Source organism: Neomonachus schauinslandi, chromosome 4, assembly GCF_002201575.2.
Source record: "Neomonachus schauinslandi chromosome 4, ASM220157v2, whole genome shotgun sequence".
Classification (NCBI taxonomy): domain Eukaryota; kingdom Metazoa; phylum Chordata; class Mammalia; order Carnivora; family Phocidae; genus Neomonachus; species Neomonachus schauinslandi.
In genome coordinates, this window is record NC_058406.1 from 112,514,588 (window position 1) to 112,586,676 (window position 72,089).

Sequence of the window (72,089 nt, forward strand, 5' to 3'; positions counted from 1 at the left end):
AGTTTCTTACCCTTCCTTTTCCTTGCTGGGATTTTTCCTGAGTAAATTCCTGAGAGCTTTCACACATCATTTCAAACCAATTCTGTTGTGTCCAATACAGCTAACTCATCCATTTAAATATTCTGTGGAGGTCATAACACAATTAAAAATCTGAACAATAAGGAGTATGGGGTTTCACTCTGAGAAACTGATGAAGTCTGGAGATGGAGGATGGTGATGGTTGCACAGCAGTGTGAATATACTTAATGCCCCTGAACTATATACTTAAAATGGTTAAAATGGTCAAATTTTGTTATATTTTACCACAATAAAAAATCTGAAGAACAAAAAAAGGATACCCAGGGCAGGCTTATTCCTCTCCAGTCTTTACCCACTTCATTCCTTCCCCATTCATGCTCTGTAACCACTTTCATTGGATTTTTAATGTCCTTCTAGCATTTTGGTTTTTAAAATGTAAATTCTAACCAAGTCAAATATAGGTCTTATTTCCTGTACCCCTTTTAGTTTTTTACACTATTTTTCCATCAATAATGTATTCTGAATCCTTTCCAAATTAGTACAGTGCATCCTCATTCCTTCTTTATAGCTGTATAACATTCTAATTGTATAGATGTAGGATAGTTTATTTTGATGGTCTTTGTAATTCCACATTGCGTTATTTCAAATACTTTATTGTCATAAGTAGTGCTTCTCATTTGATACATTTTTTACTTGAGTGGCTGTTCTTCATTTCTAGAAAAATTTTTCCCAACTTGCAATTTCTGGTACTGTGTTTACACTTGTTTATTCTTTTGTCTCCACTTAATACTCATACTTCCTGTTTCTTAAGTTCCCGAGAGTCTAATGATCTTTCTAGCTTTTGTGTCACCTGGAATCATTTGTGGCAGGTAGACTGTTCCCTCCTCTGGTTTGTACTTTGGAGGAGTTGAGCTCACTTTCAGCAATTTATGCTGCCTATGTTGAGATGTCATCTCCCTAAAGAACTTACTTCTTCCAGGTGCTCAAGAGGCAGAGCCAGTCCAAGGAGATTCTTGATGTTAACTTAGGAGCTTATGTTTTCCAGGCCTCAGAAATAGTATAAATTCAAAATCCAAATATAGATGAATAGAAGCTCCTAGTTAAACATTTTCAAGAGAAGAGCTCCCTCTTCCAATCCAGGGCCCTGGCCAGATTAGGTAAGTTTTCCCCTTTCCTTCCTGAGGAGGCAGAATGTTTTTCTAATTCACTTTGTGGCACAGAGTGCAGCCCTTATAAGGGTCCTGGCTATTCGCCAGTGAGTTATTTTCTGAGCCCCAAAGTTAGGTGTACCATATGGGTTTTTAGTTTCCTTTTCAGTTCTCTCTGGGCACTGGAGATTGTAATTCTTTATGGTAAGCTGGTTTTTACCCTAGTTTATTTGGCACTTCTAAGTGTTCTGAATTATATGGAATAAGCTTTTTTGTTTACAGCATTTAAATTACCTCACAGGGGCAGACCATGGAGTCAGGCACATCACTCTGAATCCTGGCTGTTACACATAATAGCTCTGTAACTATAGGCAAACAGTTCATCTCTCTAGCTATCAGTTTCTCCTATAAAACAAAAGATAAAGTTGATGTAAGGATTATATTAATAAAGAATATAAAATGCTTAGTATAGTGCCTAGAATATCTCAACTACTTACTTTTCACTTTTTAGTAATTTTTACAAAATAAAATGATATGTTGTTAGGAGGGTGGAAATATGTCATGTATCTACCTTTTTTTTTTTTTAAGATTTTATTTATTTGACAGAGAGAGACACAGCGAGGGAGGGAACACAAGCAGGGGGAGTGGGAGAGGGAGAAGCAGGCTTTCCACTGAGCAGGGAGCCCGATGCGGGGCTGGATCCCAGGACCCTGGGACCATGACCTGAGCTGAAGGCAGACGCTTAACGACTGAGCCACCCAGGTGCCCCTACTTTTACCTTTTTTTTTTTTAATTAAACTCTATGCCCAACATGGGGCTTGAACTCATGACCTCGAGAGATCAAGAGTTGCATGCTCTACTGACTGAACTAGCCAAGAGCTCATCGTGAATCTACTTTTAAAATAGCCATAACACTGATTTCAAGAGACAAATTTCCCAATTATTTATATATACATAAGACACTGCCGCTGTCAATTGAGATTAACAATACCATACCCTGACCACATCTAACCATGAACACAATAATTGAAAAAGGATGATGAAATAAAAGATTATCATATGAAATAAGGTGCTGTTGTGAAGTCTAGAAGTTGCAGACAATATTTTGGTATACAGAACTCCCTTACCATTAGGGTGATACAAAAAGATGAGCTGGTCAGTTTTAAGTACTCAGAAGCAGAAAGTGAAGGACTGTTTAAGAGATGGGATAGAAAGGATTCCTTTACTGGGAAATGCTAGAAGTCAACAGTGAGCTTTTTTTCAATGCCGATGGTGAACGTTCCTAAAACCCGCCGGACTTTCTGCAAGAAGTGTGGCAAGCACCAGACCCACAAAGTGACACAGTACAAGAAGGGCAAAGATTCTCTTTATGCCCAGGGAAAGCGGTGTTATGACAGGAAGCAGAGTGGCTATGGTGGGCAGACTAAGCCGATTTTCTGGAAAAAGGCTAAAACTACAAAGAAGATTGTGCTGAGGCTTGAATGTGTCGAGCCCAATTGCAGATCTAAGAGAATGCTGGCTATTAAGAGATGCAAGCATTTTGAACTGGAAGGAGATAAGAAGAGAAAGGGCCAAGTGATCCAGTTCTAAGCTTCATATTTTGTTAATATTATGAAGACAATAAAATCTTGAGGTTATGTCACTTCAAAAAAAAAAAAAAAAAAAGTAAAAAAAAAGGAAAAAAACTATTTGGATACTGCCTCATGACACTAATTTAAAAATCCCATGAATACTGCATGAAAGGAGGAGGCTTGGAAACACCAAACTAAACTTCTTAAACACATTAGAAACACTGAAAACCAAATTTAAGAATTTTTTTTAGCTTATTCAAATTGAGTAACAGGAGAAGCTTTTCTCATGCCTCGTTTTATTCCAAGTCAACCATACCATCATCAAAATTCTCTCCTGAATGTATGTTATGATTGCATTGCCATTTTCCCCCTTTTCAGTATAGACAGCCATTCGAAAGCAAACCCAAATATTAAAAATAGTATTTGAGAAAGCAGTCACAGAAAAGTCAGAATGAAATTTTATTTCACATTGGTAGAAACCATGAAAAAGATTTACATTTTCCCACATTAGAGCACAACATTTCAATGGAATATTTCTTGCCATAAATTAGATCTTGCTGATTTGTATAATTGAAACAACAATTTATATTCTTCAAGGTAAAGCAAAATGACTTAGTAAATGATTGTTTAAAAATTTTAAATCCAGACATAAACATATGGCTTCATTATTAACATTCTGTACAGTCATTACTAAATTATTTCCATTATCAATTAGCACCCATTTATAAAGATGCATTCCTAACATTGTTTTAGTCAGTTGGAATACAGCAGAAAAATTAACAACAGTTCAGAAATATCAAGTATACATTTTTGCTACATATTAAACTGTGGTAACTACACCCTATGTATTGAGTTGCGATTAATCTTTATCACCCATAAATTTGTTTTCCAATAATTTTTACCAATAATCTGAAAAATTCAACTACTTAAAGTCAAATAATTGCTACTTTTATGTTTGCACAAAAACTAAATTAAAAAAAAAAAACCATCTGACTAAAGTGAAGTTTTCAAAAAAGTTCACTGGCAGATAAAAATAAAGCAAAATTTTCTAATGGACTGTTCATTTTCTACAGTAGTTGGTTTCAAACATATGTACAAAACAAGTACACTAAAACTACGCTCGAGGAGAATCATCTTAGAGCAAATCATCTTAGAAATTAGTTTTTAAGATCTGTCTTAAATATTCCAGAACATACTAGAATATGACCTACATATTCTTTCAGTAAATTACAGAAAAATACAACCACAGAATTATTCCCATTATCTAGACTGAAGATTCTAATAACTATATAGGTCTAACTTTGGACTAAGGTACAGTTTAAGAAATAAGTACTGTAGGAAGTTTAAAGGTTTCTTTATACAAGTGTAAATACATTTTAAATACCATCAAACCTGTGATTCAGAATGTCAAACTACAGCATGTATTGGCAGCAGATGTCTATGGCAAGGAGGCAATATTTGGTCTGTTATGAAGGATAAAAAAGAAAGAACAGATTTCTAGAGATGAAAAAAAATACTAAATAGAAATGATATCAGGGAAAATAAAGCCAGATCCCCAAAATAAAAGGGCCATTAACTGAACAGAGGAATATTACTCTTTATTGACCTTAGAAACATTATCCCTATTATCAGGAATAATGTAGTAACACCTCATTCTCATTATGTATTACAATCATTAAGTATATAATGAATACGTATATAAAAATACGGATAATGCATGGTGACTAAGTAATTTTGGAATAAGTCCATAGACTAAGTCACAGCATGCATAAATCATTTATATCTTAACTTCTCATTTATACCTAAACAAATTTTCATTAAGCATACTAATAATTGTCAAATGATGTAATAAAAAATCTGGTTACAGTATTTTATTATTTTGCTGAATTACATTTGGGAAAAAGAAGCTTAAGTGCTTCACCTATTTTAATACTAGTATATTCTGAATCATATTATACAAATACATGTATAGAAACCTAAAAGAAGACCATCTTTCCCACAAGGAGATAGTATCATGTAGTCTGTGTCATTGGTGTGTATTTGCAAAACATCTTAACACTGCAAACATTAGAAGTTTCAAGACTGGGCACGGGAAAAGGTTTATACACTACTACAATGATGCTGGTGTGCACTTCTACAGAAGGCCTCTTAGTGACATCAATCAACTGGAGGTAGAAGTTTATCAATGAACTGCTTGATATCCATCATTTCCTGTTTGGAATAAAGTGATTTAATAAGCAGTTACAAAATCAGAAATTAAATCCCCACTAAAATACCACCAACTAAATTTGTGGTGTGCCTAAGTAAGGTGAAACCATATTTTTACTACTTCAATTAAATGAAAAATTGTAACAGAGAAATGAGGCTTCAATAGAAATTTCAGAACATCTCCTGCGACTAGGATTATTATTGTACATTCAAATGATAGCTCCCAACTATTATGAAGTCCCATGATAATGGTCTGCACTTTGCTATACCTGAACAAAACAAAACACAGGGGTTGGGTGGAGAGAAGGGGGCTTAGAAGTAACAAAACCTATCCAGAGAAATATCAGTAAGGATACAATTACGGTCAACTAAGCATGGGTAGAAAAACCTAGCTTTTAACTTTCCCTCATTAGAATGAAATGCTAAATCCGTAGCAGAAAATATTTTGTGCCTTTCACAAGGATTTACATTCAACCAACCATTTAAGACACCATGTACCTATGATAGGCCTGGAAAGATGAAAAAGAATATATCAAGTATTTATTACAAAAGAAACGTTTCTATAAGACTCCTGCCATGTGGTTCGGTTTTCTCACTCCCCTCAAATAATTTCCTACTATAATCTCTAGTATTTCAAGGTTTAACCCCACAGACCCACAAATTAGCCATGCAAAGAGCCTTCACCCTTATAATTTAGTCACTCAGAAAATAAAGCCACAGCACAGAAGTGCTCTATTTTACAATGTTCTAAAGTCCTGGAAGTTTCCTGGTGACAATACCTCCTACCATTTTACCTCTTCTCACTTTCTGCTCATCATTCAGTCCAATGTTCTCCAATGTGATTGCACAAAGAATCCTCAGCTTTTATTTTACCTTTTTTTTTTCTTTTTATGTAAGCTCTGTGCCCAACTTGGGGCTTGATCACACAACCCTGAGATCAAAAGTTACATGCTTGGGGTGTGCAAACAGTGTGCGACCCTTGATCTCAGGTTTGTAAGTTCCAGCCCCACACTGAGTGTAGAGATTAGGTAAACAGCATCTTTTTTTTTATTTTTTAAAGATTTTATTTATTGTCAGAGAGAGAGAGAGAGAGCACAAGCAGGGGGAGCAGCAAGCAGAGGGAGAAGCAAGCTCCCTGCTAAAAAGCCCGATGTGGGACTCAATCCCAGGACCCTGGGATCATGACCTGAGCCGAAGGTAGCTGCTTAACCCAATGAGCCACCGAGGCGTCCCTGGAACTTTTATTTTAAAAACACATCCACATAAACACAAATACCTGAGTTTACCTGCTAACCCCCAATGTGCTGAATCAGAATTGCGGAGTTTGGAGTTCTGGTGTCTGAATGTTTATTAAGCTCCAGGGTATTTGTGATATAAAGCCTACTTTGGAAACCAATGCTCTAGACCCTCAGTCCCTCCTGGATACTCAGAGTGCCAGCCTACCTGTTTTCTGGATTCAACACTTGCTGATGGTTTCAACTATGTTTCAGTAACAGGCTAGAATCCCAGCCCCCTTATCTTTCTGGATAAATCATATTACTAACACTTTTTTCTGTCCGTAAAACAAATGATTCAGCCAGGCTAAGTGGTTACAAAACAGTTTTGTTAGGGACTACCTCAATGCTTGGCAATTAATTTTTATTTTAGGCCTTTTCAAGCCTCCAAACCGATGCAGGCCTCCTTCATTCTTATCAAGTGACCGTTATCTCCTACTTTACTGAAAAGACAAAGAGGATCTAATGTGAACTCTCAACTAGTACTACCTCAGCAATCCTTGTTCATATTCATCCACACACTCTTCTAGATTCTTAAGTGTTGTTCTCCTCTTTGAAGGCAAGCACTACCCATTTTAGGGCTTATTTACATTATTAGATCTCCCTAAGATTCCCCCATTAGATTATTATCTTCTCTTCATCGCATTTTCTTCCTCCCTCCCCCGCCAAGGGAGTCTTTTTCTCCCATCCACTAAAGAGAGTTTTTTTTACTTTTTTCCCCCTTCACAAAAACCTAATTTTTAATAAAGGTTGATACATGTTGCCTCTACTTTTCCCATTTCTCTATCCACTTTACATAATCCACTGCAGGCTCCATCTCCCCAAACATCCAAGGTCACAGATGGCTTACTATTGGGTAGTTTCTTCCTGGCCTATTTTTCCTCAATCATTCTCTGAATCATGGTACACTGTTCCCTCCCACTCTAAAACTCTTTTTCTTTTTTTTTTTTTAAGATTTTATTTATTTGACATAGAGTGAGAGAGAGCGAGGGAGAGCACGAGTGGAGGGTAGGCAGGAGAGGGAGAAGCAGGCTCCCCACAGAGCAGGGAGCCCAAGTGGGACTCAATCCCAGGACCCTGGGATCATGACCTGAGCCAAAGGCAGATGCTTAACTGACTGAGCCACCCAGGTACCCCTTTTCTTTTTTTTCTTAAATAACCTAACCAATTTTTAAAGAAGTTTGTGTATGTATATATGTAATCTCTACACCCAACATGGGGCTCAACCTCACAATCCCAAGATCAAGAGTTGCACGCTCTTCCGACTGAGCCAGTCAGGTGCTGTACTGAAATTCTCTCCTCCTGTACTCTCGTTCCACATTTAACTCCTTCTAATCCCCTCCCAAGTTCTATCCCTCGGCTTTTTTCTCATGATATTCTCCCATGGTAATTCTTCAGTGATTAATAATATTGGCAATTATTCTAAATCTCTATTACAGGCTTGAGCCTCAGACAAATATTTCCAACATCCCATTTTGTTATCATGGGGGGTACATCAATCTCAGTATGTTCACTAAACTCAGTACTATCTCCTTCCTATTACCCTAAAACTGTTCCTTGTACCTACTTTATGAATGGCATCCTGCTCTAGGACAGCCAGCTTTTCATAAGACTATGGCCCAACTGGACAGCTTGCTTTCCCTTTTCCTTTCTCTGCACACTTGCTATCAAAATCCTACCCATTCTTCTAAATCTAGCTTTTTCTTCATGATCTCAGTACTTCTCAAGATAAAATTAATCTCACTCTTCTCAGTGTTTTAGGGAACTTTAAAAACTTCTAATATAACACTTATCACATTCTGTTTTCTACACAATTATTTGGATATATACCCTCCCCTATTAAATTTTAAATTTTATTAATTTAGCTTAAATTTTAATAAAAAGGACTGTTTTTTATTTGTCTTTGAGTTATGTACAAAGCTTGCATGTAATAGGAAAATAGTGAATGTTTGTTGAATTAAATTGAATAAATGCTGATCTAAATCCTGCCAACCTATGATTCTATGGGAATTCATTAACTCCTTTAAATCCCCAAGCAATCAAATGTTACTTATGTTAAAAATATCACATGAAAAAAGTTGCAAATATGTGTCTGTAATCACTGCTTCCAATTACCTGTTGACATGAACTGTGCTTCATGCCTTCATAGGTTTTGAAGGTTACATTGGCTGGATTTACTAATGTTTTTAGCTTTTCGGCAGTAAGAGAAGCAAACATTAGGGGAACTAAAGGATCGCAATCTCCATGGCACTGAAGAATAGAAATATCTCTATTAATGCCACTGATAGGCCCCTGCAAAAAATAAAAGAAAACTAATATTATTTATTCAAATGTATAGAGTATTATATGCCAGGCATTTACAACTATAGACAGATATGCACATACAGTATGTTACTTACATCATAGATTCTATTCGGCCACGGAACTAAAATTCCTTCTATCCCTATACTCCCCACAACTCTTTAGTTAAACTTTTATAGGACATATGATTACCCTATCTTGCTTTTTTTTTTTTTTTTAAGATTTTATTTATTTATTTAGAGAGCATGCAAGCAGGGAGAGGGGCAGAGGGAGAGGGAGAGAAAGAATCTCAAGTAAACTCCCAGCTGAGCACAGAGCCTGACATGGGGCTTGATCTCATGACCCTGAGATCATGACCTGAGCTGGAATCAAGAGTCAGACGCTTAACCAAATGAGCCACCCAGGTGCCCCTACCCTGTCTCGTATTACTGTTTTCCCAATGAAGTGGTTCCTTGAAGAAGACTCTTTCTTAATTATTCTTTATATGTTCACAGTGTCTTGAGATGAGAGGTATGTTTTAACTGAATCATGTTCTTCTCAGTTCTTATTTAATTGATTTAAATAAGATGGTTAATAGGGGCGCCTGGGGGGCTCAGTTGTTAAGCGTCTGCCTTCGGCTCAGGTCATGATCTCAGGGTCCTGGGATTGAGCCCCGCGCGTCAGGTTCCCTGCTCAGTGGGAAGCCTGCTTCTCCCTCTCCCACTCCCCCTGCTTGTGTTCCCTCTCTTGCTGTGTCTCTCTCTGTCAAATAAATAAATAAAAAATCTTTAAAAAAAAAAAGATGGTTAATAAACAGCACTTAGTATGTATAAGACACCAAAGAATTACTATATAGTGATGAGGAAAAAAATCCTAGATTTTTTTTTTTTTTAATTTTATTTGTTTATTCATGAGAGACAGAGAGAGAGGCAGAGGGAGAAGCAGGCTCCAAAGGAGCAGGGAGCCTGATGCGGGGCTCGATCCCAGGACGCTGGGATCATGACCTGAGCCGAAGGCAGACACTTAACCATCTGACCCACCCAGGAGCCCAAAATCCTAGATTTAAAAGTGAATTTGAAAATAAATATCCACTTCTCCCATGTTTATTATATATTGCTTTACACTACTGAGTACTTAGAAATTCTATTCTATGGTAAAATTCTGCTATCAAGCAGTAAAAATATTGAACTTTTGAAAATATTATGTGTAAAACACTGTCCTAATTTATATATACATTTTAAAATATATCAAACACTTCAACTCTAAGATTTATGACAAGAGGACTTATTTCTTACTCCAGTCTCTGCAATCCACAATAAAGACAATATAGTATTCAGATAAAGCCTACTAGTACATCACAAAAGTCCAGGAAAATTATTTTTTAAAAAGGATGACTGATGTAAACTATGGGCTTTGGGTGATGACCTGACACATTCTAACAAATGTACCACAGGGTTGCAGGGTGTCCATAGCCTGTGCACCAATAGGAACTTACTGTGCTTTCTGCTCAACTTTGCTATGAACTTAAACTTCTCTAAAAATATATAGTTGATTAATTAAAAAAAAAAAAACTGAACCTCTCCCCAACATTATCAGTAATGTTACAGGTATCATTCAGGCTACCTGTGGAAATGAAGCCTGGAGTGGAAGCCAGCAACTGAGTGCAGTGACACCGGCCAGTTTCTGCTGTGTGGTGAGAGCAGTGTATAAAGATAAAGCTCCTCCCTGGAAAGACAAGCAGAGAAAAGTCAGTGGAACACATCCTCTGCTAGCAGCAACTTAAGAGATTTCTTGTTATTAATGATGTCCGTTAAAGAAAAAAATCCACCTGTGTGGTTGATGTCAAATCAAATCAGGCAAGCTAGCAGAAATACATACATACTCCACCCCACCATGTCCTAAAGGACATGATTCTCTACACTGAAGACCACTGTGAGAACATAGCAACCACCCAATCAGTTAAGAAACAGTTAATTGTATATTTAAATGCACTTACAACTGCCTTAGGAACATTCTAAGCTTATACTTATTTGCTCCTCTGAAAAGTCTTAGGTATAAAATCAAACCTAGTCTTTAAGCTGGTAATCTTTTCTACAACAAAGAGTCAAGATAATAAGGACTCTGTAGCAGACACCTTCAGAGTATCTGTCTACCCAGCTTACAATACCCGGCGCTCTGGGAAGAGCATTCCCATTAGTTATCTGGATGCCACGTCACTCTGACCATGCCTGTGGGTCACTGGGCCCCATGAGAACATGAGATTCTTTCTCATCCAAGATAGTCATGTTCCTTTTCTCAAGATTTTGAAATTGGGATTCAGTGACTGTCAGTCTGTCTCTTTGGATGGCTGGAACGGTAACCTGTAAATTCAAGAACTGGAAAAGCTACAGGCTGCAAAGGTGGAGAGCGCCAACTGTAGATGAAGAGGCAAATGAAGCAGATGAGCAGAAAAAACAGGAGATGGAGAGAAAGCCGTGAGGGCTTTCCAAATCTTAGCTATTTCCTGAGGCTCTGATTCATTCTCATCCTTGGTTTTCCTGATGTGATCCCACAGACTCATAACCTGCTCTTTCTTGCTTAAGGTAAGAGGAATTCCTTTCTGTAAATTGTAATCAACGAATCTCAACTATACAGTCTCCTATGTTAGCTTTTGTATTCGAATCAAGTATTCATTTCTGTACCTACATTTACATCACGATGTGCATTACAATAGACATTATCTTGACTTCAACAAATACCAAACCAGTAACATCTTTTTACTATATTGTATTGACAACCTATCTTCCTACTGAATTCTAACTTCTAAAGAATTCCATAATTCTGACATTGTCCTAATTCAGGTAGTCTGAACACTAAGTTGTTGATTTAGAAGCTTTACAGATTAGAAGCTAGAGCAATTTGGGATGGGTGAAAAGGTGAACATGTGATAAGCTGAAAGAAAGATATAAGGTCAATACGAGGTAACTACGTCTGCAGAAAAAGTATAGAAGGTAGGAGAAAAAGTACAGACAGAAGAAGAAAGATGCCAAAAATAAACATCACATATTTAAATCTACAATCTCTTTCATAAGACAGAAAGAGTAAAGATGATAGAGTGACATCAGCATGATGGGACACAGGTCATTCCTAACTTTGCTCCCTCTTAAAAGAACTAACATCTAATCATGGACAGGACACCACTGAGAGAATCTTAGCACATGGCGGGGAGAGGGTGAGGCTGAGGCACCCCCTGCACCACAGAGACCAAGAGAGACCACACTGAAAGGTAAGAGAAATGGCTACACGCTGACTGCACAGCCCCTCTCCCAAGCCAGTGCAGCGCCACCTGGAGAGTATCCCCAGAGTGTCTGGTTCCTGTTGTGGGAGAAGAGAACCCAGGGGGAACAACCAGCAACCTCCAGCATTGTGGGACACTTTGTGGATTTTGCCCCAAGGGGGGAGTTTGTGGGGCTCAACCACTGGGAATCTGTGACAAAAAGAGGGAAGAAATTCTCTTGTTTTCTACTTTACTGTTCCTATTAGTAGTCTCCTCCTAGGACAGGGGAATTATACTTGTGTTTATCAAATTAGAATTTTGTTTAAAGGGGTACACAGCATCAACTTAGATACCTAAACTACATGTGTCCTAATTATTTTAAGAAAATATATTCCAAGTTCTAATCAATTTACTTATTAATAAATTGACTTTCAAAACATAATCTAGAAGTTGAAGGCAATTGCTGGAGAGAAAACTAGAAAAGCAAAAGAGTATATTATCATAATTAACTACATCTAGTCCATTCAAACTTAATTCAGCATTAAAGGTAACAGTATATATATATTAAAAAAAAACAGTATATCAGATTCTGTAACATGTACTGAAAAAAAGACTCCTCCATAGAAAACAACAGAACCCACAGACTCCTAGATAAATATACCAATGACATATCACCCAAACTTCATCTTACCTGAGAAAATCCTCCCAAAACAATTCTGTTAGAAGGAATGCCATTCTTCACCTCTTGCTCTATCAAAGCTTTTACTAAAAACAACATAAAATTAAATCACTAATATTTTCAAAGTTAAGCCTAAAGATACCATTTTAAATAGGATAAAATTAATTATAGAAAAGCACGAAGTGGGTGCCTGGGTGGCTCAGTTGGTTAAGCGACTGCCTTCGGCTCAGGTCATGATCCTGGAGTTCCAGGATCGAGTCCCGCATCGAGCTCCCTGCTCAGCAGGGAGTCTGCTTCTCCCTCTGACCCTCCCCCCTCTCATGTGCTCTCTCTCTCTCATTCTCTTTCTCTCTCTCAAATAAATAAATAAAATCTTTAAAAAAAAAAGAAAAGCACGAAGTATATTAAAGGTCGAAACAAGTGAAAAACTTGAAGCACTCTACTAAAATACAAACCTAGAATGTATTTTCATTATAAAACTCATTTTGCAGGTGTTGCTTAAACTGTTCAATTATTTCTTACATAATTTATAAACAGTTCTTTCTCTTATCAATCAACGGATATTCTTTTATCTATGGTCAATTCTGCTCATATACATTTATATTTCTCTCCAATGAATCACAGGATTTGTACCTAAAAGTTACCATTTTAAAATATAAATAAAGTATATTATACAGTTTGTGGTTTATAGTGTTTAAAAAGTTCATTCTATTATTTTTAAAAACTGTAGTACTAATTTTTCCTATAGCCAGTAAATGATGCAGGGAAAAAAATCAAATGAGTTCTTTTGTTTCTGCAAAATACTTTGACACAGATCATTAACTATAAAACTTGATGACTCCTAGAATTTCCTTTTTCTTTATAATCTGTCCAGTGTTTTTTTTAGTAACTACACAAACTGTGTCCTTTCGTTTTTACATATGTGCAAGTTTCATTTTTTTTTTAAAGATTTTTTATTTATTGAGCGAGAGAGTACAACTGAGAGCACGAGCAGGGGTGATGGTCAGAGGGAGAGGGAGAAGCAGACTCCCCGCTGAGCAGGGAGTCCGACACATGGCTCCATCCCAGGACCCCAGGATCATGATCTGAGCCAAAGGCAGATGCTTAACCAACTGAGCCACCTAGATGCCCCAAGAGTTTCATTTTTCAAGATTAAAATTTCCAAGTTCATATTTCTTCCTTATCAAAAAATAAAAATCTGTTTTTTCTAAAACACTGCAAAAAACAAATGCCCAAATGAAAAATTATTTTCTTTTTATATAAAGTTTAGTACTGAGTTAGAATGAGTATGAAAAGTAATGCCCTGACTATGGCATGGAAGAATGGGCTAGAGAACAGCAAAGAGGGCTTAAGAAATAAAAGAAATGCTGAGAAATGTGAGGGATTTATTTAGGGGAGACGGCACAGCCTCAGTCAGATGGAGACTGTGCAAGTGGCAGGACTGAGCCTGGGTGGCTCAGTAGGTTAGGCAGCAACTCTTGATTTCAGCTCAGGTCATGGTCTCAGGGTTGTGAGATCAAGCCCAGTGTTAGGCTCTGTGCTCAGCACAGAGTCTGCTTGTCCCTCTCCCTCTGCTTCACTTGCCACCTGGCAAGCTATTGGGACTACTTCCCCTGAGTTTCACAAAGCTTTACCCCTCAAGGTTACACCAAGCGCTGAGATAATGTTGACAAACTACAAAGACGTCAGAAGTGGAGCAGTGCGTTCCCATTTCAATCACCTTTTGCATACGGGCAAGGGCACCACTGTGCTCCCTGGACCTAACCTGAGCACTCTCTTTGTTCAGGAGCTTACTCCTGTAGGCCTCAAACAGAGGCTCCATTCTTTCCTAGCTCTGAGTCTGAGCCTCACTTTCTCCAATAATACATCACCTTGGAAAGGAAAGAAATGGCTCGTATGTCACAGGCCAACTCTATCACTAGGATGGAACTTTTCACTCTGGAACTCACCAGGCTTACCAGTCTTCTCCACAAGGCCCTGCCCCTCCCTATCTCACAACTCACTCCCAAACCCAATACCTATTTTTGTCATTTATTACTGTTTGAAAAAATCCTAGCTCTAGGATTCTCAATTTGACCTACTTATTGATGATTCTAAAAAAGCCAGTGTTCTTGGTTTGACAGTCTCAAATCTCCACTGCATTTTGAGTGTATCTTCCCTGTTTTAAAGTTTTTAAGAGTTCTTTTTTTTTTTTTTTTTTTTAAAGATTTTATTTATTTATTTGACAGAGAAAGACACAGCGAGAGAGGGAACACAAGCAGGGGGAGTGGGAGAGGGAGAAGCAGACTCCCTGCTGAGCAGGGAGCCCGATGCGGGACTCGATCCAGGGACTCCAGGATCATGACCTGAGCCGAAGGCAGTCGCTCAACCAACTGAGCCACCCAGGCGCCCCTTAAGAGTTCTTTAAAAACATTTTTAAAAAGGATCCTACTGGTTTTTAAGCTATTTTGGAAATTTTCAAACAAATCTAAAAATAGAAAGAGTGTGCAGTAACTCCCAGGTACGTATCACCTCACTTCTGCAACTATCAATTAATTCACAGCCAGGCTTGTGTCATCAATACCTGCTGCGCCACCACCCAATTATTCTCAAGTCAATCCCAGTGATCCCATCTATTTGTAAATACTTCAGTACATACATAAAAGGGTGCGTCTATACATTTTCTAAAACTAGATTTCTCCCAATAAGCTAGTGTTCTTTATGCTTGCACCCTAAAAATAAACGGAATTATCATGTCCATAAGGAACATGGAATACCAACCAGAGAACACACTTTGGAGATTCTGTAAAGTAGAGCTAAGACTTATGTCATAGAAGTGTTAAATGAGATGATTTATAAGAATTACCTGGCTTCTTTAATAGCTAAGTGTTCAATCAGTGGCATCTATTATTACCACACTAAAATTAACCGACATAAATTGTGTTATACATGATTGTATCACTATACCTATCCTTATTTCAAGTCTCCTAAATGAAGATAACTGGCCACAACTATTAAATTGCTATTTTCTCCATTAGTCTATGTAAATCAAAGCAAAATTATGTATCCAACAGAGATGAAGTTTGATAAAGGCCATTCTTCCCCATTCACCTCATCTTCATTTATAGTTAAGGGAGTCCATGGGGCCATCATGGCAAACAAGTTAGAGACTGATCAGAAAGGAAGGAAATAGCATCACCTCCTAAGTTCAGATAATTGTGTATTATTTCATCAACATCAACAAAACTATTGAACCTACTAAAATAAGAATGCTTTTGTCTTTGTAAAATGTTTCTGTACTTACCATTTTCTGCTGCCTGTTTAATTCCAGGTTCATCCTCCTGTGAATCTGGTGAAAGCCCAGTAATATCAAACCTGGAAAATAAGGCAAAATCTTAAAAGAGCTATTTGATTCTAAAAATATGTACTTATGGTATGTTTCACTAAATTCAGGATAAAAAGGGCTAACCATGAACATGAAACTCAAAATAAAATGTCTACAAGAGGCCAAAAAATTAACTTAAATTCTGTTATGATTCTGACATTCTACATGTTCCTTTCACCAACTAGATACAGATTCTGATGTTAAAAAATCACAATGCCACATAATTTTAGGGTAAGAACATCTAAGAAAATACCTAGTCCAATCTTACAGCCAAGCAGGAATCTCATCGCACACTCCTCTAAAAAGTTTGCAATAAATTCCAGCCATTCCTTTCCCTTCTATTGCATCATAAGTCAATCCAATGGAACAGAACTACTTTACCATGTCATTCTCGCATGCAGTACCTTCATACGTATTGAGCAGAGGAATTATACTGAGCTCTATCCACATCCTGCAAAACATTTTCATCACACATAGTAGATACCTCCAACTAGAGACCCAAGGGAAGCTTTCCTCTGGCCCTTTCCATTTCTGTATCAAGTTACATCCTTTCATTACGGTCTCTAGCCACATTAGCTAAAAATTTTGGTTCTGGATGAGAATTTTGCCAGAGAAGGAAGATGAAAGAACCAATGAGCAAAGTAGGCAGGAACTTGTGAAAGCTTCTAAGGAATCCAGAAGAGAGAAAAAGGAAGTGAAGGGGTGGATAAGAAACGGGTAGGAACAAGAAGAGAGGACAAGATGACAATAGACTGGAAGTAGCTTAGAGGAACAAAGAACTGACTCTACTTCCTGACTATAAAACACACAAGGGTGAAAATGCAAGCCAGTGCAGCCACTCTGGAAAACATTACGGAGGTTCCTCAAAAAGTTGAAAATAGAACTACCCTATGACCCAGCAATTGCACTACCGGGTATTTACCCCAAAGATACAAATGTAGTGATCTGAAGGGGCACCGGCACCCCAATGTTTATAGCAGCAATGTCCACAACAGCCAAACTATGGGAAGAGCTCAGATGTCCAGAAAAGATGTGGTGTACACACACACACACATATACATACAATGGATTATTATGCAGCCATCAAAAAAATGAAATCTTGCCATTTGCAATGACATGGATGGAACTAGATGGTATTATGCTAAGTGAAATAAGTCAATCAGAGAAAGACAATTATCGTATGATCTCACTGATATGCGGAATTTAAGAAACAAGGCAGAGGATCATAGGGGAAGAGAGGAAAAAAATTAAACAAGACGAAACCAGAGAGGGAGACAAACCATAAGAGACTCTTAATCTTAGGAAACAAACTGAGGGTTCCTGGAGGGGAGGCGGGTGGGGGAATGGGGTGGCTGGGTGATGGACATTGGGGAGGATATGTGTTGTGGTGAGCACTAGGTATTGTGTAAGACTGATGAATCACAGACCTGTACCCCTGAAACAAATAATACATTATATGTTAATTAAAAAATAAAAAAATTTTAAAAATTTTAAAAATCAATAAAATGACACTAAGCATCACTGAACTAGATTTTTTTTCTTAAAAGATTTTATTTATTTATTTGAGAGAGAGAATGAGAGAGAGCACATGAGAGGGGGGAGGGTCAGAGGGAGAAGCAGACTCCCCGCCGAGCAGGGAGCCCGATGCGGGACTCGATCCAGGGACTCCAGGATCATGACCCGAGCCAAAGGCAGTCGCTTAACCAACTGAGCCACCCAAGTGCCCCTGAACTAGATTTTGATGAGAAAGAATGGCTTTTACCAATCTGCTGCTTTTATTGTCCTGCTTCCATGGTAGAAACTGAAACAAGACCCCTGAGAGATTTAAAAAAATAAATTAATTAAAAAAGAAATACAAGGGAATGTGAAAATATCTTGAGAGGGTGGAAGAGGAAGTGGCTTCCTTAAAAACCTGTCAACTCTCCAGGAAGGCAAGATATTGGAAGGGTGAAAGGCTGTTGCTTAATTAGTGTATGCCACATCGGGTCATTTAAATGTTGGTCACTGAAACCGGCAAAGGTTTATCAAGCAGTTAAGAGATATTTTCTACAGTATTTCTGTCTACCCATTTTCTCCTGTTTCTCTACCTGTTGGTGCAGCTCCTTAAGTTTACCCGAGTCTAAAATACAAAACTTTAAGATTAAGCTTAAAGGTTTAAGGTTAAATTTAATTATATAACTTTGCAGCCTAAAAATAGCTAATTAAAAATTGCCACATGGAAAAACACTTCCAGTTAAAAAAGAAAGAAAAGACAAAAACTAAGTATAAATAAGTTCTTACTGATACTTACCAAGAAGGCATAGCCATGTTCATATTCAATGTTACAGGCATAATTGGTCTACACGGGAAAGAAAAAAAAAAACAGCAAAATAAGAGTAATGTGACAAGGCATAAAACCTGATAAATTTCATCAATTAAGAATAGATAATTACTTGAGGCTTACACAAAACTGTATTCCACAATTTTAACATATGAACTGTGTCACTGCATCCACACCTGTGTCATTTTTTCTACGTATCCTCCAAATGTGTTCTGAAGATGGAACAGCAGCTGGAAAGGACTAAGCTTGGCAAATAAAAAACATTTTCCTTTCTCAACTCCCTTATTTAACACTTTCAAACCAGACATGACAAGGAAAACAAGTAACCAAGAGAGTTAGAAATGTATAAAATATGAGACTCTGGCTAAGGGTTTAGGAAATGAGCAATTTACTGCACAGATATAGTACATCAATTCCCATATGGTCAGATTACATTTTTGCTTATAGTCTAAGTTTTATCTATGTACTTGGTTATTTAAGAGACCTCTAAATAAATATGGGAAATATAAGTTTTGCCTAAGTGTCCACTACACCTAATTCAGGTCTGTGATGAAAAATCTGCTGGATAACCTGAACACAGCTAGGTACAAAAGAAAAGAAAAATAAATACACTAGAACTACATCTTACCACTAACCTCCTAACTCATAAAACAAGTCTACCTTAGAGGTCACAAAATCTTATCAAAATTTCTTTGAGAACATGAACTTCCCTAGAATGGGAAATAGCTTTAAATCAAATCAATCCTGGGGCCAATAACAATACAGCAGAAATTCTAATATAATCAAGAATTCTGTCTCATACGTGAATCAGAATAATAGAGAACACAGCCATTCTTGCCATAGTATTCAGCTGTAGCCTACAGAGGTCAGATTAAACTTTCTATTTCAGGATAAAAAGGGGAAAGAAGTTTTCTTACCTCATCAGATATTTTTCCTCTTTCCATTTCCTCTTTCACATTTATCAGCTCTACTGCTACTACCACTTCTGAGGATGAATTACTAACCTCCGAGCACGTATCTAATCCCATTTGTCTTTTCCACAGCTATTGTTTCTCAGCGACCTTTTGACCTAAAACCTTGCCAATCTCAGCAATTTTCTGAGTTTGCTCAAAACTTTATAGTTTCTGACATCCACAAACATTTTCAGAATTCAAAACCAAATCTATAAGACTTTAAAACCTGTGTTCTTTCCACAGCACACACATTGCCTTTAGCTGATAAAATTTAGAGTGTTTTCAACATAGTAAATAAAGATCTCTCACAAACCTGACAAGTAAATAAATCCCCTTCAGAGATACCTCATGGATATCCTTAGATCTCAGATGTTTGTATATCTAAAGGAATTTTTCTAGCTCTGAGTTCAATTGACCTCCAAGAAAGCATTATTTTAAATTTCCCAACAAAAAAGAAAAAAAATTCTATGTAGCCAAGTTACCAGTTTAGTTTTAAAGAATTTACTAATCTTTATTTTTAAACTGAATGATTTAAAAGGATAAAAACTAATTATATTCAAATGCTTTTCTAGGAAAATAAAGCTATCACAATTATTCCTCTCCAGATTCTGAATCACAAATGTAAAGAGTAAAATACTTACGCATGTGGGCAGATGTATTTGATATGTGAACTTCTGATACCTGCAAAGGCTTCTGCCCATCCATGCCTGGTAGAGAAATTATTTGAATGATGCCATTAGATACCATTTTAAATCCCAATAAGTTAGTAACAGAATGGTAACTTTAAAAAACTTGCAAGGATAAATGTTAACTCCTTATAAAATCTTAAAAGTGTGGACCATCAATGCTATTAAAACACCACTACCAATGCAGAAACAACCCAAAGGCTACTACTACTCAAGCTTCACCTACAAATAAAGATGATGTCTCCGGATTTCTGAAGAGCAGTGTGTTTTCTTTCATATATCTCCACAGGGCTTTACAATTTACAAAATATAGATATATTTATCTCTTTATAATCTTACAACAACATGCCTAACAAAGTAGGCAAGACAGATAATAGAATTCACATAATGTGAATTCTCATATAATGATAAAAGTTGCCTCAGGAGTAAATCAGTTATCTTAAACTCTATATGCTAATAAATATAAATAAACTACATGCTTACTGTACTACTAAAAATAACTTTATTTAATATTGTTTACTTGTGTGTATTATGTACATATACATGTTCAAAATGGAATACTAGAAAAACTGAAAATCATGATAATCCTTCAAGGTAGAAATAAGCAGTTCATCTTCTGATGTATTCCCTCCCAATTTTTTCATGTATATCACTTAAGAAACAGATATAGATTTTACAAAAATGGGACACTATACATACATAGTTTCCTGCTTGTTTACACTTGACATTAAAACCGATACTTTTCACATGTTATTTTTTTTTTATTTTTTTATTTTTGGGGGGGCGGGGGCAGAGGGAGAGGGAGAAAAAGAATCTTAGGCAGACTCCACGCCCAGCACAGAGCCAACACGGAGGTCGATCCCACGACCCTGAGATCATGACCTGGGCAGAAATCAAGAGTCAGCTGCTTAACCGACTGAGCCACCTAGGATCCCCTACATGTTACTTCTATTAAAGGATAAAGTAAAGGTAACTTAAAGGGTGCCTGGCTGGCTCAGTTGGTAGAGGATGTGACCTCTACTGGTCGTGAGTTCAAGCCCCATGTTGGGCATGGAGTCTATTTAAGTTTTAAAAATAATTAAATATTTAAAAAACCTTACAATTTAAAATTAATTAAAATTAAATAAATAACGTGGTACCTGGGTGGCTCAGTCAGTTAGCATCAGACTCTTGGTTCTGGCTCAGGTCATGATCTCATGGGCTGTGGGATCAAGCCCTGTGACGGGCTCCGTGCTCAGTGAGGAGTCTGCTTGAAGATTCTCTTCCCTCTGCCCCTTTCCCCACTCACACACGCACACGCACACTCTCTCTCTAAAATAAACAAATCTGAGAGACAAACAGGGTTTTAGGGGGGAGGGGGGAGGGAGGATTGGTTAGCCCGGTGATGGGTATTAAGGAGGGCATGTACTGCATAGAGCACTGGGTGTTATACGAAAACAATGGATCGTGGATCACCACATCAAAAACTAATGATGTACTGTATGGTGACTAACATAACATAATAAAATTAAAAATAAATAAATAAATAAAATAAATCTAAACAAATCTTTTTTAGTAATTAAATAAACATTAAATGATTTTCTATTATTTCTCTATTTTAATCCACCTTCCCCAAAATGTTAAAGACATATAGAAAAATTAATAACAGAGAAGTAATTTTAACACTTATATAACACTAGCTGTGAGCCAGGCACTATTCTAGAGTTGTATATGTGCTTTGCATGTGTACATGTGTGTTTATATGTGAGTTCATGTGTGTGTCTTTATGTGTGTATATAGATACATGAGATATATATATATGAGACTTCATTAGGAAAACTACAAAAATGTTGAAAGAAATTAAAGAAGACCTATATAAATGGACATCCCATGTTCACGGACCAAAAGACTTAATATTCTTCTTTTTAAACATTTATTTATTTATTTTAGAGAAAAAGAGTGTGCGCAAGTGGCGGGAAGGGCAGAGGGAGAGAATCTTCAAGCAGATTCCCTGCTGAGTGTGGAGCCCAACAAGGGGCTCATCTCACGACCCTGAGATCATGACCTGAGCAGAAATCAAAAGTTGGCTACTCAATCAACTGAGCCACCAGGCGCCCAAGACTTAATATTCTTAAGGTGGCAGTACTCCCAAACTGATATAGAGTCAATGCAATCTCTATGAGAATCACAGCTGCCTTTGCAGAAATTGACAAACCAAATCTAAAATTCAGCTGGACATATAAGAGACCCAGAAGAGGTCAAAACAATCTTAAAAGAGAGTAATGCTGGAGGACTCACACTTCCCAATTTCGAAAGTTACTACAAAGCAATAGTAATAAAGACAGAGTGGTACTGAAATAAGGAAAGACCTACAAATCAACAGATTTGAAAATACAAAAATAAACCCTCCATTTATGATTAACTTATCTCTGAAAAGGGTGCCTCCAAAAAAATCAATGGGGAAGGAATAATATTTTCAACAGAAGTAGCTGGGATATAACAGGATGAAGTTGGACTTCTACCTCACACCATACACAAAAATTAGCTCAAAATATAGCAAAGACTTAAATGTAAGAGATAAAACTATAAAACTCCTAGAAGAAAATATATGAAAATCTTGTGATATTGGATTTGGCCATGGTTTCTTAGATACCAAAAGCACAAACAACAAAGAAATTTAATCATCAAAATTAAAAACTATTATGCTTCAGAGGGCACTATGAAGAAAGTGAAAAGACAAACTACAGAGTGGAAAATTATTTGCAAACCATATTCAATAAGGGTCTAGTATACATAACATATAAAGAACTCTTAAAACGCACAAACAAAAAGACAACCTAAAAATAAATAGGTAAAGGACCTGAACAGACATTTCTCCAAAGATACACAAATGGCCAACGTGGTCAGGAAAGGATGCTCAACATTATTAGTCATTACATAAATGCAAATAAAACCACAATGAGATACCACTTTACACCCACTAGGATGGCTATAATCAAAAAGACAGTAAGTGCTCATGAGGATGGGGAGAAACCAGAATTTTCATATACTGCTAGTAACATGGAGTTACCATATGCCCCAGCAATTCTACTCAAAGGAATATGATGAACAATAAAAAGAAATGAAGTACTAATATATATTACAACATGGATGAACTTTAACAACATTATGTTAAGTAAAGAAAGCCAATTACAAAAGGCCATATATTATATGATTCCATTTATATGAAATGTCCAGGATAGGTCAATATACAGAGATAGAAAGTAGATTAGTGATTATCTAGGGTTGCGAGTAAGGGGGATGTGGGGGTAAAAAAGAGTACAGGGTTTCCTTTTGGAGGGATAAAAATGGTTGCACAGCTTTGTGAATACATTAAAGACTTAACTGCAGAATTCAAATGGGTGAATGGTGTGGTAATCAAATTATATCCCAATGAAACTATTACCAAAAGAATTAAAAAGGAATAAATGACCTGAGTCCAGTCATGAGGAGACATTAAACCTAAGCTGACAGTCATTCTACAGAATGTACAGAGGTAAGGCTCCACATTTTAAAAATATAAAGGATATGAGAGGCTAATAAACTATTTCATAATGAAACACAAATTACTGGAAAGGATCTTGGATCAGGAAGGAAACACATAATTGGGAAAGCTGGCAAAATTTGAATGGATTCTTTGGACTGGATGGTAGTGTTGGATCAATGCTGATTTCCTACTTTGGAGTGTTGTATGCTGGTCATGTACAGTATCCTCATGTATGGGAAACACCAGAGTATTTAGAGATGATGGAAAATCATGCTTCGGGCTGATGTCAAAGAATTAAAAAAAAAAAAGACTTTGATCACTAGGTAATGAGTATATGTATATACATACACTTATGGAGACAGACAAAGACCTTGAGTGCATGCACAAATACACAATGTAGTAAAAGATTAACAACTGGGGAAGCTTGGTACCAATGATATGGAATGATTTCTTAGATAATAACACCAAAAGCACAAGCAACTAAAGAAAAAAAGATAAAATGGAACTCATCAGGATTAAAAACTGTTGTGCTTTGGGGTGCCTGGGTGGCTCAGATGGTTAAGCTTTTGCCTTTAGCTCAGGTCATGATCCCAGAGTCCTGGGATAGAGCCCCGTGTCGAGCTCTTTGCTCAGCGGGGAGCCTGCTTCTCCCTCTCCCACTCCCCCTGCTTGTGCTCCCTTCTCTCGCTCTCTCTGTCAAATAAATAAATAAAATCTTTAAAAAAAATAAATAAAATAAAAATGGGCAAAGGTATTGAACAGATATTTCTCTAATGAAGATATATAAATCACTAATAAGCACATGAAAAGATGATCAACATGATTAGTCATTAGGTAGTCAATCATTTTCTTCAAAAAGAAAGATAATAACAAATATTGGTGAGAATCTGGAGAAATCAGAACCCTCATACACTGTTGGTAGAAATGTAAAATGGTACGGCCACGGGGACAACAGTCTGGGAGTTCCTCAAAGGGTTAAACAGTTACCACTGACTCAGCAATTATTCAAGTGAACTGAAAGCCTATGTTTATGTAAAATCTTGCAAAAGGATGTTCAGAGTAGCACTACTCCTAACAGTCAAAAAGTGGAAACAATTCAAATGTTCATCAACTGATGAATTAAAGAAACATGGTATATCCATAAGATCAATACATGGATATCCCTCCACAGAATATTATTTGGCAATAAAAGTAATAAAGTACTGGTACACATTACAACATGAATGAACCTGAGAAACATGCTATGTGAAAGAATTTAGACAGAAAAGAGCATATATCATCTGATTCCATTTATATGAAATACCCAGAACAGGCAAATCCATAGAAACTGAAAGGAGATTAGTGGTTGCCTGTGAAGGGAACGAGGAGTATCTGCTAACGGGTATGCCATTTCTTTTTGGGATGTTGAAATATTCTGGAATTAACAAGTAGTGATGGTTCCACAACTTTGTAAATATACTAAAAACTATGGAATTGTTCACTTTAAAAGGGTTGACTTTTATGGATGTGAATTATATATCAATAAATAACATTAAATAAGTTTCTAAAAAGTGGCAGGCCAGAATTGAACTGCTGCCTACTGTTTGCCAACTACTCTTCTACAAAAAAATACTAAGAACTCTTATATAAGAAAAAGGAATAGGAATCTTGAGTTCTAGTCCCAACTGTGCCTTTATCTAGAAGTATGGTCTCAGACAGTTCAGTCTAGTGGCTTTTAAAAGTGTGGCCCCCGGACCAGTAGTATCATCTGGGAACTTGTTAGAAATGCAAATTCCTGGGCCCCATCCCAGACCCACTGAATCAGAAACTCTGGTGGTGGGGACCAATAATCAAGCCTTCCAGGTGACTTTTTTGCATGCTACAGTATGAGAATCAATGTCTTTTCAGTCCGCAGTTTTCCCATCCATAATTTGTGCTGGTCGCACTGGATGATTTCAAAGCTCCCCACAGAGTATAAAAATCTTTGACTATAACTGAATTATACAAAATATGGCCAACTTGTCCTTTTGATAATTGTCAAAGTCAGTGGACACCTCACGATTTAAAAAGTCTACACAAAGCTTCAGTAAAAGGAATCTAGTGTTCAGAAACCTACATCAATGAGAATATATTTCACTTAATTATTAGAAACAGAAAAAGAAAACGAAACAGACACACACACACACAAAGGTTTTATGGGTTCAAAAAGTGAATTTCAAGGCATATCCCCAAAAATACTACAAATCCACTCTATTTTACTTCTCAGTTGTGCTTTTAGAAAAAGACTACAAAGTAACTAAAGTCTATTTTTATTACGTTCACTACTCCAAAGTAATATGCTGTGGAACTAAAAACTCAAAGATTCCACAAGAAACACAACTCATCACCATCTGTGTCCCAGTAGCATATCACTGTCATGGAATCTCCCCTACCTGTCCTAATGAGTCTTACCAACTACCTGGCTAAGAGCAAAATGACCCAAGATGGGTAAGATTCTTTTTTTTTTTTTTTAAGATTTATTTATTTGAGAGAGAGAGAGATTGAGAGAACGAGGGGGAGGAGGGGCAGAAGGAGAAGCAGACTCCCTGCAGAGCAGGGAGCCCAATACAGGACTCAATCCCAGGACCCTGGGATCATGACCTGAGCAGAAGAAGGACGCTTAACAACTGAGCCACACAGGCATCCAAGATGGGTCAGATTCTTTTTTTTTTTTTTTTAAAGATTTTATTTATTTATTTGAGAGAGAATGAGATAGAGAGAGAGCATGAGAAGGGGGAGGGTCAGAGGGAGAAGCAGACTCCCTGCTGAGCAGGGAGCCAGATGCGGGACTTGATCCTGGGACTCCAGGATCATGACCTGAGCCGAAGGCAGTCGCTTAACCAACTGAACCACCCAGGTGCCCTGAAGATGGGTCAGATTCTTAAATGAACACCAGAACTAGGGGTGATATAAAGTCAGAGCTGGGGTGGCCCATTTTGGGGTGATAAGGAAAGTGTGTCAGCAGAGAAAACTGCAAATATATAGAAAGAAGGAAAAGTGAGAGACCACAAAGGCACAAAAGGCAGAGAGAATAGCTTTGGTGTAGTTGATTAGATAGTCCCCACAAGATTCATGTCCACCTGGAACCTCAGAATGTGATCTTATTTGGAAAGAGGCTCTTTGCAGATGTAATCTGTTAAGGATTAAGATGAGATTTGCTAGGATTAGGATGGGTCCTAAATCTAGTAACTGGTGTCCTTATTAGAAATGAGAGAGAAAAAAAAAGAAATGAGAGAACCCAGATAAATGGCAAAATTTCTTCATGTGAAGAGGGAGGCAGAGATTGGAAGTATACTGCCACAAGCCGAGGAATGCCAGGAGCCATTAAACCTGGAAGAGGCAAAGGATTCTCCCCTAGAGCCTTTGGAGGGAGTGCATATAGTCTTTCTGACACCTTGATTTGGGACTGCTAGCCTATTTAACTGGGAGAATAAATTTCTGTTGCTTGAAGCCATCTAGTTTATGTTTTTTTTACTATGGCAGCCCTAGGAAACTAATATACTTGGTGACTAATTCCCATTATATGTTTTCCCCATGAATTCCTCATTCATTCATTTATTTACTCAACAGATACTTAGTTGTTCTACATATCCAGTACTGTCCAAGCCCTGGGGATGCAGCATTAAGTTAAATAGAAAATATCTGTGTTCTCAGGTCAGTTTTATAGCATGTGAATTATATATGAAGGAAATTAAAAAAAAAAATCTTTTCCTTCATGGAGTTTATATACAAGAGAGCTATCCTTGTATCCTTCCACAAATATCGCTTTTTGCCTAAACTAGTTGAACAGTTCCCTAGTCCTTATACCTAAATGATCCCCAAATCACATCCTATAATTCTTAGTTCTTGATTATAGAAGGACTTGCAAATGAAGTCATAAAATATACCCATGTTGCCAATTCAATATTATTTTCAATCCTCTATTTGATCTCTCAGTAAGGTTTTTTAATTTTTTTTTTAAAGATTTTATTTATTTATTTGACAGAGAAAGACACAGCGAGAGAGGGAACACAAGCAGGGGGAGTGGGAGAGGGAGAAGCAGGCTTCCCGCCGAGCAGGGAGCCCGATGCAGGGCTCGATCCCAGGGCCCTGGGATCATAACCTGAGCTGAAGGCAGATGCTTAACGACTGAGCCACCCAGGCACCCCTCTCAGTAAGGTTTAATCTACTTAACCAGTTTCTGTCTTTGAAACTTTTGGTGTTTTTTAGTCTTTTTTTTTTCTTATGAAACTTTCTCTTCTAAGCTTTACAATCTCCACAGCCTAGAAAAATCTCACATAGATTGGTAACACAGACCAGTAACTCCTAGAATATATGAAGGGAAGGGTAAGTTTACATGAAGAGGGCCAACCCTTCCACCTCGCCTTTTCTCCTTCCCGCTCCCCTTAACTGGAACTGAGCTTTCAGGTGTCACATTCAGCTGGGAGGGGGGTAAGTTGGGGGGCAATGCCAAAGTGCACTACTGGCCAGAACTGCCAGAACAGAAGCCAGGTTTCTGATAGAATTACAAATACAGAAAGGGGGAAGGCTAGAATAAACCCACTGGTGCTGAGTGGAACTGGAGGAATCAGTATACACCTCCTAATTTTAATATATGTAGATATCAAAATTGATATAGATGTGTATCTACACATGTATGTTAATGTAGCTACACTCCCGGCTCTGTCCACTGAAAGGATCTAGAAGTAATGATTCTAGCAATAAGCACATAAAGCACTCAGATCTTGGTTCCTAAATATTCTCTACTAAAAGGAACCGGGGCTCTTGAAAAAAAAAGGCTGAGTCCCAGGACTGAAGCAGAAAAAACATAAGATGATCCGGAACAGATCTCGCTGCACCAGAAAGCAAGAAAGTGCTCAAGGAATGATGGGGCATGTCTCAAAGACATAAGAGCAGCTTGGAGGGGCTTCTGATAGCCAAGTGTAGGATGATGTGACCATCAAAAATATGACAGATTTAACAATTTGTAACCCTCAGAGTAAAAGAGCAATCCAAGAGTCTGTCCTGATTTGACACTTTAAAATGAATAAATGAATACATACATACATAATAAATAAGGGAGAAGGGAGAGTGGCCAATGAATAAATCTAGAATGAAGGATTTTTAAAAAAGATTATCTGGAACTATCACAATAATAGATACAGATAAAAATAATTAATGGACGCTAAATCTATGGGTGAAAATTTGGTGAAAAACATGTTTTCATAATATCAAAGCATCTCCCCACAAAATATTTTTAAGTAAATACCCTTATTTATTTTACTGTGGAGAAACAGGGCAAACACCATCTTAACCAGGTGAAAAAATGTAACATCACCAGTAAAAGGAACAAAAATCAACACAGTGTGCACCTGATACAATCCTCTGAGAGGAACACGGCAACATCTCTGTGATATTCCTGTCAAAAAGGCTTAAGTCAGAAGGAGACATCACACAAACCCAAACTGAGGGAAAGTCTACAAAGTAATTGGCCTGTATTCTCAAAAAGTCTCAAGGTCATTAAAGACAAGGAAAGACTGCTCTAGACTGAAGGAGACTAAGGCCACGAAAGATAACTAAATGCAACGTGTGATCCTGGTTTGGATCCTGGGCACATAAAGGACATGATTGGGTCAAACCAAGAAAATGTGACAGAACCAAGAAATCTGATGATAGTGGTCATGGAGAATGTCCTTGTGCTTACAAAACACACACTAAAATTTTATGGAGTGGGCGCCTGGGTGGCTCAGATGGTTAAGCGTCTGCCTTCGGCTCAGGTCATGATCCCAGGGTTCTGGGATCGAGTTCCGCATCGGGCTCCCTGCTCCTTGGGAGCCTGCTTCTCCCTCTGCCTCTCTCTCTGTCTCTCATGAATAAATAAATAAAATCTTAAAAAAAAAAATAAGTAAAATAAAATAAAATTTTATGGAGTAATGAGGCAATATTTCTACAATATGCCCAAATGTTTCACATCTGGGTAATAGGAAAGGGTATGAGGAGATCTAAATACTATTTCTGCAATATTTATGCAAATTTGAAGTTATTTTAAAAGAAAAAGTTAAAAATTTTAAAACACAGTAACAATGATGGAATATAACCCATTCCATAAATCTATAGTCTGTATTAAGTGGGGAGGGGCAAACTAATAGACAGACTTAGAAAATCACATCATATTAACAATTGAGTCAAGCAAGAATCATCAATGGATGCTGAAAATACTGGGTAAAAGTTTAACATACAATTTGCAAAGTCTCAAAGTATCTCCCTACAACTTGCTTTTTAACTACAGAGGGAGAATAACTGCAGTAGAGAAACCTGGAAAATACCACCTTAATCAAGTGATTCAAGTTAGCATCAATAATGGGACAAAGGCTATCATCTGTCTCATGACATGATGCCCTGAACAGGACAAATAGCCTATACGGTATTTGTACCAAAAATGCATAAACTAATCTAATGAATCTAATCATGAGGAAATGGCAAACAAACCTAAACTTAGGGACTAGCTTAACCTCTGCAAAAATGTCAATGCATGCTAAACTGTGGTAATGAAAAATCAAGGTAACTGCAATTTACTCTCAAGGATTTCAGCAAACATAGTAACACATTCAATAAACAAAGAGATTAGTGGATCTGGGTAAAAGGTATTGAGGAATCTCTATTCTTGGAACTCTTCCATAAATTTGAAAATATTTCAAAATAAAATTTTTTAAAATGCTATCAAAAACAAGTGTCTCTGAGTTCTAGGACTTCAACTAATTATTTTCATATTCACAGTTGGAATTTTTTTACAAAACAAATACAACATTTTCATAATCCTAATAAAAGCCAGTTTTACTTTAGAAGGAAAACTGTGATCTCATGCCATACAGTATAGTCTAAAATATGTTTATTTGAATATTAGTTTCATAGATTATACATGTTATTAGGAACACTCTGGTTGTCATGTTTCTTTACAATAGAACTTTTCAGAACTTTAAACATGCTAGTGCATATGCTGTAAGTTTTTTCAAGAGGAGAATATGCCATATCATATTTCCTAGACACTAAGACAGAATATGAGGGGAACCACTGAAAAAAATAGGTTAAGGAAAAAAAAAATCACCACCACAATAAACATACATGTAGTAAAATGAGTACCAATCTCAGAAACATAAAAATATGAGGAAAATTACATATTAGAATTGATAATATAGAATTATACAGGTCTCTCAATCTTATTTGGCCACCACTTTTTTCATGAGGAATCTAAGACACAGACCTCAAGACCTAAGTTACCAGACAGTACACCCTGGCTAGTTCTACAAAAAAGAACCTTAACCAAAAAAATGGCAAAAGCTGTCCATTTTAATAGCAACAAACTGAATCACTTAATCCCCATCATCCTCCAAGTTAACCTGACAAATATAAACATAAAATTGCCACTTGTCAGATTGGTTCTGAATTTCAACATGTATTGACAGAACAAATTTAGAGTCAGCTTTTCTTTTTTTCTTGCCTTTTTTTTTTTTTTAAGAGAGGGGGAGAGAGAGAAAGAGAGAAAGATGGGTGGGGAGCAGAGGGAGAGGGAGAGAATCTTAAGCAGGCTCCATGCCCAGTGTGGAGCCCAATGCAGGGCTCCATCTCACCAGCCTGAGATCATGACCTGAGGTGGAAATCAAGATTCAGATGCTCAACCAACTGAGCGACCCAGGAACCCCGAGTCAGCTTTTCTTTAGTACTATCTCACAAAGTATTTTTAGAATTGGACACCTTTAATTTTTTATATAAACTTAATTCTTAGTCAAGAAGCCATGGATGCTCTTGGTATTTTTAATCTCACATTGTTCATTTCCTTCATCACGTTCACTCTTTAATTTCAGTCCACGGAATCTGGCTAATTTGGCGTCCAGAAAGAACCTTCCTACACTGAAGCTTGCTTCTCCTAGACTGATTATTCAGGCCTGGATCTCCTTGATGGGAAAGTTACAGGGTAGCAAGTTCCGCCCTAACTCAGCATTAAGAAGGGTTTGGTTGCAAAAGAGAGCTTTGCTAAGTCTCTTTTTAGTTAAATAAATAGTGAAATAGGTCTGTCATTTTTTTTTTTTCAAGATTTTATTTATTTATTTGACAGAGAGAGAGAAGAGCAGCGGGAGCGGCAGGGGGAGAGGGAGAAGCAGGCTCTCTGCAGAGCAGAGAGCCCGATGCGGGACTCGATCCCAGGATCCCGAGATCATGACCTGAGCCAAAGGCAGATGCTTAACCAACTGAGCCACCCAGACGCCCCTAGGTCTGTCATTTTCACAGGACTACCTGATTGCCAAAAGAGTCCTGCAACCTTTCCCCTAACTCCATACAAGGTATGTCATATACTTCCACTTAGACATTAAAGAATATTAGGAATCACTTTTAACAATCTAGCCCAATGCCTCCTTGTAAAGAAGATATAATAGTTTTTTGGCTACTTTATCAAAATTTATTTATCCCCAGTTTTCCTCCAGTTCTGTAATTTTGTAACAACACTTTTGCCCAAGTTTCAAATAGAAAATCACTGCTTGTTACTGCTCCATACCCAATGTGAGGGTTGAACTCACAACCCTGAGATCAAGAGCTGTACACTCTACGGACTGAGCTCACCAGCTAGGCGCTCTGATAATCACGGCTTTAAATTAAAAACAAAACATCTCAACAGAGAAAAAGCCTAAGGGAAAGATAAGTCATATTATCTAAAGTTAGCACAACAAAATTTGTTTGATCAGACTCCAAATAAATCTTCGAGTGGCCTCCCCTGCACTTCAACTGATTTTTTCTTCTAAGGGAATATCGAAGTACTCAATCAGAATGCTGTATACCTCACATTACTATTACTTCCTTATCAAAATCAACTACTTCTCAACCTGCCCTGAAATTTAAACTGCTGTAGAGAGCTCTCAATTGCAAACTGTCTCTGTGTGCAACATTCCACCCATCTCTGGCATCTAATACCCACAGCAACTCAAGGAGTTTGCAATTTTAACATGTTCCAGAAACATGAGTTGAAAATGAGAAATTTAAGATGATGAGAGAAAAATTCTGGGAGTTTTCAAAAATGAAAAGGTTGTATCTTATTCCTGGACTGTAAGTAGGACTACCAATCTTCTTTTACACATTCCTAGAGTTCTTAAATAAACATTTCATGGTATAGAGTTGGATAACCCCATTTCATTACTGTTACTAATAAGGGTACCTACCCTGTATCTCCCAATCCATGAAGGAAAATCACCTATAAGAGAAGAGGAAAAATTAATAAGCAATGCCAAAATAAACCCACACAGAATTGTTATACACTGAAGCTTTGGTTAAGGTGGATGCCAGAATTACAGAATACTGCCCTCAGCAAGTTAATTAATCTCTCCAGACCTCTTAAATGACAAAAATCCTTAACTTCTCTCCTTGAGTTCCTAAGATAATTAATGTGCCGTTTTAGCACTTAAGGAGGTCCCAGTTAGACATTCTTTTTTTTTTTTTTTTTAAGATTTTATTTATTTATTTGAGAGAGAGAGAATGAGAGACCGCATGAGAGGGAGGAGGGTCAGAGGGAGAAGCAGACTCCCTGCCGAGCAGGGAGCCCGATGCGGGACTCGATCCCGGGACTCCAGGATCATGACCTGAGCCGAAGGTAGTCGCCTAACCAACTGAGCCACCCAGGCGCCCACCAGTTAGACATTCTTAAGTGCAAATGATCACCAACCACATTCTAAGAAAAAGTTTGTCTCTTTCGAGTCAAACCATGAAAATCTCTCACAAATGCTGTAAATTTTTCCATCGCAAAAAGGAGCGGGGGGGGGAGGGGGATAAAAATAAGTTTGAGATCCTCATACACAAGTTTCCTTAAAAAAAAACACCTCTGATTTTGTGAGACACGCAATCTTCCAACTTCTTTAATTTAGAACAAGAATGCAAGGTAAGAAAATGATTCTCTCATCTACAAACGCGACAGAAACATACTATCAAGTCACCTCGTGTTAGGGCGCCTCTCCACTAACGCCAACGCCTCCACGCTGGGACGGGGGGCGGGGGGGAGGTCCGGGGGTCCCGCGGGCCGCACTCGCTCCGCAATGCAGAGGACTCGGGTTCGGGGGGTGCTTGGGGGGCGGGGAGTGGGACGCGGATCCTCCACCCCGGCCGCAATACGGGCCCGGGCCGAGCCGACCATCCCCACCGCACCCCACTCCCTCCACACCGGGCAGGGCAGAGGGCCCCCACCCACCGGTCGCCTACCGGCCTGCGATGCCACCCCGCGCCAGAGGAGGTAGCCTGCAGCGGGCCGAGCGGGCCCCTCCGAACCCTGGCCGCCGCCACTCACCGCAGCGGTGGCTTTCCGCACGGCGGGCACGGTGGCGGGAAGCGGGGCAGACATGTTATTGCCGCACATACACCAGCTCCACTGACTGCGCGCGTCGTAAGCAAAACGGACAACGGGCGCCCGGCCGCTGCCCAAGGGCGTGCGAGCGGCAAGTCCCGGCCCGCCCCTCCGGGCGCGCGCTGAGGCGCGTGCGCGCCAAAGAGGCGCCGCGCCGCCCTGCGCCGGCTCCGCGCCCGGGCGCTCAGAGGGTCCTGTCAGCCTGCCCCTCCCCTGCCGCTCTTTCCCTCGGCGTGTCACAATGCCCAGCTACGCCCAATTGGCTGCGACCGAGAAGCGAACGGAGCTGACCTTCTCGTGCCTCGTAACCCGTGGCCCGCGCGTGCTCTGTGCGGATGGCCACCCTAGGGAAGGCTCCAGGCACCACGCTGCCGGCCTCGGGGCCCCGTAGTGAAAAGAATTATTCCCAAAGCCAGTAGTATCCAGCCCCAGATACTCCCTTATTTCCTAAGGCCGGAGTGTACTCGTTCGTAAGGTTTTGCCTTATTTCCATTCGGGGCTATGCCGGTGTAGAGTTTGGGGGTTGATTCCCCTCCCCCTTTAAACCTCAGCGGGAAAGGAAAACAGTTGCATCGAGGATCCACAATTATGACTGACGGATATTGACACTGTACTGATTTAAGCACGAGACTGGACGGGCCTCTTTCGTGTCATGGGTTTGAGGGGAGCTCAAAGCATATCAAACGCTTGGTAGGATCTGGGAGGGGATAAGGGACTGAAACACTTAAAGGCAAAATGCCCTGACCTTCAGAAGGTCACAATTCAGTGGAGAAACTTAAAGGATGTATACGAATATTTAGGGAGTAGTCTAAGATAGGGAAGGAAGTTGGTGAACAAAAGGCTTTAAAAAACCCACTCCACTTTAATTCACATGATCACCAGAATGCTGAAGGATTGGGGAATCTTATTCGTGCTGTTTTTTATGACATCGTGGTTTTGAGTGCTGAGAATTCAGAAATGTTAAGTTGATGCTGATTTATTGAAAATGGTAATGTGACTCATTTCACGTTGGAGTACACGTGCTTATGTCAGGCTTTTAAGTATTTGGTTGTGATATAAATAGAGAAAAACTATCTGTGATTCTTACTGTGAACGTGACATATTCCCTAGTATGTATCATTTGTTAGGAAAATGTCATTTATTACTGTATAGTAAAACCCTAGTCGTGAGACCCTTCAGATGTGTATCAGTGGGTCATATGCTTGGGAGATGATTGCTAACATGTATCAAGGGGCGTAGAGATGAAGGAAATTTCCAAAGGAATTTTTATATGTTAAAGTAGACTTACAGGATCCTGGGGGGTTGGATAATGTTAAGCTAAAATTTTAACATGGAGGCAGCTGAACTCCCAGAGGAAAGTCACTATACCTGTTTCCAGGACTTGTCAATGGGCTGTAGGCAGTAAGGAAATTTAATTGTTTTCTTTGCCTTTGTTTCCCACATCAGTTACACAAAGGGAAAATTTAACAAAAGCTATTTAAAAATTACAAGAAAATTAGGCTATAATATAGCTAATTACTAAATCAATATACAAAAATGAATAGTTTTTCTAGCTACAAATAGCTGGTTAGAATAAGTAATGGAAAAAAATATTTACAGTAGAAGTTTTAAAAAATATATTCAGGCAAAACTTAGCAAGAATATATCAGAACTATATCAGCAAAGCATGAAGCCACCAACATACAAAAAAGTCAAGCAAGTGGATAGGAAGATGCACTATTATAAGTTTATTAATTTGCTCAGAATTACTACCAATACAATGTACTCCCAATTAAAATCCCAATAACTTACACTGTAATAATTATTTTTTAATAACTCAAATTTCCTAATTTTATAAAATTAGTCTAAAATTCATAAACATGGGAGAATAGACATGCAGGAAAATCCAGGAATATTAAAAAAAGAAATACAGTAATTGAAGGTACCAGCCCTACCAAATGTATGACATTGAAGGGGATCAGAATATACTACCTCAAATTATGCCATTTGGTTATATGATTATTTTGTGTTAAGGCCACTGAAAATCAATAGAGAAAGAAAGAAGCCCTCTATGAGTTTCCTTTATCTAAGAACAGAAACTTCTAAGAAATGAGGACAGCTGAGGCACCTGGGTGGCTCAATTGATTCAGTGTTTGACTCTTGGTTTCAGCACAGGTCAGGATATCAGGGTCATGAGATTGAGCCCTGTCTTGGGCTCCATGCTCAGTACACAGTCTGCTGCTTGAGATTCCCTCTCTTCCTCAGCCCCTCCCCCAGCTCACACTGGCATGTGTATGCTCTCTTGCTCTAAATAAATAAAATTTTCTGGGCGCCTGGGTGGCTCAGATGGTTAAGCGTCTGCCTTCGGCTTAGGTCATGATCCCAGCGTCCTGGGATCGAGTCCCGCATTGGGCTCTCTGCTCCTTGGGAGCCTGCTTCTCCCTCTGCCTCTCTCTTTCTCTGTCTCTCATGAATAAATAAATAAAATCTTTAATAAATAAATAAATAAAATTTTCCAAAAAAAATAGGAAGGAAGGAAGGAAGGAAGGAAGGAAGGAAGGAAGGAAGGAAAGAAAAAGAAAGAAAGAAAGAGAGAAAGAAGAAAGAAAGAAAGACTGCCATAAATCTCTTCTGGGGGAGTTTTATGGCCACAAAGAAGAAAGTTGGAACCAAAGTGGAATTTCACAAACTTTGCAAAATAAGTTTTACCTTCCATTAGTTCCCCCACAAGTTTACATTTCCCAATTTACTACACCTAGAAGCTCAAAACCCTTTTCCTTCGTCTTGTTATTTCTCCACAAATTTATTTCCCTTTCTTTAGATTGTACATGAGCCTCCTTGTCTGACTGCCTCTTCAGAGTTTTATTTTGTTTTTTCCTTAAGTGATGTCTAAGACCAATGTGGGGCTCGCTCTCAATGACCGCAAGATCAAGAGTTGCATGTTCCATTGACTGAGCCAGCCAGGTGTTCCAACTCTTTAGAGTTTTCTCATAGTTTCTGTGAGGCCTCCCCCCACATATACATATGAAATAAGCCGCCTTCTCCTGTTAATCTGTCTTTTGTCAGTTCAACTTAAAAGGCTTCAGTTACTGAACCTAAGAGTGTAGAGAAAAAGCTTTCCCCCCCATCAACATCAGCTAGAAGTTATAGTAGTAAATTACCAGTATAAGAAGGAACGAATAGATTGGATCATTTACATTCCCTTACTTGCTCGGATTTCTTCCTTCCTTTTTTTTTAAGATTTTATTTATCTATTTGACAGAAAGAGCACAAGCAGGAGAAGCGGGAGAGGGAAAAGCAAACTCCCCACTGAGCAGGGAGCCCAAGGTGGGATTCAATCCAAGGACACTGAGATCATGACTGGAGCCAAAGGCAGATGCTTACCTGCTTAACTGACTGAGCTACCCAGGTGCCCTGCTCAGATTTATTTCTACAACAGAATTAAAATCCAAGAAAAAAAAAGAAACACACAGGAGAAATAAGTGTGTGTTAAGGGTGACATTTCAAATCAGTAGAAAAATGACAGTTTTTCAGCAGCAAATGATGTCAGAATAACTGACTACATTTGAGAGAAAATTCAGATGGCTCCCCCATTACTCCTCTTATTCCTCTCACCAAATTGTAGGCGCTATCCAGAAGAGGAAATCCAAATGACTAACACAGGGAAGTGCCCAGCGTTTCTAATCATTAAAGAAATGCGAATTAAAACGATTTACTACTTTAGACCAGTGATGTTAGAAAGAACAGGACGTGGTTCAACTTTGTACACTGCTAATGGAAGTACAAACTTGAATGAAACTGCAGAACAGTTTGGAAGGATCTAGTGAAGCTGCAGATGTGTGTAGTGTGAAAATTGGTAACACGAAACCTCACTAAAATGGAATGGGTAGGTTTTGGCAGGGGAAGCTCTGCCCTACCACTCCTAGTCAGTTGCAGACCCAATAGGAAGAGACAGATGTGAACTTACCAGAACTTCATCTTGCAGGTGGATACTCCTATCCCAGCCTATGGAAGAGCCACTTTCTTTACCTTCCCTGCCCCGCCCACACAACAGCTCAGACAACAAGTCCCCGGAAACCAAATTCCGAATTTACTCCAATGGACTTTCAGTTTATAGCAACCTTCCCAACCTACCCCTTTTCTCCTTAAAAAAGGGTACCTCTCCTTTGTTCCCCAGACTTGCCTATGGTTTTGCCATTGCTTATTTGCCCCAGATTATAATTCTCTTTTATTCCTGAATAAATCCATCTTTTGCTGGTAAAATAACCAGTTTTTATTTTTAAGGTTAACAGTAGGTATGACCAAAAACTACTTCAGGGCATACCTTGGAAAACCTCACATATATGTGCACAGAGAGACATATAGGAATATTAAAAGCATCACTTCATAAAGTGAAAAACCAATAGTTACCTAAACACTCATTGATAGGAAAATAGATGAATATACTATTATATTCATATGATGAAATGTTATACAAAGGTGAAAATGTATGAATGATAGGTAAATACAGCAACATGAGCAGATTTCAAAAACAATGTTGAATTTTTAAAGAACAAACGACAAACAAAAAGTAAAACTTTACACAAAGTTTAAAAAACACATTAAGATACCATGTATTGTTTCTTTCAGCAGTTTTATTGAGATCTAAAGTGACTTACAATGAACTGCACATATATAAAGTGTACAATTTAATGAGTTTTGTTTTATTATATACTCCTGAAACTATCACTACAATCAAAATAATGAACATACCCATTGCACACAGAAGTTCTCTTGGGCTCAGGGCACCTGCGTGGCTCAGTTGGTTAAGTGTCTGCTCAGTTCACGATCTCAGGGTCCTGGGTTCTGCGTCAGACTTCCCTGCTCATGGGTGACTCTACTTCTCCCTCTCCCTCTGCACCTCCTTCCTTCTCGCGCTCGCTCTCTCTCAAATAAATAAAATCTTTAAAAAAATTATTAAAAAAAAGTTCTCTTGGGCCAGTTTATAATCTATTCTTGTCTCTTCCCTCTGTGGCACATCCCCAGGAAACCTCTGATTATTTTGTCATAAAGATTCATTTGCATTTTCTAGCACTTTTTTCACTCAGCATCACTATTTAGAGATCTATCCATATTGTTGCATCAATTGTTCATTTTTAAATTGCCAACTAACATTCCATTACACGCCATGATTTGTTTATCTGTTCACCCGTTGATGGACATTTGAGCTGTTTCCAGTTTGGTGCTATTACAAAGAAAGCTACTATCTTACCAATCCTGTGCAAGTTTTCATGTGAACATAAACTCACATTTCTCTAGGAGTGGGACTGAATCATGTGGAAGGTGAAGCCTTAAAGTCTTTAAAAACTTGGCAAAATATTTTCCAAAATAGTTATTTTACATATCTGATCAAATCTTTTGTTCATGTTTTAACTGGGTCGTCTCAACATTATTGTGTTGTAAGAATTATATATTTATTCTAGATACAAATACTTTGTCAGATACATGTTTTAAAAATACTTTCTCCCAATCTGTGACTGAACTTTTCATTCTTAAGTGTCTTTTAAAGAGTAGAAGTTTTAAATTTTCATGAAGTCAAATTTATCAATTTTTCTTTTATAGTTTATGCATTTTATTTTAGTTTATGCTTTAAGAAATTTTTGCTTAACCCCAAATCACTAAGATTTTCTCCTATGTTTTCTTCTAGAAGATTTATAATTTTAGCTCTTATAGTTAGGATATTTATTATGATCAATCTTGAATAATATTGTCATGTGGTATGAAATAATGACTGAGACTTTTTTTGCATATGGCTGATTGTCCATCATCATTCACTGAAAATATTATAATTTCCTCTTTGAAGTCCCTTGGTATCTTTGTCAAAAATTAGTTGTCCACTGGATATCCACACACAAAAGAATGAAGTTGGACAGCTATCTCACATCATGTACAAACATTTACTCAAATGAATTAAAGCTTTGGTATGTCTGAAATAGTCGTTATTTCACTTTCATTCCTGAAATGTATATTTACCGTATATAGAATTTTAGGTGGCTATGGTGTTTCTTTCAGCATTTTAAAGGTGTTGCCTCATTGTCTTCTGGTTCTCATTCCTTCCAATGAGAAATCTGTTGTCATTCCTACCTTCATTTTTCTGTACATGTCTTGTTTTTCTGGCTGCTTTTAAGTTTTTTCCTTATCACTGATATATATGTAATTATATATATCAATATAATATATTTATATATTTTTATCAGCAATATAATTATCAGGTACCTTGGTGGTTGTTTTCTAGTTTATTCTGCTTGGGGCTTATTGTGGTTCTTGGACATAGGAGTTAATCATTTTAATTAAATTTGGAAAAATTTCATCCATTAGTTCTTCAAAATTTCTTTTCCCATCATCTCTCCTTTCTGGGAATGCAATTATATCTAATGTTAGGATACTTGTTGTTGTTCTACAGCTCACTGATATATTTTTTCCCTGTCTTTCCTCTGTTTCATTTTAGATGGTTTCTATTAAGGCTTTAAGTTTGTTAATCTTTTTCTACAGTGTATAACTTGTTGGTAATGTTATCCATACCATTTTCTTTTCAAACATTATATTTTTCACCTCTAGACATTTATTTGCAGTTTTGTTTGTTGTCTTTTAGATTAGCAAAGTTTTTAACTGTGGTGAAACACCTAACATAAAATTTACCATCTTAACCATTTGTATGTGTACAGTTCAGTAGGGTTAAGTATATTTACATTGTTGGGCAATAGATTTTTTTAACATCTTTCGTATCTCCTTAAAATGCTCATCCTTCCTCCTTCTTGGACATATGAAAGATACTTATTCTAACTGTTTAAACATTCTTGCCAACTATTTCTTTTTTTTAAATATTTTATTTATTTTTTGACAGAGAGAGAGAGAGATAACAAGAGAGGGAACACAAGCAGGGGGAGTGGAAGAGGGAGAAGCAGGCCCTCCCCCCGCCGCAGAGCAGGGAGCCCCATGCGGGGCTCAATCCCAGGACCCTGGTTTCATGACCTGAGCCGAAGGCAGGCACTTAACGACTGAGCCACTCAGGTGCCCCTTGCCAACTATTTCTATCATCTCTGTCATTTCTGGATCTATTTATATTGATTGGTTTTTAAATTTCGTTTCTTTCTTGCCTCTTTGCATATCTGGTAATTTTTTTTTTTTTTTTTTTTTACAAAATGCCAAATATTATGGATTTTACTTTTGTTATTTTGTTAGTTGTTGGAGTTTCTGCATTTTTTTACCTAAAATATTTTTAGTCTTTGTTTTGGAATGCAATTAAGTCACTTGTTCAGTTGGTATGTTTGAGGCTTGCTTTTTTGCTTTGCTAGTTGGGTCCACTACAGTGTAGGACTAATTCAGTCCCAACACTTAGGCAATACCATTTTGAGAAAGTCCTTGTGGGAGGAGATTTGTGTGTGTGTGTGTGTGTGTGTGCTAGTGATAACATAAAGTTTTCCTAGCCCTGTCTGAGTTCAGGAAAGGCTCTGCTTGAATCTTTCTCCTGTTTTCTTACTGGTCTTAAGTAGTTTCTTCAAACATACGTGTGACCAATACTCATTTGGAGCTCTCCCTGTTCAGCTTTCTCTTCTCTCATACTTGATTCTATAAATGCTAGTGGGCTTTCCCTGTACGAACTCTGTCTCTTCACCTCTGGGAGATCCGGGGGCTCTATTTGGGTACTTCCTCCCTGCAAATTCTTTCTAGGCTATACGTTGGAGCAATAACATAGTTCAAATCTTTTGTTTCATTTTCCTCAGAGAAGTGCCTTTTGTCTAATATCTGAAAACCATTATGCTGTGTATTTTGTCTGGTTGCTTAGTTGTATGTGCTGGGAGGATAAATCTTGTTCTTTTTTAAAATTATTATTCAGTTGTTTTTACCCCATCATTTCCAGTAGCCAAAATCTCAAAATATTATATATTGATAATGGATATATAGAGATATAGTAAAAGTACAAAGAAATGCATAGGAAGGATAACTTCTAAATTCAGAATAGTGACTACTTCTGGGGAAGCTTGCAGAAAGAGGAATGTGACTATAAAAAGAGACAACTATATATATATACTATTTTATTTCATAAGGTGGGTGGTGTGTACATAGGTATTCAGCTTACTGTTATATTTAACATCAGTCTTGAAATATTTCACAATAGAAAGAGTTCAAACAGGACAAAGGGTTAAGGTCTTTTTTTTTTTTTAAGACAAAGAAACCATGAAAAAATTAGAAGAAACAACATGTATGTCTTAGTGGCATCTATAACCTTGAATGAACCTTTTGTTCTCTTTCCAAATGTATGTGTAATATGCAAGAAATACTCTTGAAATTAAATAGTCATAAAAAATCAATGAACCAATCTTGTGCCCATTTATTTGATTTTTGCTCTGAAATGTTGGTATGGAGAGTATACATATTTCCAGACTGTTCTTGACTTTTAGAATAGTTTAAGGCAGCTTGACTGAAGCTGAGCAAACTGGAATCATTAGTAGGGAGAATTAGGTAACATTCTATGGGCTCATTCTTCCAGCTCTATAAAATAGTAGGAAACCATTTCCTCAGTCTTAGGATTGGATACCAGCAAGATTTGGAAAGTCTCACCAAACCATCTTCTGTTTCTATTCTACACCTACAGAGGGACCAGACCTAACAATACCATGGCATTTATAGTTGTAGGAGAATTCTTGCTACTACCAAGCATGCATCTGTGCCTTTCCCTCTTTTTTATTTTCTTTTGTGAACATGAAAGCCTATGGTAGTTGTTAACGTTTTTTTCAAATATTTCTGGGGGTGCCTGAATGGTTCAGTTTGTTGGGCATCCAACTCTTGATTTCGGCTCAGGTCGTGATCTTGGGGTCTGGGATTGAGTCTCGAGTTGGGCTCCACACTCAGTTCAGAGTCTGCTGGAGACTTTTTTCTCTCCTTTCCTTCTGCCCCTCCCTCCGCTCATGCTATAAATAAATAAATAACAAATGTTTATGATTCTCTATGTTCTAGGACATGGTCAGATTGCACTTCCCAGATTTTTGTTTTGGGTGAGGTCATGTGAGTAGTTCCAGTCATGCATCAATAGGTGGAAGAGACAAGTATCACTTCCAGACTAGAGTTTTCCATTCCTGGTGTGAGACCCTCCAGAATCCTCTTTCCATTTGTCACAGCAACCTGCAAGTTTCAGGATGTGACTGCTGTCTCACCCTGAGTCCTAGAATTACATAGATAAGGAGCAGAGACCCCAGCTGATCTTCAGTAAGATTATAATATAACCAAGAAATAAACCTTTGCTTAGAAATGTTAAAAATTCTTTTGTGTCATTCAGTTCAAGTGTCCCTTCAGAAAGGCAATTTTTGAGCATTCAGTCTAAAAGACACCACAAATACCAGTTAATCTGTAACACAATCCCCTGTTTAATTGTCTCCATGGTACTCCTTATTCTCAGAAATAGTTTTATTTATTTGTACTTATATATTGTATTCCCCCTCAAAAACCCCAGAATACTCCATAAGTCGCCTATTTCATTCACTGAAGTATACCCAGCACTTTGAGGATAGAGTGACAAGAAGGAATCAGATCAGCCTGATTCTCATAGGCCATGGTAAGACGTTTGTATTTTACTCAGGTGCAATGTAAAGCCACTGAAAAGTAATGACATTCTGACTACTTTTGGAGAATGGACTGAAGGGGGTGGCAGTGGAAGTAAAAAGAGATCATCAGTAGACTGTAGCATTATTCTAGGCAAGATGGTGGTGGGTTGAATCATCATGGTGTTTGTGGGTCAAAGAGATTGGTCTTGTTAATGTGGGAGATACAGAAATAGGCATAAAGAATGACTCTGAGGTTCTTGGCTTTAATAACAAGGGAAATGGAGGTACCATTTTTGAGGTGGGGAATATAAGGGAAAAGAAGTTTGGGGGAGATTGTGGCAGAGAGTTGGAAATCTAGAATCCCCTTTTGACATCTTAGTCAAGGTATCAATTAAGCAGCTGGATACATACAAGTTGAACTCATATTTGAGATGCAGATATAAATCTGAGAATTTATAAACCATTTAAGATCACCTTGAGAGAATATCTGCATAGAAAATATAAATTTAAACATTTAGAGGGCAGATAGTTTAGGAGGACCCAGTAAAAGTGAAAAAGATCAAACAGGATGGAAGAAGAAAACCAAAAATGTGGGCTATCCAGAAAACCAAACAAAGAAAGTATTTCAAGGACAAAGTGGTCAACTGCTTTGAATGCTTCTAAGCACTCATTTTTAAAAAAAAATATTTATTTATTTGAGAGAGAGAGAAGAAACACAAGCAGGAGGAGAAGAGGGAGTGGAAGAGAGAATCTCATGCAGACTCTGCCTGACTCGGGGCTAGATCCTGGGACCCTGAGATCATGACCTGAGCCGAAACCAATAGTTGGGTGCTTAAAACAACTGCGCCACCCAGGTGCCACAGCACTCATTTAAGAGAACAGAGAATTTCAATTTTTTCAGCGTTATTGAGGTATAATTAATATATAGAGGATGTATGCAATGATAGGAAGGATTTTAAATTTAGCAGCGGGATGTGGAAAAATGCCTTACCTCATGACTTCTTTTTTTGAAGTAGAAGGGAAAATCATTGGCCGAGAAAGAAGGTACAAAATAGTCATTGTGGAGAGTGAAAAAGTAAGTTTTCTAGAACACTGGAATAAGATGACCAATTTGGGGTCTGTGATCTTGAATTTAAAGAAAGCCTGTCAACCTGAAAGCCAGTTCTTTGTGGCCCTGAAAGAGAGAAATACTGAAAATTGCTCTAGAGAGAGAGCAAGTACAGTAATTGTGGCTTCTTGTTTATATCCATGACAATGTTAAAGAAAATATATGGCTAAAAGAAGTTATAAGTAGAGGGGGCAAAAAGGTGTGAGAGGTTAGATGTGTCAGTATCTTCATCTTACATAGAGTGAGAAGCTACTGTATACTTTTGATAGTTGAAAATTCAAGAAATAGATATTTAAGTACACACATTATTTAAATTACACATTTACTGGGGCACCTGGGTGGCACAGTCAGTTAAGTGTCCGACTCTTGGTTTCCGCTCAGGTCATGATTTCAGGGTCCTGGGATCAAGCCCCAAATCAGGCTCCACACTCAGCGTGGAGTCTGCTTGAGAGTCTCTCTCTCTTTGCCCCTCCCGCTCATGCTCGCTCTCTTTCTCTCTAATAAATAAAATCTTTTTTTTTTTTTTAAGATTTTATTCATTTATCTGACAGGACACAGCGAGAGAGGGAACACAAGCAGGGGGAATGGGAGAGGGAGAAGCAGTCTTCCCACTGAGCCAGGACCCCGGGATCATGACCTGAGCTGAAGGCAGACGCCCAACAACCGAGCCACCTAGGCACCACTCTAATAAATAAAATCTTAAAAAAGAATTACACATTTACCATGAGAGCACTGAAATACTAGAAAGTAGTTTAAATGATCTAAATCTTCATCTATCTTAAAGACAGGTGAATATACAATGTCAAAAATTGATCAATTAGTGATAGAGATATTTTAAATTATAAATATGGAGGCAATCACCAGATGAAATAAAAACAGAAAGTTAAAAGTGATTGCCTATGGTTTCTCATTAGAGACTCTACTATTTGATTTTTCTCATAACAAATGTATGCCTTACTATACTTTAATAAAATTAAAACAAAAACTATTTAAGTGTGAATGAAGATCTATGTCTGGACCAACCTTTGTTAAAAGTAGGTAGGTTTATCAAAGTGACATTTTTTTCTATCCCCTTCCCATGCCCTCTTCTTATCCCTCTGGGTACTGTTTCCTCCCAATATCAAAGGGATATACTGCTCTCCTGCCCTGACTTCCTCCCCTCTTCACTAAGGAAAATCTCGTCTCCAGTTGTTTTCTGGTTCTCAACTTTGGTAAACACAAAATAAGCCTATTCTTGGGCTCATTCTAAAAATGACTTGTTCATGGCTCATGGTACAAATCAGTAATAATCTAATAACTGAAATTCTTTTCCTCCTGTTTCCATCCCCGCCAAAATATTCTTTAACGTGTGATCTCATTTAGGAAGAGAGTTTTATGTGCATGTTTTTATTTTGTTGCTTTTTAATCTCAGAAACAAAGGTAAGTTAAGTGGATCAGACTCTTCACTTCATAGTATATTACATTATGGTTCATATAAAGTACCTTGCATGATGAATTTATCCCATTTTATTTTCACCCCCTACTCTTATTCTCTACTCACTTGGAGAATTTTCATTTTAAATGAGTTCAAAGGCATTAATCTGTATTGGACTGTTAAAGGCACTTGGATAAGTGGGGGGAAGATTATTTAGAAGTGTGGGAAAAAGGCCTTCCCAAGGGATTTCAAATTATACCATCTTTCAAGGGTTCATTTCATTCTTTTTATATAATGATTCAGTAGTCATTATTAACCGAGGCTGGAATTAGGATAGTTATTGAGATGTTTTCTTATTACAAGGTCTACTTAAAGATATAAACAGGGTATAGTGTAATATCCCAATCATGCAGGTGCTTAAGAAACTATAGAAATGATTCCTGAAAGTATAGTCTTGCAGGTGCTTAACAAATGTTCTCATACAATAATGATGCTGCAAAACTTATATAGGCTTGAGGTAAGGATGAATGACTTACTTACTACACAACCTTAATTTATGTTTTTTACAACACAGATGATACTCATCAAATTGACAGTTTTATATGCTTCATCAACATGTTGGATATGGGATAAACAGGTAGCCTACAATTAATGACAATTATTTCCACTACCAACTGATGCCTAATAATAACATTATGTAACCTACACAATGAAGAACATCTACTTCCAAGAAATGCAGCACATTGTTTTATGTTTCCTGTATCTCATTTATTCAACAAAAGTTTTTGTCTGATTAAAAAATGTTATTAGTATTAATACTCATCCAGAAATTCATTACTTAATGCAAGCAATGATTTTCTAGGTAGAGAAAAAAATTATGATTAGGGCATGTTGTGCAACATATTTTTCAATTTTCTTCCCAGAAGTATATGAAATTTCTAACAAAAAATGATGAAATATATTGAATTGAAACCTTTACAGTCAGGAACTAGCTTTATTTTTTTTCCTGTATTTTCTTTTGTACTTCCATATAGAGTCTGTACTGTGTATTGTTTTATAGTCATATTTGTATTTTTCTTTAAATTTATTTTCATTTAAAAAAAGATTTTATTTTTTTGAGAGAGAGAGAGAGAGAATGAGCAGGGGAGGGGAAGGTGGAGGGGAAGAGGGAGAGGGAAAAGTAGACTCCCTGCTGAGCAGGGAGCCTACCTGAGGCTCAATCCCAGGACCCTGGGATTATGACCTGAGCAGAAGGAAGAGGTTTAACCAACTGAGCTACCCCGGTGCTCCTTTACCTTTTAAAAAATACTCAATTTGGGGGCGCCTGGGTGGCTCAGTTGGTTGAGCGACTGCCTTCGGCTCAGGTCATGATCCTGGAGTCCCGGGATCGAGTCCCGCATCGGGCTCCCTGCTCGGCAGGGAGCCTGCTTCTCCCTCTGACCCTCCCCCCTCTCATGTGCTCTCTGTCTCTCTCATTCTCTCTGTCTCAAATAAATAAATAAAATCTTTAAAAAAAAAAAAAAAAAAAAAAATACTCAATTTGGGGGCACCTGGCTGGCTTAGTTGGTGGAGCCAGCAACTCTTGATCTCAGGATTGTGGATCCAGCCCCATGTTCGGTGTAGAGATTACTTACAAATAAAATCTTTACAAAAATACTCAATTTTGTTAAATTTCCTCTCCTAGATTTAAAAAAACCTGGGAGCAAGATCCTATTTGACTTCATCTATGTATATTTCTTAGTAACAAGTTAGTGACTTGCTCATAAATATTGCTTAAAGGAATAAATGCACCTTCTTTCTTTTATATTTGATTTAAAATAACTTCAAAAAGGTTTAGTCAAACATAGTAGGAACCTCAAAAAGTTTATTTCTCACCTTCACTATTTGTATCACTAACAGGAATCAGGAAGAACAACTCCACAGCAAGACAGTGAAATGTAAAAAGAGTAAAAGAAAGAAAAAGGAATATGGTCTTCTATATTATACTCCCTTAAGGCAAAAATAGGGAAGCTGATATTTTTTGAGTGAAAATAATGGTATGTGTTTTGTGCTGTAGATATTCAATTTTATATTTAAAAAAAAATACTACTTCGTAAGGCAGTATAAGTGAATCCTGGCTCTGCAGTTCGTTGTCAGACCTTGGTCCAACTACTTGACTTTGCCGAGCCTTACCTTCTCGGACTGTAAAAAATACAAACATCTACCTCTAGGTCTGATGGTTTAGAGAAATTAATCAGGCTGACTCAACGCATCTGACATATACAGAGCGCCCATAGGCGCTAACATTATTAAGTGAACTAAGTGTAGTTATCTCAGTGGTTCCGGCAAAGCAATAGCTGTAGATACACAGGGAAGAGAACGCATAGTTTTGAGTCTTTTTCACAGGTTGGTATTAGCCAGGCATTTTCTTTTTTTAAAGATTTATTTATTCGAGAGAGAGAGAGGACTCGCGCTCAAGTGGGGGAAGGGGCAGAGGGAGAGAGAAAATCAAGCAGACACCCCGCTAAGCACGGAGCCCAAGGTGGGGTGGGGGGAGGTGCTCATCCCAGGACCCGGATTTCGTGACCTGAGCCAAAACCACCAGTCCCGTGCTCCACCTACAGAGCCACCCAGGCGCCCCCAGTCAGGCATTTAAAAAGCTGGACCCTGGGTATTATTTTCGTATCTCATGGCGTGTAATTAAACGAAGCTCAAAACTAATGGTTTAGCGCTCGCGTTATTTTATTCCGGGCTCTACGTGGAGCTCAGAGAACACACTGCCTCATAAGGACTACAAGACCCCAGGACAAAACATGTCAGGCCAAACACTGACTCAGATTCCCTACCGCACAGCGTTTTCCCAATGCGTGCTTTTATGAAGCGGGAGAAAACGTTCTACGTTCAGAGACGGGGTCAACGCACGACCTCTAACTATGCTCACATCCCCAGTGAACTAAAAACAAGAGAAAAATGTTGAGGTACACCGAGACAACAATGTAGAAAAATTTCCGACGCTATCGGGTTACTCCTGGACACAGGCGCGCCCCGCGACAGAAAGTTCAGCCGTTCCTGCGGTACGACAGGGCCGGTGCCGCGGCCGTAAAGCAGCGCCGAGAGACCACGTGGGCTCTGAGGCCATCCCCGGCGCCCTTGGAGGGTCTTGGCTCTGCGGGTAATGACCGGTCCCTTGCAGGGCGGTGGGGCAAGGGCCCTGGACCTGCTCCGGGCCCTGCCCCGTGTGAGCTTGGCCAACCTAAAGCCGAATCCAGGCTCCAGGAAACTGGTAAATAGCTGGTGGCGGTGCGGGGAAACGCTGGGGGATGGGGCGATGGAAGCGGCCATTCACTCCCCGTCGTTTTCGGGGACACCTTTTGCCAGAAGTGTGTTGGGATGAACTAGGGTTGCCGAGCCCTTGTTCTCCTTAACTGCACGGAGGAGAGTCTTCCCATATGGTCCCGATTCTTAGTAAGTTTTATATCTTAAAGCGTAATTATGTTAGGGCGGAGGAGTGAAGTCACAGAAACTACAAAATGATAGTCTCAGTGAAAATTGTATTTAAAATGAAGCACTCTCTCAGTATTTTTATTTTCGTGGGAAAGATTTTAATTGATTATGATAGATGTCTCCTCTGCAAATCACTGAATACAGCTAGAAAAGCTGTTGATATACTGTCATATTACTTATTTATCTAATTTTTGAAAGATTTTATTTTTAAGTAATCTCTACACCCATTTGTGGGGGCTCTGATTTACAACCCTGAGATCAGGAGTCGCTTACTTGGCCCACTGAACCAGCCAGGCACGGGGATATACTGTCATTTTAAGAAATCAGTTCCTTGTTTTCAAGAAGTGAAAGGAAGTTAATTTAAGAAAAATACTTTCTTTACAGATTTGTAAATGTTTTTACAAATTAATGCATAACGCTAATGTATTTACAATTCCAAAATAAATGTTCCGGAATATGGTATAAACCTTGTTTGTTGGGGATGTTTGATTCTAGGATTTTTTTCAATTCCAGTCCATCACAGAATCCACTTTGCCTTTGAAACACAGCTTGGACTTCACAGTTAGAAGAATTCACTACATCTTCAGAGGCAAAGATGCTAATTTAAGAGTGTTTGGGGGTTAGAGCAACTAGAACAGTGCTTGACATATAGTAGTGTTAGCCAGTACTGGTTGGTTGGATAAATGAATGGCATCACAAAAAATATACAGCGAAAAGATGAAATATAATTTTTAAAAAATGCACCTGCAGATCATAAAACTCTCTTCTGTCCTAGGAAAGACGGCGAAGAGGTCGGAGAAGAGGTAGAAAATGTGGCCGAGGCCATAAGGGAGAGCGTCAGAGAGGAACCCGGCCCAGACTGGGCTTTGAGGGAGGCCAGACTCCATTTTACATTCGAATCCCAAAATATGGGTTTAATGAAGGTCATAGGTAAGGTTGCTTTGCTTTCTAAAGTAAAAATCTCTAATTTTCACTGACAGTCACCTAAAAAAGTAGCGTGGTAGAAATTTGAATTCACTCTGAAGCAAACTTTTGTTGCTGCTTCTCTGAAACATTTTTGGTAATGAAATTTAGGCTGGATTAGTAGGCAAAAAAGTCCAGACTTTGTACTCATACCTGCAAATGGAGATAATAATGCCTGCTCTTATGGTTGGTTAGAGGCTGAGCAATAATATATATGAAAATCTGGACAATTATAGTCACTTAGTAAAGGAAAACTATCTTGTTACTTTGAGCTCCATTAATGCATCATTTAAATAAAGGGTTACATTTTTGACATATTTGTTTAAGTGAGTGAAGTAAATGCTTAGGCAAATTATTTTAATGACATGAAGTACTAGTTTTGTTTCATTAGCACAAGTCAAGCAATATTATGTTTCTGTTGTACTCAGGAGAGTTTTATTTTGTTAAGTCACCTAAATTGATGGAGGAAAATACAGGACAGAGCTTTGAGTTGATTTGAAGCATTTACAGGAAGATAAGCTTGACTGAGTTTTCCAATTATTACTTTGTTTTGTAGCTTCAGACGCCAGTATCAGCCTTTGAGTCTCAATAGATTGCAGTATCTTATTGATTTGGGTCGAGTGGATCCTACTCAACCTATTGACTTAACTCAGCTGGTCAATGGAAGAGGTGTGACCATCCAGCCACTTAAAAGGGATTATGGTGTCCAGCTGGTAGAGGAGGTAAGTCTGGACTACATTTTTTAGTGTTACATAGAAGGCTATATCTGAATTCCATATAATCAACACTCTGCCTTTGTAATTTTTATTTCTTTTGAGTTGTCATATAACCATTACATAGTGGCCATTAATTGTGTTATAGTCAGTTGTAGTTTGAGGAAGTTGGCATGCTGTATTGAGGGGCCTTTGTATCCTGGTTCTGGGGTGCTCTTCAGTGTATCCATTCATCTTGCTCCCTCACTCCCTTTGATACTCTGCTTGAATGTCTTATCAGGAAGATCTTTTTTGACATCCTTTTATAAAAGAATACTCACCGCCCCCCCCGCCCCACCAACAGTCATACTCTTGTCTGCTTTAACCTGCCCAAAGTATTTTTCTTTGAATATATGAACACCTGACCTTTATTACCAAGTAGTACATTTATTTTTTCACTCTCTCCTTCACTATAATGTAAGTTCTTTGAGGACAAATACTTTGGTTCATTGCTATATTTTCAGTATTGGAAGTATTGGCTCATGATAATTAGTTATGGAGAAAAGGAATGAATCAAATCCAATTCCAGTTGCAGCAAAGTTTTCTATTTATAGAAATTGGCCAAGAGTTTCATCAACAATTAAACTTGTTCATTAATACTTTTGTTTCTTGTCAGTAATACAGCTATGTAAGTAACTTAGTGTCCACTAGAGGGAAGCATGTGTTTATGGAAAAAACCTTTTAGATTCCTTTAAAAAAGTGAACCTCATGGATAAAAGTTTTCCAAATAAAATGATTTGAAAAGAGAATACAAAATACACTTTCAAGTCTCCTGTATTCTATTCTGGGTATATAAGGGAATACACATGTAAATTAATATGGAAAAATCTTTGACTTTATCAGCCAATAGATGGCACATTCCAACAGTTTTCAGGCATATGTCTATATTAAATGAGGAAAATAATCCTGAAAACTACACCAGGGCAACAGTTGAGTAAGTACAGTTAATTACACATCATTTGTAGCTCTGTAAATTGGTTGACCTTTTCTGGATTTCAGATTTGTAATAAGTAATGGGTAGTAAGATTGTTTTAATCCTTCAGCACAAAATTACCAATTTTGGAATATATGTTTTCAAGGAATAATAAAATAAAAGAAACCTATCTGATACAAAGACATTCCTAAAAATGCTATTTATAATACTGAAAATGCTGGAACTAACTCTACTGCCCAAGAATAGGGAAATAGTTGGGCAATCTGGAATAGTAATTAAAATTCACAAATAATATGGCAAGACCTTATTGAGTCAAAGTTGCCGTTGATTATAAAAATGTAGACCAGTTTCATAGATGGAAAAAATGTGAGAAAATGTGTCTTAGAATTGATGGAATATTTTTGAAATACATGAAAACTTAATAAAAGGAACTTGATTAGGAGCCAGCTTGTTTCAACCACACCAAAATAGCAGAAAAATTCTATCACTACAAAAAGAATGGTAATACCAGCATCTTTTAATTCAGAATCTGTTTTGAATTAAGAGTAAAATGTAGTACATCCTAATAAAAGTGACCAAAAACAGAACTTTAGAAAGTTCAGTTCTACATTTTTTAGTATTGACTATACTAGGGAAAAGTAGACTTATATTTTTGTCCTTTTAGAGGCTGTAATAAAATCAGTAGTAAATGTAAAGTGAACCTCTGTTGTGCTCTTCTGCCTTTTTTCCTAGAGTGGGCTGATCCCTCCAAGGTCAGATTTTTTTTTAAAACATTTTATTTTTAAGTAATCCCTATACCCAAAACAGGGCTCGAACTTACAACCCGAAGATCAAGAATCACATGCTCTACTGACTGAGCCAGTGAGGTGCCCCTGTTGTCAGATATGTTGTTCTCCCGAAGGTTCCAGCACGTTTGTCCCCTTGTTAACAACCTCTTGGTCTTTTGCTAACTTAAGGATAAGGAAGATAAGTTTTTTTCCATCTCAATATGGCAGAATGTTGTGTTTAAGAACACAGGTGTTGTGACTAGACTCCCTGGGTTAGAATCCTAGCTGTGTGAGGGGCACCTGGGTAGTGCAGTCTGTTAAGCCTCCTGACTCTTGGTTTTGGCTTGGGTCCTCCTGGTCTTGGGGTCGTGGGATTGAGCCCTGTGTGGGGCTTGGCGCTCAGTACAGAGTCTGCTCAAGACTCTCTTTAAAATAAATAAATAAATCTTAAAAAAAAAATCCTAGCTGTGTGATCTTGACAAGTTACTTAACTTCTCTGTGCTTTGGTGTCCCCATCTATGAAGTTGGCATAGCAATAATTTTGTCATAGGGTTGTTAGGAGGATTAAACAGTCTACTATTAATGAAGTACTGGGGATGGATGCTTATATTGCTGTTTAATAAATATATAAAATGAAAATGTAGTCATCCCTGCTTACAGAGAATGAAAATTGGTAAAACAAAGTGGCCTAAAAGCATAAAAAAAATTGCATGTTGTTTGATAGGACCTCAATGCAGAGGTATTTAGAGTTGGAATTACTGTTGAATTATAAGCATTTTGGAGGAGAAAATACAATGTAAAAAGGAAGCTGCCATGACTACTTTTAGCCAAGCTATCTACAAACAGGCTTTGCTTTGACCTATTACAGGGTGCTGACACCTTTAAGGCAAAAGTTAATATTGAAGTACAGTTGGCTTCAGAACTAGCCATTGCTGCAATCGAAAAAAAACGGTGGTGTTGTTACTACGGCCTTCTATGACCCAAGAAGTCTAGGTAAGATGTCCTGCAGTCCCTTTCTTTCTTTTCCCTCTTTGTCTCCTACTGGCTGCCATATGAGGATTTTAAAAGTCCTCCTAGCTCTCTGACTTGGCAGTTTGGACACGTCAGTTTTCTGTTTTAGGGCTTCCTGTTAGTGGTGTGACCTCTTGTAATATACCTCAGTCAGTATGTAGAAGAAGGTTTTTTGTTTTTAAACATGGGGCTTACATATGATGTTACCTTTGTTTAGAAATTCACTAATTATTGGTAACCCAGGGATAACTTGGATTTTCAAGATGCAAATTTTTGGAAATGAAGTGTATCCATTTGCTTACTTAAGATAAATATATTTAATAAAAAAAAGTTCTTGGATTGAAGTGCTCAGCTTGGGAGTATTTAAAAATTATTAATTAAAAGAAAATCATGTATATAGCTATTATTTGTATCTCTCTTTTTTATTTAAAATTTTTTCAGAAATTCTGTGTAAACCCGTTCCATTCTTTCTGCGTGGACAACCAATTCCAAAACGAATGCTTCCGCCTGAAGCACTGGTACCGTATTATACTGATGCAAAGAATCGTGGTTACCTGGCCAATCCTGCCAAATTTCCTGAAGCAAGACTTGAGCTTGCCAAGAAGTATGGCTATATTTTACCTGATATCACTAAAGATGAACTCTTCAAAATGCTTAGTACTCGAAAGGATCCAAGGCAGATTTTCTTTGGTCTTGCCCCTGGATGGGTGGTGAATATGGCAGATAAGAAAATCCTCAAACCTACAGATGAAAATCTCATCAAGTATTATAGCTCATGAATTCCCTTCCAGGAAAGCAGAGTTGTAAAAGAGTTCTGGAAGAAAACGGACTGAAACATGCTTATTTCTCATCATCTTGTCTTGATTTGTGATTCTCTAGATGTTGATGTTAATTTTCCATGTAGCCCTATATCCATTTTTATCTAAAATTGAAATAAAAAGTGGAATAAGCAAGGGCTGCATAGGGGAACTGAATCTGTGCGGGTTTTTTCTCAAAGAAACAGACTCCCTGGTTTTCTGCCAGAGGAAGATGGTAACTTTTAGGGTATTTCTTGTTCGTTTTCTCATGATCTTCTCGTCCAGGTCTTGTGTTATCATTGTTGCAAATCAGAATGAATGTGCAGGTGGAATGGAATTGACTTTTTTTTAAAGATATTTATTTATTAGAATGAGAGCAAAAGAGATCACAGAGGGAGAGGGAGAAGCAGACTGGCCGCTGAGCAGGGAGCCCGATGTGGGGCTCGATCCCAGGACCCTGAGATCATGACCTGAGCTGAAGGCAGATGCTTAACTGACTGAGCCACCCAAGCGTCCCTGGAATGGGATTGATTGCTAAGCCTGCTCAGTCAAGGTTAAAGCAGTTGCTAATGGTGGCCCATCTTAATAGCCTCAAGGAAGCTCTGCTATCCAGTGTCAAGGTGGAAAGCTTTCAACTCTGGATTATTAAGATGTGGGGTTTGAGCTTAAGGTTTAAATACAGTAAATAAGTAGTACAGTATTTACTAGAAAAACTGAAGCAAAAATTCCAAGTGAATTCATTTTCTCAACTCATCTGATAAGAGTAGACAATGATAATTAAGCCATTAACCATCTTCTTGAAGAAGTGTTTGGATTCTGATATTTTACTTATTTCATAGATATTGGAGACCTTTGTTTTTCAGTCATTTTAAATGATTTTTGAAAAATTGTTCAGTGATTATATAAGCCATAAAAACAACTGGTAATGTGAAACTTTAACTCAGTTAATGTAAAAGTTTCAGCAGTCAGCTTATTTAGCTTTGCAAAGATGTGTTGCACCTGAACCATACAAAAGCTCACTTTATCCTGCTGCAATTAAATCTTGAATAATTCATGATAATTTTTCCACAGGAAAAATAAATTATTCCTGGCTGTTTATTTTCTTAAAATAAAAAATTTAGAAGCCTAAATGATGCAGTATTTTATTTTGTTAACTTATCTGCCATCTATATTGCTGATCTGAGATTGAATTTATAAAGTAATTTATGCACCAAGAGTATGTATATTTAAATTTCTATCCAGGATTATATAATTTGGCTTATTGAACCATTTCTTAATAAACCAGAACTTTTAAGAATCACTGTTAGGACCATCTTCTATGATAATCACGTGTGAATTTCAAGGGACAGGCAAAAATTTTAAGAACTTTTTTATTTTTCAGATACTCCAAGTGAGTTGGGTTTTTAGGATTACTTTTGGCTCCATTGATAGGAACCACAAAGCACAGTGGCTTGAATGAGATAAAGGTTTTATTTTTTTCACTGAAGTGCTGAGACCTGTTCAGAGCTGATTGCTGGCTCTGCTCCACAATCTCAGAGCCTATGGCTTCTCCCTGTGTAGCTTTCCCATCCCTAGAGTGAGTTGTACATCTTCATGATCCAAATAGGGATCAGTAAGAGCCAGCTTTTCCTAAGAAAGATTCCTGGTAGCTGCCACACAAAACTTCTGTATACATCCCATTGGCCAGAACTTGGATACAGTTCTCTTCTGCAAGGGAGCCTGAACTTTTTACTTTGGTAGCTTATGTCCTTAGCTGAAAAATTCCTTTAAGATGGGTGACTAAGAGTGGTTGTGTTGGACAACCAGCAGGGGGTTGAAACCTGTTTTGGAATTGACCAAACTTCAACCCCGAGGTTAACAGACTTAGACAACATAAAACGCAGAATTCTTAAATTCTTTAATAGTATATTCACCATTCTGGAATGCTGAGTTCGGTAAGAAGTATTTAAAGTCAATAAGTTGATTAATTCATCAACCTTGGTAAGGACAATGTTTTCAAAGGAATGATGACAAAGCACCAGAAAGTGTCCAAGGAGTCATTTACTTTTTCTCTGTGCCTGCTTTTTCTAAACATTTTAACAATAAAGCTATCTTACACTTGCCATGTTAGGTATCTAAATAGTTATATTTGAATATAATGTATGGAGGAAGAGATGATAGGTTGCAAGGAAAGGTAGCAAGGTACAAAAATTTCAAAAACACTTTTTCTGAGTATTTTCCATTAGGGTATTTAAACTTGTACCTTTATTCTTAAGCCATTTGAAATAGGGTCCATTAGAGGAGTCACTTTGCCTTTCTTAACTGTAAAATGCAATGACAATCTGTATAATCCAAGAGATGTGTAGAGTGACCTCTAAGGTCTCTTTCAGCTCTAATGCCCTGGTGATAAAGATGTTGCTTTGATGGGATGCCTGGGTGGCTCAGTTGGTTAAGCTGTTAAGTAAGTGTCTGCCTTTGGCTCAGGTCATAAACCCAGGGTCCTGTTGGGCTCCCTGTTCAGTGGGGAGTCTGCTTCTCCCTTTCCCTCTGCTCCCCTCCCCTGCTTGTGCTCTTGCTCTCTCTCAAATAAATAAAATGTTTAAAAAAAAAAAATGAAATGAACTTCCCTAGGGGCGCCTGGGTGGCTCAGTCGGTTGGGTGTCTGACTTGATTTTGGCTCAGGGTCCTGAGATCGGCTCTATCTGGCTCCAGGCTCAGCGGGGAGTCTGCTTCTCTCCTTCCCGACCTCTCTCAAATAAATAAATACATAAATCTTAAAAAAAAGAAATGAACTTCCTTAAATTTAAACACATCCTGTTCTGTATCTGGGCATGAGGTATGGAAACAAAGCCAAGAGATACCATTTTTTGTGTACCAGAGTGTGGGGACATTGCTCTAGGTAAGTTGGTGCCTCAACTTATTTGTGCTGCTGGATGTTTTCCTTTTGTGATTCAGTTCACAACTGCCCTTTTGGAGGGGCTGGTATTGCTTCAACAGGAAAAGTTTGTAATTAGAAATAATTAGAAGTTAGTCATGTAAAGATGGATTCCCTGGGCAAAAGCCCTCCAGTCTCAGAATGCACTTTTGAGGGCCCTTAGGTTCTCTTCTTCCCCTCCCCGTCCATGCACAATGACTAAGTCACCCTGAGTTAAAGATGGAAAAGGAGACAGGCAAACACAAGACTTCCTTAATTGTGGCTATGGCCTACAGGTGAAGGGAAATCGGGATAGAAGGATAGAGGGAAGAATGAAAACAGGAAACAGATGTCTGGTGATGTAATGCTTGGATAGTATACTTACTCACTGAGCCTGCGCTTAGTCACAAACAGCTGTATCCTGATCTTAATATTATAACTGTGCAGATAATTCTCAGGCCAAACAGCCACGTTCCACAAAATCTGTCCAAGGCAATCTCTAAATTGCTGTATAGCAGGGAGATACAAGTTTATTTTAATTATGTAACAACGCTGGATTCCCAGGTCCTGTCTACTGCTGGTCATTTACAAGGATTATGAGGGCAAGAACACAGTGGCAGATGCTAGTAGCTTTATCTGGTTAAGATCACATCATTTGGAAATCTTAAGTAGAAAAGCAAGAAGCCTTGCGTCTAGATTGAAGTCCTTACCTGGTGTGTGGCTTCAGCCTGTTTTCAGTATATAGGATGGCCTATTTGCATGCAAGACTATAGAAAAATTGGAGCTAATATGCATTAAAAAAGATTTTTTTTTGATACCTCAGAAATAATTACTATGGATTTCCTGTTTATTGAGTTCCCGAGTTTTCTTTTTTAAATGTTACTCTTCATTTATTGGAAAATGGAGTGGCTCTGGAATAGTAGAAAAAAATGTCAGCTAACAGCAGAGTAACCCAACTTTGTGTCAGAGAATAAAGTCTGCTAATGTTAATACAAATCCCAGACTGGCTGTGTCTCTAGATGCTTTGCTGGACAGCCATATAGTATGGTGGAAGTTAGCACAACTTTCTCTGTCATACGGGCCTGGAAACCAGGCTCCTACAACAGGCTGACATGGGTGTTCAGTTGTCTGAGGTGTGAAGCTGGGATCATAATATCCACCTCTTTTTTTTTTTTTTAAGATTTTATTTATTTTTTCATGAGAGAAAGAGAGGCAGAGGGAGAAGCAGGCTCCCTGTGGAGCAGGGAGCCCAATGTGGGACTCGATCCCAGGACACTGGGATCACAACCCGAGCCGAAGGCAGACGCTCACCTGACTGAGCCAGCCAGGTGCCCCATAATACCCATCTCTTTCTGTGCTTGGGGACTCAACCAGCTTACCTGTGGAGAGGCACCAAGCACGCAGAGCTGGTTTGCAGAGCCACCAGGAGTGGTTTACTTGGGCTCAGATCCCAGTAACATCCTTGTGGCCACGATTTAACCTCTCATGCCTCAGATTCCCCTGAAAAATGGGGGTAATGATAGATCCGAACACATGGTTACGATGAGAGTTGAAAGAAATCACTACTTGTAAAGCACTTAACACAACGCCTGGCACATAAGCGGCTGGGTTAGTGAATTCAGTTTCTTACAGTCACTCTGATGTGGGAGCCACTCTATACATGTTACTTCCTTTTCTCCTTAAGATTTTCATGTAGGGTCAGTATCTTCTTAATGAAAGGCTTGCTGAACTTTATTTGTGTCAGGATCTGCTGAAATAAGTACATTTTGAAGAGTCAGCATGGTAGGAATTAGACCGAGAACCAGGAGGATTAAGTTGAATTTCAGTGATGTAGCCACTGATTTGCTCTGCCATTAATTTATAAAAGACATCTACCTATCTGGAAAAGGTACTGAAATTGAGAGGAAAAATAAAAAATCTGGAAACTACAAAAGGGGAAGAAAAAAAAGTTTTTTTAAGATTTTATTTTTTTATTTGAGAGAGAAGAGAATGAGACAGCACGAGCTGGGGCAGTGGCAGAATCCCTACTGAGCAGGGAGCCTGACATGGGACTCAATCCCAGGACCCCAGGATCATGACCTGATCTGAAGGCAAACGCTTAACCGGCTGAGCCACCGAGGCGTCCCAAGAAAGGAATTCTTATTTCCTAAGTGAAGAGGTCAGTAGGAGCTGTTTATGTGTCATTATCGTCAGATCTCTCATTTTATAGCTTCACAGCTTTGTACTTTTGGTCTGCCTTTCTCCTCTTCCCTGCAGCCTCCATGTTTGTTGATCCGCCGGCAAACCATTTCCGCTGCAGCCCCATTCCATGGTAAAGATGATTCCATCCTCTTCAAAGAGGCTCTGTGTCCTTGGCCTGGCTAAGGCCTGGCCTCTCCAGTAAGCATTGATACCCCTTTTTTTAAAAGGTCAGGTTCATCGAGGTGTGTTTGCATCTAGTAAAGGCCTTTGGGTGTACAGCTGAATTGTAACAACTCTACAGTCCTACAACCAACACCATCACCACCACAGTGAAGACAGACTATTTCTGTCACCTTTACAGATGACTCTTGTTCTTTTGTAGTCAGTCTCTTCGTCCAAATCCTAGCAATGAGCAGCCAGTGATTTGATTCCTGTCCCTATCGTTTTGCCTTTTCTAGAATTGCCTATAGATGGAATCATACAGCTTAGAGCTTTTTGAGTCTAGCTTTCTTCACTTAGCACAATGCATTTGAAAGATTTATTCATGTTGTTGCTCCTATAGGTAGTTCTTTCCTTTTTCTTGCTGAGTAGTGTTCCATTTTATGGATGTACCACAGTTTGTTCATCTTTTTGCATCCAGGTTGTTTCCAGTTTTTAGTGGTTGTTAGTAAAGCCATTATACTTATAGATAATTTCAGATTTGTCCATGTCGATGTGCATATACGTAATTCATTCTTTTTTATTATGGAGTATGTGTTCCATTAAGAAATTTGTTTATTCATCCACCTGTTGATAGGCATTTGAATTGTTTATAGTTTTTGTCTATCAGAAGGAAAGCTGCTATGAACATTTGTGTATGAGTCTTTTCTTTTTTAAAGGTTTTATTTATTTGAGAGAGAGAAAGTGAGAGAGAGAGAGAGCACAAGGGGAGGGGCAGAGGGAGAAGCAGACTCCCTGCTGAGCAGGGAGCCCAAATAGGGGTTTGATCTTGGGACTCCAGGATCATGACCTGAGTCAAAGGCAGAGGTTTAACCAGCTGAGCCACCCAGGCGCCCCTGTGTGAGTCTTTGTATAGATACATGCTTTCTCCTCTTGTGGATAAATGCGTAGATCATGTAGCAAACTGTTTTCTAAAGTGGGTGTGCCATTTTACATTCCCACCAACAATATAAGAGAATTCCAGAAGCTTCTCATTCTTACCAGCACTTGGTGGACCATCTTTTTCCATTTCAGCTATTGTAATAGGCATGCGTGGTTTTGAATTGTATTTCCCTAATGACTAATGATTCTAACATCTTTCATGTGCTTAGTACCATTCAAATATCTTGGATGAAGTATCTTCCTATTTTTGTCCATTTTTACATTGGATTGTTTTCCTATTATTGACTTTTGAGTGTTTTTAATATATATTGCATACTAGTCCCTTATCAGGTTTGTATTTGCAAATATTTTCTGTCTGAGACTTGTCTTCAGTTTCTTAACAATGCTTTTTGAAGAGGGGCTTTTAATTTTGATACAGTCCAGTTTATCAATTTTTTTCTTTAATGGATCATGCTTTTGGTATGTATCTAAGGTATCTTTGCTCAACCCAAGGTCACAAAGATTTTTTTCCTATTTTTCTTCCAGAAGTTTCCTTAATTCTACGTTTTACTTTTTAGTTCTATGACGCTTGTCAAGTTAATTTTGGTTTAGGGTGTGAGAATGCATCAAAGTTATTAAAAAAAAATTTTTTTTTGGCACATGGATTTCCTATTGTTCCAGCATCATTTGTTGAAATGACAACCCCTTTGCACCTTTGGCAAAAATCAATTGATCAACTGTGTTTGAGTCTATTTCTGGACTCTTCTCTTTCATTGATCTATGTGTCCATCCTTTTATCAATATACATGGTGTTGATGACTAGAACTATCTTACAGTAGGTCTTTAAATCAGGCAGTATGAGTTCTAACTTTTGTCTTTCCATAATTGTTTTGGGTATTCTAATTCCTTTTGTTTTCTTTATAAATTTTAGGATCAGCTTGTCAGTTTCTATTAAAAAACAGTCTTCTGGGATTTTGATTTGGTTTGTGTTGGATTCTATAGACAAGTTTGAGGAGATGTGACATCTTCACACTATTGAGGCTTCCAACTACATATATGGTATACCTCTCCTTTTATATTTAGATCTTGATTTCTTCCATCAGTGTTTTGTATTTTTCAGTGTAGAGGTCTTGGACCTGTTTTGTTAGATTGATATCAAAGTATATGATTTTTTTGGTGTTAATATAAAGGATGGCACTTTCAAATTTCAATTGCTGTTTATTTTTAAAATATATTAATAAAATTGATTCTATAAAATGTTGACCTCTTATCCTGCAACCAGGCTAAAATCAATTATTAGTTCTAGCAACTTTTTGGTAGTGTGTGTGTGTGTTTTCTTTATAGACAGTCATGTCATCTGCAGATAGTGACAACTTTATTTCTTCTTTTCCGGTTTGTATGTCCCCCCCCCACCCTTTTGTATTATTGCACTAGTTAGGGCCACCAGTATGATGATGAATGGAAGTGATGAGAACATACATCCTTGCCTTGTTCCAGATCTTAGGGAGAAAGCATTTAGTCTTTCACTATTAAAGATGATGCAAGCTATAAATTATTTGTGCATAACCTTTGTGAATTTGAGGAACTTCTTTAAAATTCTTTTTTAATCCTTAGTTTGCTGAGAGTTTTTGTCATGAATGTTAGTTGAATTTTGTCAATTGCTTTCTCTATATTTATTGAGATCATTTTTTTTTCTTTAGTTTCTTGATATGATGAAGTACATTGATTTTCTAATGTTGAACTAATCTTTCAATCCCAAGATCCCTAATATTTTATTAGGATTTTTTTCACCTCTGTCCATGAAAGATATCAATTTGTAATTTTTTTTCTTGTACTGTTTTTTTTTTTTTTCTTTTGATGTCGGGATAATGTTGTCTCATAAAATGAATTGGAAGGAGGGGCTCCTGGGTGGCTCAGTCGTTGGGCGTCTGCCTTTGGCTCAGGTCATGATCCCAGGGTTCTGGGATGGAGACCTGCATCGGGCTCCCTGCTTGGCAGGAGGCCTGCTTCTCCCTCTTCCACTCCCCCTGCTTGTGTTCCTGGTCTTGCTGTGTCTTTCTCTGTCAAATAAATAAATAAAATCTTAAAAAAAATGAATTGGGAGGAATTCTCTCATCTTTTAATGTCTGGAAGACTGTATAAAATTGATATTATTAAATATCTTATTCAGTTTGCTAGTGAAACTGAGTCTGTAGTTCTCTTTGTGATAAGGTTTTTAACTACAAATTCAATTTCTTTAATAGATACAGGACTATTCAGGTTATTTATTTTTTCTTAAATAAGCTTTGTTAATTTGTACCTTTTAAGGTTTTGGTCATTCATCCACCTTGTCAAATTTATGGGTATAGAGTTATTAATATACCTTTAATATTCTTTTTGTTCTGTAGGATCTATAGAGATGTCTCTCCCTAGTTCCTGATTGTAATTTTCATCTTCCCCCACTTTTTTTGATCAAGCTAATAGAAGTTTATCAGTTTTACTGATCATCTCAAAGGATGAGTTTTTTGTTTCATTGATTTTTCTCTATTTTTTTGTTTTTAATTTTCTTGATTTTTGCTTATCATTATTGTTTCCTTTCTTCTGCCTACAATGGATTTTGTTCTTTTACTAGTATATGGTATTCTTTTTTTTTTTTTTTTTAAGATTTTATTTATTTAACAGAGAGAGACATGGCGAGAGCAGGAACACAAGCAGGGGGAGTGGGAGAGGGAGAGGCAGGCTTCCTGCAGAGTGGGAAGCCCGATGTGGGACTTGATCCCAGGACCCTGGGATCATGACCTGAGCCGAAGGCAGACGCTTAACGACTGAGCCACCCAGGTGCCCGGTATTCTTATTTTTTAAAAACAACTTTATTGTGGTAATTTATATATCATAATATTTACCGATTTTCAGTGTGTAATAGTTTTTGGTATACTTACAAAGTTATATAACCATCGTCACAATCTAATTACAGGACATTCCCATCATCACAAAAGGAAACCGTGCCCGTTAGCAGCCAACACCCATTCTTTTCTCCCCATCCCATCCTGAAACAACTACCAATCTATTTCCCGTCTCTGTAGATTTGCCCATTCTGAAAATTTCTCATAAATTGTATCATAAAGATCTGATCTTCTGTGTGTCATTTCTTTCACTTGGTATAATATTTTTGAGGTTCATTCACATTGTAGCATGCTGCAGTAGTTCATCCTTTTAATTGCTGAGTAATATTCCATTTTATGGATATACCACATTTTGTTTATTCACTCATCTGTTGATGGACATTTGGGTTGACTTCACCTTTTACAATGCTGCTATTAACGTTGGGGGGTGCATACGTACAAGTGAAATTGCTGGATCATATGATAATATGATAATTCTTTAAGTTTTGAGGAAGCACCAAACTGTTTCCCTAAAATGATTTTTTTTACAGGTAAAGAACCTCATATATGCAAGGCACTGCAATTTTCAAATGAATTTTCAAAAATTCATTTATTCTATTGAACATTCAAATGCTTAATTGTTTATTGAACACCTGCTAAGTAATGAACCCTGAGTATGGCCATGCTGAATCAAACATAATCTTTGCCTTCCTGCAATTTATAGTCTAATTGACAGAAATTAATTTTACATCATAGTGGTAATAAATGCTGGAAATGAGAATTATGTGGGATAATGACAGCATATAAAAAGTATTTAATTTCATCAGGGAGGTCAGGGAAGGCTTCCCTGTGAGGAGTGAACTAAGTGAGGCCATGAGAGCAATCCTCTCATGCAAAGGTAGCAGCGGGCATTGCGTTGCCATCATGGAAGGAAGTATTGCATTTATAAAGCTCTCCAAGACCTTGTGAACTCTTGTTGGAGCAAAGAAGCAAGGGAAGGTCATAGGAAATGAGGTAAGGGATGGATACTGCAGAGAATACTTTTTCTTCCATTTTGTCTTCACAGCAGTTTTGTATTTTTATTATTTTATTTTATTTCATTTTATTTTTTTTTTTTAGAGAGAGCGCATGCACTTGTGAGCGCACATGCTCACACACTTACGTGAGGGGAGGAGGAGAGAGAGATCTTAAGCAGACTTCATGCCCAGTGTGGACCCCACATGGAGCTAGATCTCATGACCCTAGATCATGACCTGAGCTGAAATCAAGAGTCAGATGCTTAAGTGACTGAGCCACCCAGGTGCCCCTTCACAGCAGTTTTTAAAATTGAGGTTAATTCACATAACAAAATTAATGACTTTAAACAATTCAGTGCAATTTAGTACATTCACAATGTTGTGTGACTACTACCTCTGTCTAGTTCCAGAGCATTTTCATCACTCTAAAACCTGTGCCTGTTAAGCCGTCACTATCCATTCTCCCTGTCCCTGGCAACCACCAATCTTTCTATCACTATGGAATTATCTATTCTGGATATGTCATATAAATGGAATCATACAATATGTGGTCTTTTGTGTCTGGCTTCTTTCACTTAGCATGAGGTTTCCAAAGTTCATTCATGTAGTAGCATATATCAGAACCTCCTTCCTCTTTATGGCTGAATAATATTCCATTATACATATATACCACAATTTATTTATCCATTCATTCGCTGATGAACATTTGGGCTGTTTCCACCTTTTGGCTATTGTGGCTAGTGCTACTATGAACATTCATGTGCAAGGATTTGTTTGAGTATCTGTTCTGCAGTTCTCTTGGGTATATACCTAGGAATCAAATTGCTGGGTCATCTGTTAACTCTATGTTTAAATTTTTGAGGAACTGCCAAACTGTTGTCCACATTAACTGTACCATTTTTACATTCCCACCAGCCATGTACCAGGGTTCCAATTTTCCACATCCTTGCCAAGACTTTTATTGTCTGTGTTTTTTTTTTTAATTGTAGCCTTTCTGGTGAGTGTGACATAATCTCTCATTGTGGTTTTGATGTGCATGTCCCTAATACCTAGTGATGTTAATCATCACCTTCATTGGTTTATTTGCCACTTATATATCTTCTTTGGAGAAATATCTATTCATGTCCTTTGCCAATTTTTAAAATTGGATTATTTGTGTTTTTATCGTTGACTTGTAACTGTTCTTTATATACTGAAGATACAAATCCTTATTGGATATATGATTTGCAAATGTTTTCTCTCATTCTGTGGGTTATTGTTTCACATTTTTGAGAGTATCCTTCCATGCACAAAAAGTTTTTAATTTTGCTGAAGTCCAAATTATCTATTTTTGTTGTTGTGTTTTGGTGTCATATTTAATGATCTCCTAATCTGAGATCATGATTTCATCCTAGGTTTTCTTCTATGAGTTTTATAGTTTTGGTTTTCACATTTAGGTATTTGACTTATTTTAAGCTAACATTTGTATATTGACTCAAAATATGTGTGAGGTAAGAGTCCACCTTTATTGTTTTGCATGTGGATATCAGTTGTCTCAGCACCATTCATTGACAAGAGTATTTGTTGAAAATCAATTGACTGTAAATGTGAGGGTTTATTTCTGGCTTCTGAATTCTATTCCATTAAGCTACATGTGTAATTTTGTGCTAATACCACACAGTCTTTTTTTTTTTTTTTAAAGATTTTATTTATTTATTTGAGAGAGAGAGAATGAGAGACAGAGAGCATGAGAAGGAGGAAGGTCAGAGGGAGAAGCAGACTCCTTGCCGAGCAGGGAGCCCGATGCAGGACTCGATCCCGGGACTCCAGGATCATGACCTGAGCCGAAGGCAGTCGCTTAACCAACTGAGCCACCCAGGCGCCCACACACAGTCTTAATTACTATAATTTTATAGTAGTTTTGAAGTCCAGAAATTTCAACTTTGTTCCTTTTCAAGGTTCTTTTGGCTCTTCTGAGTCCCTTCTATTTCCATATGCATTTGAAAATTGACTTGTCACTTTCTGCAAAAAGACAGCTTGGATTTTGATAGCAATTGCATTAAATTTGTAGATCAATTTGGTAATATTTCCACCTTGAGCAATATTAAAACTTCTAATCCGTGAATATGGAATATGGAATGTCTTTTATTTAAATTTTCTTTAATTCCTTTTAATATTTTGTACAAGTTTTATACTTTTTGGATAAATTTATTCCTAAATATCTTGCTATTTTTAAGCCATAGTAAATTAAATTGTTTTCTTAATTTCATTGTTGAATTGTTTATTGGTAGTGTATAGAAATACACTTGACCTTTGTATATTGCTCTTGTTATCTTGCAAGCTTGCTGAATTCATTCATTAGCTCTGATTTGTTGTGGATTCTTTTGGATTTTCTTTTTTTTTGTTTTTTAAAGATTTATTTATTTGAGAGAGAGAGAAAAAACGAGTTGGGGGAAGGACAGAGGGAGAGGGAGAGAATCTCAAGCAGACTCCCCACTGAGCTAGGAGCTCAATGTGGGGCTCGATCTCACGACCCTGAGATCATGACCTGAGCCGAATGCTTAACTGACTGGCCACCTAGGCACCCCTGGATTTTCCATATACAGGATGATATCCTTTATGAATACTTTGACTTCTCTTTACAAATTGGATGCCTCGTATTTCTTCCTTTTCCCTTTCTTTCCTTCTTCCTCCCTTCCTTCCTTCATCCCTCCCTCCCTTTCCTTCCTTTCCTCCCCCTTCTCCCTCTTTGCCTCCCTCCCTTCCTTCCTTCCTTCCCTCCTCTCTCTCTCCCTTTCTTTCTTTCTTTCTTTCTTTCTTTCTTTCTTTCTTTCTTTCTTTCTTTCTTTCTTTTCTTTCCTTCCTTCCTTCCTTCTCTTTCCTTCCTCCCTCTCTCCCTCCCTCCTCCTTCTTCCTCTCCTCTCCTCTCTTTTCCTTCCTCTAATTGTCCTTACTACAACTTCCAGGACAATGTTGAACAGCAGTGGTGGGTTCAGTCAGCCTTGGTCCTGATCTTGAGTAAAGCTTTTAATCTTTCACCATTGACAATGAATGTGGGTTTTTTATACATCCCCTCTATTCCTATTTTGTTGGAGTGTTTTTATCATGAATGGGTATTGGATTTATCATCTTTTATCATGAATGGGTGTTGGATTTTGCCACATGCTTTTTTTGTTCTTTGAAATGATCATGTGGTTTTTGTCATTTATTCTATTAATGTGGTATATTACTTTGATTGATTTTCAGATACATTAAACCTTGTGTATCTGGGATAAATTCCACTTGGTCATGGTATATAATCCTTTTTATATGTTGTTGGATTTAGTTTGCTAATATTTTGTTGATTATTTTTGCATATATAATTATATTTGTCTGATGTTTTTCTTTGAAGTCTTGATCTGGTTTAGTATTAGTGTAATACTGGGCAAATGGAATGATTTGAAAGTGTTCCCTCCTCTGTTTGTTTTTTTTTTTTTGAAGAGTTTGTGAAGAATTGGTGGTAATTCTTTAAATCTTTGATAGAATTCACTAGTGAGGGGCGCCTGGGTGGCTCAGTTGGTAACGCGACTGCCTTCGGCTCAGGTCATGATCCTGGAGTCCCTGGATCGAGTCCCTCATCGGGCTCCCTGCTCGGCAGGGAGCCTGCTTCTCCCTCTGACCCTACCCCCTCTCATGTGCTTTCTCTCATTCTCTCTCTCTCAAATAAATAAATAAAATCTTTAAAAAAAAAAAAATTCACTAGTGAAGTCATCTGATCCTGGGCTTTTCTTTGTGGGAAGTTTTTAAATTAAATTTAAATTTAATTAATTAATTAATTTGGAAGTTTTAAAAATTATTAATTCAATTTCTTTACTTGTTAGACATCTTTTCAAAATTTCTATTCGTTTTGAATCCATTTTGGTAGTTTGTCTTTCTAGCTGTTTATCCATTTCACCTAGATTACCTAATCTGTTGGCATACTATTGTTTACAGTGTTCTCTTATAATCCTTCTTATTTCTGTAAGGTTGGCATTAATGTCTTTTATTCATTTCTGATTTAGTAATTACTCAGCATGTGGCAAAAATTACCTTTCCTATTATTTTAAGTAATATTATTTAAGTAATCTCTATGCCCAACATGGGGCTCAAACTCATGACCCAAAGATCAAGAGTTGCATGCTGTACTGACTGTGCCAGAATATTTTAAAATCAAGACATTTTTCAGTGTAAAATACATTTAAAATGAGAATAGTAGACATACTACATGCAATGCCATAAAATTGCATCCAGTTTGCTAAAGTGTAAGAATTCTTTTTCTTGTGTACTTCCTACAAGTCTTAAAACTTTTTCTTAGCAATGCCTTCTCATATCAACCAGAGGCTTATTGGTCTTTCTCTTCTCTGCCTCCAGTATTATGTCAACATCAAGTCATCACTCAGAGACGATTTTACAACACAAGACCATAGGTCTCAAGGGCCAAAGACTCGTAATGTAGTAGGTGTTATAATGTAGTCAGTTGTTTATCTTGAACATAAAGCATGACTGTGGTTCAGGGAAGTTCTTAGGGAGGTGGGTCTCTTTTTATTCCCTCTCCAGTATAGGTAGGGACAACACCTCAGGTAGGAGCTGCCCCGGAAATAGGTCATGATTATCATTCTTGTCCCATGGACAGAGAAGTTGCTTAAGGGAGAGGTAGGAATTCGCTCTGCCTTGCGTCAGGAATTACAGCTGATGAGAATTTGGGCACAGTCCACCTGCCATGCAGTGACACTGGTACCGAGGGTAGTGTCCCTGTAGAGTCACATTGACTTGAACAAAACTAACTCCTGAGAGGGATGTGGGTGGGGGGTGGGGGTGGGGAGTCATGCTAATGTACACTTGCTGTTTCTCATTTGTGAATGTCCTTTGTAGCATCCCTGTAATTTCATTGTGTTGACTGAAGAATGAGAAGGAAGAATTTCAGAGAAAGGATGAGATGTTGCTGGAGAGATTGTTTGAAGTTGGAGAAGCTGGTGTCAGTTCTCAAATGTTGAGCTGAATGGGTTGTCCATGCTTTTTTCCTCATTTATCTAACAATCTCTTGGCCACGTGTATGCCGTAGCTATTGAGAGTGAGATGTTAGCCTTCTACTTTGACAAACGGAGTGAAGGACCCGCAGAAGTAATGAACAATGACCTCTGAGGCTCTTTGCAGCTCTAAGAGGCTCCAAATGGTTTTCCCTTCCTCAAAAGGAAAAACAAAAAAAATTAAAAAAAAAAAAAAAAAAAAAAAAATCAATTTAGCCATCCAAGATTAGGCAAGGCTGCCACCTAGTGACCAAATATGAGCATTTCTCGGGGAATTTCCCCGTTTGACCTTGGCCTGACTTAATTACTCATTAATTATTCAACAAGCATGAAGTGCTCACACACCAGACACAATGCTAAGCACTGGAATACTAAAATCAGACAGGCAGAGTTACTGTCCTACAGGCACACACAGACCTGTAGAAGGGAACCGATAACTAAATGAATGAATAATTAAATTGCAGTGCGGTAAATGCTGTAAGTGGCTTACTTGCAACACTCTGGTTCGCCTTTAATTTTAAAGGAATTGGAACCTCAGTCTTAGGCAAACCTAAATTCTTCCTTGCTTGTAGTTAGTGACCATAAAAAGGAGGAGGAGGGGGAGAGGGACAGGGAGGGGATGCAGGGGGAAGCAAACCAAAAGTAGCAACAATGGCTTTTACACTGATTTTCACTTAAGTCTCCCAGAGATACTATAAAGCTGTTTAGATGTTGACTTTCCCAAGTTTCCAAGACTGACATTTACAGTACCTCCTAGCACTTTAAGGATACAAAATAGATAAACTCTTAGTTTTTGAGATTATATATTATGCATACATATTTGAAATCCAGCTGCAAACTCTCTAAGGAAGAGAAGCCCAGAAGTTGTGCATTCACAAACTAGCGTTAAATGTGGTAACAAAGTGGCTTAAAGCAAGAGTTTTCGAATGAGGTGGTCCTGGGTGTGTGTCCTGAGTCAGCAGCTTAGCCGGGAGGGCTGTTCAAGCTCTTAGACTCAGCAGCTTCCTTGACAAAGTGGTAGGAGCAGCAGTGAATTCCTCGTACGGCTGTGGTGCTCAGTATGATGGAGAAGGGACAGAGATCATTTAGTAAGTGCTGAGCAGAGCAAAGGTCCCATAAGCATGAACACTCATCACTCTGGTGAAGCCATCATACGGATGGCTTCAGGGAAGACAGTCCCTAACAACACAGACTTCTTCCCTTACGTGACTCATAATAAGCTCTGCTTGGGCTAGATGTCCCTGTGATCGAATGGCCAGCAGTGAGGCATTTTGTGCCCACCTGCTTTTTGTTCTCTCACCTGGAAAATTCATCTCTCTAGACCAATAGGCCGGGCATCCGCTATAATTTAGCCATTGCCAGCTGCTAGGGGGACAAAATAGAACATGGGAACATTGCTTTTAGAACTGTTAACAGGAAAGCATGGGCAAATCAGTAAGCGGGCATGTTCTTAGATGTTGTAGTTATGAAAGTAATGGTTGATCATTAAAGGAATTTCATTTAGGGCAATTAGCTGCTCTGAAATTCGTAATTCAACATCACCAATTCAACTAATTTCACCAATTTCAACTAATATATGGCCTCTGGTAGAAAAGGGGAAAATGAGTTTGACTTCTGAATTTTTAACATCTAAAAAGATCTTTACGTGTAATTACAACTTTCTGATTCTATTGACACAACTCGACACCGTCAAACTCATGGACATTCCGCGAGCCAGCAGCGTTGGCATCCTCTGCGAGCTTGTTAGCAATGCAGAATCCCACTCCTCACCCCTCACCTTCTGCGTAAGAATCTGCATCTTAACAAGATCCCCAGATAGTGTCTGTGCACTTTAAAGTTGGAGAAGCTCTGCTACAAGTTAGGGTGCCGGCATATTGCAGTAGCACACGCAGAACGCTAGGGAGACCCATTTCTTCATGTTTCCTAGGGTTTCTAAAGGATGACCTAAGAACCCTCACTGTCGGTGGTTCCTGCATTTTTTTCCCCATTGGAATAACATTTTGCTCTTTAAACGAAGACAAAACAAACTGATACAAAAGATGTTATGTATGACATGCAAGTTGTATCTGATGAATGACTGTAGAGAGGACATATTTTAAACCTTCTCTATTCAAGTCTAAAACACTTTAGAGAGACTAAAATCAATTATTGTTCTAAAAGTTCTGGCAAATATTTGCAAATAATATGACACTATTTGTACTATAGGTTGGGGCAGAGCTACAATAAAAATGAGTAAATGGAAAAACTTAAAAAAAAAAAGACCTCAAAAACTAAAAACTAAAAAAAAAAAGTAAATGGAAAAACTTTTGCTTTAAATGTGTGTGTGTGTGTGTGTGAGTGTGTGGTATAACTTATTACAAGAAGTACGCTCATTAAATGTGAAAAAAAATATAAACAAGGATGGCGTCATTTTATAATGACATAAATAAACTACAATGAACCTTTAACCCATTAAACTTCATCATCAAAGACATCTAGTTCAAGGTCACTGGTAAAAATGAACTTCCTGCTTCTTTCCTTTAGAATAAACAAAGAAATCTATAAATTGAGACTTCAGGCTTACCAGCCACAGGGAACTGTAAGGCGAGGCTAAGGGACCAAATAG

At 38.0% G+C, this 72,089-nt stretch overlaps 3 protein-coding genes across 7 annotated transcripts; 2 read left to right on the forward strand and 1 right to left on the reverse strand.

The window, feature by feature from the left end:
- The first annotated feature begins 2,435 nt into the window (after positions 1-2,435).
- LOC110579000 (60S ribosomal protein L36a-like) lies at positions 2,436-2,756 on the forward strand. The gene has a single exon (XM_021688539.1). It carries the CDS (start codon positions 2,436-2,438, stop codon positions 2,754-2,756), a length of 321 nt encoding a protein of 106 aa, XP_021544214.1.
- Positions 2,757-3,224: 468 nt separating this feature from the next.
- LYPLA1 (lysophospholipase 1) lies at positions 3,225-33,686 on the reverse strand. 5 transcript variants are annotated; one of them, XM_021688158.2, is made up of 9 exons: positions 33,584-33,686; positions 32,469-32,500; positions 19,713-19,778; positions 18,089-18,136; positions 15,718-15,788; positions 12,447-12,520; positions 10,123-10,224; positions 8,335-8,511; positions 3,225-4,948 (listed from the first exon to the last, which is right to left on the reverse strand). In XM_021688158.2, exons 1-9 carry the CDS (start codon positions 33,650-33,652, stop codon positions 4,895-4,897), a joined length of 693 nt encoding a protein of 230 aa, XP_021543833.1. In that variant the 5' UTR covers positions 33,653-33,686; the 3' UTR covers positions 3,225-4,894. The 5 variants fall into 5 exon arrangements, with proteins under 5 accessions (XP_021543833.1, XP_044770142.1, XP_044770143.1 ...); XM_044914207.1 differs by having other exon boundaries at positions 8,335-8,469; positions 33,584-33,671; XM_044914208.1 differs by lacking the exon at positions 18,089-18,136 and having other exon boundaries at positions 33,584-33,671.
- Positions 33,687-48,830: 15,144 nt separating this feature from the next.
- Positions 48,831-54,879, forward strand: MRPL15 (mitochondrial ribosomal protein L15). The gene is given in 6 exon segments (XM_021688359.1): positions 48,831-48,984; positions 49,981-50,135; positions 50,725-50,890; positions 53,490-53,564; positions 53,566-53,614; positions 54,074-54,879. Coding segments are annotated over 6 exon segments (891 nt in total). The 5' UTR covers positions 48,831-48,876; the 3' UTR covers positions 54,412-54,879.
- The last annotated feature ends 17,210 nt before the right edge of the window (positions 54,880-72,089 follow it).

Bases quoted from the DNA above. Each gene is read 5' to 3' on its own strand.
- LYPLA1 (XM_021688158.2), bottom strand. From the start codon at position 33,652: ATGTGCGGCAATAACATGTCTGCCCCGCTTCCCGCCACCGTGCCCGCC. The intron at 15,789-18,088 runs GTAAGTATCAGT...CTTATTTTCCAG, and splicing joins AACATGGCTATGCCTTCTTG to GTTTGATATTACTGGGCTTT. The intron at 4,949-8,334 runs GTAATTGGAAGC...TATTCCAAACAG, and splicing joins AGCACAGTTCATGTCAACAG to GAAATGATGGATATCAAGCA.
- LOC110579000 (XM_021688539.1), top strand. From the start codon at position 2,436: ATGGTGAACGTTCCTAAAACCCGCCGGACTTTCTGCAAGAAGTGTGGC.